The sequence below is a fragment of the Cnephaeus nilssonii genome (genome assembly GCF_951640355.1).
Source record: "Cnephaeus nilssonii genome assembly, chromosome: 3".
NCBI classification, from domain to species: Eukaryota; Metazoa; Chordata; class Mammalia; order Chiroptera; family Vespertilionidae; genus Cnephaeus; species Cnephaeus nilssonii.
The window spans coordinates 42,405,580-42,477,435 of NC_137074.1; the positions used below are offsets into that span (position 1 = coordinate 42,405,580).

The 71,856-nt window shown below is 47.5% G+C and overlaps 1 protein-coding gene across 1 annotated transcript; it reads right to left on the reverse strand.

Moving 5' to 3' along the window:
* Positions 1–18,053: 18,053 nt before the first annotated feature.
* On the reverse strand, positions 18,054–33,989 carry MAGEF1 (MAGE family member F1; the record flags this gene model as incomplete). The annotated part of the gene is given in 13 exon segments (XM_079767273.1): positions 18,054–18,145; positions 28,726–28,756; positions 28,758–28,829; positions 28,831–28,947; positions 28,950–28,979; positions 28,983–29,133; positions 29,135–29,160; positions 29,162–29,199; positions 29,202–29,244; positions 29,248–29,312; positions 29,315–29,397; positions 29,399–29,439; positions 33,777–33,989. Coding segments are annotated over 13 exon segments (1,002 nt in total).
* Positions 33,990–71,856: the final 37,867 nt, after the last annotated feature.

Genomic DNA, 71,856 nt, shown 5'->3' on the forward strand with positions numbered 1-71,856 from the left:
CAGGCTATATAACCCTGGATAGGTGTCAAGTTTCTTTATTTGAAAAATAAATTCAATTATAAGATCCCCTCAGGAGTTTATAAAGATTGAATGTGCTTTATATATGTATAAAGCACCTAGCACAATGCCTGTAAAAACTAATGAATGTTTAGTAGATGTCACTTCACACACACACACACACACACACACACACACACACACACACACACACGTGTTTGGAATGTCTACATCAGTGAGGTTTGCCACCTGGCCCACGTCAGTAGGGCTGTTACAAGGTGGTTGGGTCGGCCCAGGCTTCTACCTGTGGGCATACAGAGACCCATTTTTTTGTTTGGTCTCAGGTCTCTTTTCTCCCCTCTGGTTCCTCCCTTATATCCAGTGGGCTTACAGACATGGTTGCCTCTGCTGACCATGGCAGGGTCTTAGAGCTTCAACCCTACATTTGTATGGTATTTGTGAAGAAGTATGATGTTTGGTACATTGCAATGAGGTAATGTGCTGTGGGGAGGGGAGGTCTGCTGTGAGGAGCTGGAGGACACTGTGGGGAGGGGAGGTCCGCTGTGAGGAGCTGGAGGACACTGTGGGGAGGGGAGGCCCGCTGTGAGGAGCTGGAGGACACTGGTACACTGAGGCCCCCTGTGGTGACGGGAAATGCTCTGTGAGGAACTGTGTTGCCCTCCACGTCATAGTCCTGTCTTGCCTTCCCGCTTTTGTTTCTCCCCTCAAATTAGAGTTTTCATGGACAGGGTCCCTTCCCTAATAGACCTAAAAATAGCCTTCCAACAGACACTACCTTGAGAACCTCCCACCTGGGCTCCTTCCTGCCAGCACCCCTTGCTGCAGGGCAATTGTCACTTCACCCAGAGCCCAATTAGCATGTTGCAGAGCCCACTTAGCGTGTACTGCCCTGGGAACCCAGCCTGAACTGATGCATGGATGAGAGCATTGATGAGGACATGAGGGGCACAGAGGGGCCAATTCTGCAGACTTCCTACGCCCTCCAGGTGTCACATGTACTGTGATGGTTTAGGGATTCAGACCTGAATAAAAACTGGTGGGTTCTGATGAAGGAGGAGGAGGAGAGAAGCAAGGACCAAGCATTCCACATTCGGTCTCAGTGGTTCCAGAAGCTTCTGACTGGTGGGGGATGTGTCCTATGGAGGTTCTCCAGGGACTTACAGTGGCATCCTGGTTTTCTGAGACCCATGGGGACCTCAACAGGATGATAAGGTCTGTGATGGGGCTACTGCTGTTTCTATGTTAAGGGAGGAAGGAGGAGCATGGTCAGAGAAATGGTATGCACCCACCTCTCCCAGTCAAACACCTATTCATTTCCAGTCAAGGAAGGAGGGAGGCATGGCGGGCGAGGGAGGAGCTGGGTGGGCTGGCTGGACCTGCCTGGCACTGAAGGGGACTGGCCGCTGGGCTGGAGGACGCTGTTTATTTGACTATGATGTATATTTAAAGGTCTCAGTTACAGTGGGCCCCGGGCGCTCTTTAACAAGCTGCAGCTGTCTGGTCGCTCATTAGCTTTCCTGACATCTTCTCCGGGCTGGGCCTGGGGGAGCAGTCCCTGAGCCCCTCTCCGCGGGCCAGGGCCTTGGAAGCTGACTTCTTGCCCCGAGCCCCGGAGCCACCATGATGAATGACGCTGCTGCCCCATGCAGACAAACGCCTTCCTGGAACAAGCCCTGTTAGTTTAAGACAAACAATCCCAGGCGACTCTGGCAAAAGCCCTTGGATGGAAGGCCCCAGCCTCACCTGCCCCCACCTGCCCCTCTCTGGGCACTGGGCAAAGACACACGAGGGGCCAGGCAGCTCCAGGCACCGTCCTCAGGATGGGGACAGAGCGGGGTCTCCAAGCAGGGCCTGGACGTCTATGAGGTGAGTTGACGGGGAGAACTAACCTCCGTAGGGAAGTGGAGAAGCAGGTGGGCCTGTGAAGCAGGGGCTTGGGCAGCTCGGCATCTGCTCTCTGCCGCTCTCACATGTGTCTCTGCTCAGGTTACACCTTCTTGGCCCCAGACCCCTCAAACGTAAAATAGGCCAGTTTGTGAGATCCGTGGTTCTCAACGCTGGCTGCGTATTGGGGTCACTGGAGGAACGCTTAAGAAATACGAATGCCTGAACCCCATTCCCAGAGTTCGGTCCAATTGGGTTTCAGACACTGCCACTCTCCTCTTCCCCAAAGCCCTCCAGTGATTCTAACGTGCAGACAGGGTTGAGAGCCATTGGTTTGGGTGGTTCCTAAGGTCTCTCTGAGTCTGGCTTGTTAGGTCTTCCTGGACAATTCCTGGTTCCTTAGCAGACACCCCCAGGAAGCCATCAAAGTGCAGAATGTGGGCCCTAGAGGTTCCTCTACCAGGAGCTCCTCCTGCACAAACCGCCTGGACTGGAGCAGGAAGGGACCTCAGAACTCAGCGGGTCCAAACCGGTTTTAGAGATGGCAACACGGAGGCCTTCTCCCCTGGGTGAAAAGAACTCCAGGCCACATGGCGAGTGCTTTGTAGGTGTAAACATCGGCAATGTGGGAAATTACCCTTATTACAGACGGACTAGCTGAAGATGGAGAGCAAGACTGGGGCATTGGCATTATAATCACTCTCTGTCTTCCCAACTAGATTGCCAGCCAGGTCTCCTTTTTAAATTTTTTTGTTCTTCTTCCTGACTTAGTAATACGTGACTGTGTAGATGGATGGATGAATGGGATGAATGGTGGGGTCGTCCTCGTTTTGGGCATCCATCACTAGATTCAGTTGTGGGTCACCTAGGCTGCCATCACCTTCACTGCTGTAAATAAAGGAGGGGCAGGGGCTGAGGGAGGCACTGACAGCCTGTGAGCCTGGGACTCGGGGGAGGGCCCTGAAGCTGGTCTTGACAGACTTGCTGTGAATGACGAAGCCAGATTACACACCCGTTATTACCCCCGCCCTCCCTCCCCTGTGAATTCACATCTCCAAAGCCCATCACATAGCAGAGCCAGGAATTTCATATCCTCAAACATCTTTGGGCCCAAAAGGCCATTTCTGCCAATGGGTGAATGTGGTCCTGCAGGTATCAGGTGGGTGAGGACAGGGGTGGATGCTCTAGACTGGGTCTGACACTCAAACTTTTAGTTCCTCAAAATACCACCCGACACTCAAACAGCCCTTGGGCAGACACTCTGAAGCTCGTGGGGGCTCCTCAGGGTGGGTCCCAGGGATCTGAATTCTTTTAAGAACTCTCCAGGGATTGTGTTGTGCAGACAGGCTTAGGAATCCTTTGACTAGCGGGTGGTGGGGAAGGCATTGTAGGTGGAAGGAACCGGACGTGCCGAGGAAGGGGGTTGGTCCCAGGCCAACAGTCAAATGTGTCTGGAAGCCAGCTTATTTGGGGAAAAGAAGGAGATGTGATTAGGGTGGGAGGATGGGCTCAAAATGCCTTTTTGCTAGAATCCTTTAAAAGAATCCCCCTGGGAAGTGGCCGTCCATTTCAGTGCTCCTCACGCAGCGCTGACGTGCCCAGGTTGCGGGCGATCTGGTGCCGATTACCAGGCTGCGGTGCATTAAGTAATGCAACAATAAAATTTGGGTCATTGCAGCACAAAGTTCCCTTTTATTTTGACAAGTGTAGTTCTTACTCTGAAGTGTTATCATAAATAATTAAATTAAACCAGTAAATGGCGTGTAGTGTGCTTTGCTGAAGTAACCAAGTCTCTGTAACCCCAGACACTGAGCCACTCCTTTGGGGATTCTTGGCTCAGAAACATTCGGGAATTTTTCAGAACACAACAGTATTTGAGCTGGTTGAGGGAGAGGGTAGGGTGAAAGGTTCATCTCAGTCCCTTGCTGTCCCCTCCCATCAGTGTGTCCCATTCCGCTGTACCCCATCCTGGCACTTGACCTGTGGTCTTTTTAAAATTCATATAATATTTTTTTTATTGATTTCAGAGAGGAAGGAAAAGGGAGAGAGAGATAGAAACATCAATGATGAGAGAGAATCATTGATTGGCTGCCTCCTTCATGCCCCCCACTGGGGACTGAGCCTGCAACCCAGGCCTGTGCCCTGACTGGGAATTGAACCGTTGACCTCCTGGTTCATAGGTTGATGCTCAATCACTGGGCCACGCCGACTGGGCTGACCTGTGGTCATTTGAATTCAGAAGAGGGATTGCTGCCCAGCCCTGGGCTGGCCCTGGGGTCGAGGGGTCGGGGCCTAGCATGCATACTGTGCAGTCTATTTTTCATAAGGCCTGCCCAGGCACCAGGACGTAGACAAGCCAGTGCTTCAGATCTCAGGGAGGCAGAGCTTGCTGGGACTCGTAAGACCATTTGACTCTCTGTCCTACCCACAGCTCCCATCATTTTATAAACAGGGAAACCGAGGCCCAGGGAGGTGAGGTGGCGTGCCCTAATGCTTATTGGCCAATGGATAGGGACGAGCAGCACCCAGAGTGTGAGTGAAGAAGACTCTGAAACCCAAAAGGGGGATGTGCTGGAGGGACAGGGGCTGCAGGGCAGGGAAAGGAGAGTGGGGAGGGTGGAAGGAAAGGGAAAACAAAGAAGGAAACAGGAATGAGATCTCATGGATGGTGGGGAGCTTTGGACCTGGCTCTCAGGGGCCATCCAGGAGGAGACCCTGAGGGATAACCATCAGAGTCCTCAAGCATAGAGGCCTTTGCCCACCACGTCGAGGCAGTTCTTAAACTATGCAAGAAAGAATCGAGATCTTTCCAGTGGGGAGGAAAAATCCCCAGAGGTAGAACAAGGTGGTCAAAAGCAGGCAGGAGTGTTCAGACCCTCCACAAGGTGAGTGGGCAGCCTTTCTCTTCTCCCATTCACTCCATCCCCCACCCATCTTCTCCCGTCACCCTGCCTGCTGGACATCCACGCATCAGCCTCCCTCATCCTCCTTGGGGCCCTCAGATAAGGTGGCAGCTGGGAGCTGGGTTAGAGAGGGGGCCTTCCATCACCTCCCCTTTTGGTGGTATTCCAGGCCCGTAGCACTCCATGCAGGAACAGCTCCTTTCTTAGGGCCAGAACTCCCAGGGGGAGTTCCAGAACCTGGGCTCGCTCAGAGTCCCAGCCACTTCCAGGAACTCCCAGGGCCTTGGGGCCGAGCCAGCTCTGAGAGTCACAAACAGGGATCCTGGATGGAGGAGCCCCTCAGAATGAGGTGCCTGACAGCACACATGGTCCTCCCACCTGCCCCCTCTGACGGGGTGTTTTTCATAGCACCTGCAGTGGGAGAGAAGCATGTTGTTCTAACTCCACGGAACACTGAGCTATGTCAACAATAGACAGGGAGCTTGGAACAAAAATCACCTGTGGGGCGGCACAGCCGCACCAGCAATCCCACAGAGAAGGCAGCCGAGTCCTGAGCTTCCCAAGGTGGCAGGTGGTTAACTGTGCACACACTCAGGTGTTGGGGAGGTGCCTGGTGGCATGGGCTTTGCCTTGGGGCTATTGATCTTCCTTTGGAGTGTTAGAGGGGGCTGGTGGCCTGAGTGGCAGCCCCTTCTCTACACCGCCCCCCCCCCCCCGCCCACATCCAATGCATCCCTCACCGGGAGTGTGGGCAGGGGAGGGAGAAGTGAGCTCGGCTGACCTAGAGAACCCTGGCCCCATGAGGCCTGTGTCAGCTGGGAAGCAGGTAGGCGCTGCTGGCTTTCTGATCCTCTCCACCTCCCACAGACCTGTGGGTCCCAGGCCACCTCTTAGGCCGTGGTGACAGGGCAGGGGTGGAGAGAGAAAGGTGATTTGCACACGGGGTGGAATCTGAAATCCACTGTCACTGCACCGGGTCCTCAGGGAGCTCCCTCTGAATGACCTCCCCTCCCTGCTGACCTCCTCCTCCTCTGAGGCACCATCTCCTCCAGGAAGTTCTCTGAGACCCAAGGCTGAGCCAGGAACCCGCCTCTGTGCCTGGTTGTACCCTGTCACCTTCAAACCTTACCGTCTCGAGTCTATCTTCCTAAGGCAGGTCTGAATCCTAGTTGTCTCTGTGCCCACTTCCATATACAGTAGGTGCTCAATCAATGCTTGTTGTGTAAAACAGGGCTTCTCTGGAAAAAGCCTGATACTTAGGACTGAAGGCTTTAGTGGGAGGCCGCATTCTCTGGCCACGGCTGCACTTGGCCTGGAAGTACCAGTTGGGGGAGAGGCTAGGAGGAGAGCTGTGTGCTCGGGGCCTCCATCCAGCCACGGTCTGCTCCCTGTCACAGCGGGAGCCTCTCTCCTCTTCACCAGGCTGGGCTGCGGCTACTGCATTCCCTCCCTGTCAGGCACTGTGGGGATATGTGTGTGGCCAGGTTGGGGGGAGGGGACTTTAAACAAACAGCCCATGGCCCCAGTGAGTGCCAAGGCTCAGCGAGGCTCACCATACTCCCTCCCTAGTCAGAGGCCTTTCCCTGGACCCTGGGACCAGGAGCCAGCGGAATTCATTTAGCAAAAAAGGGTTGGTGCTCTGCCTCCCACTCCCCAGCCGGGCCAGAGAGCGCCTGGGCGCCCCTCCTGCTCTCCCTCCCCCTTGGGCCTTTCACCCCCTAATCCACTGAGTGGGGAGCAGTCACGTGGGCCCCCAGCTCTCGACAGGAAGCTGTCGGCACCACTGGCTCCAAGGGCCTGCTCCCTCACCGCCAGGGAAGGCGGGCTACCTTCCCCCAGCCCTGCTCGCTGAAACCCAACCCCTCTTTCCAGCTGCAGCAAGAAAGAGCCCCAGGCCCAGCCTTCCCCGGGGACCCTGCAGCCTGCAGATCTCACGGTCAGGGAATTTTCTCTGCGCAGTGTTCCAAGCCAGCGGAGCCTCCAGAACAAAGGCCAGGGAGAGACAGCGACCATCTTCCCCCTTCACCGCACCCTCAAGTCCAGGCAGGGAGACCCAGTGGACTGCAGTCCTTGGAGGAACCGGGTCCAAATCAATTGGGAGCAGTCTCACTTCCAGCTCTTTCCCCGCCCAGGGAGGAAACACGAATGCTGGCCCTGGCCTGAGTCAGAGTCAGGCCTGCTCAGAAAGGCCTCCTGGACTCCTCAGAAAAGGGGACTGCGGCTGGTTAGCGGGGGAGAGGCACAGGTTCCAGAACTAACTTGTACCTGGGGAAAAGGCTACTTACAAAAGAAAAACTGGGCTTTTTGTAGTTGTTCCTAAGAGCAGACTATTTCTCAAACTCAGCTAATAAACTGTTGTCAGGCAGCAGCCCTGATAACAGAACAAATAGAGTGGAAGGATCCTAGAGATTGAGGAATGGTTCAAAACCCTGTTTCCCCAGTTGCTAGCCCCAAGGCTGGCCCGGCTGTAGCGACACCCCAAGATGTGTTACGTACAACTCTGAGACAGACTAATTTTCTCACCTGTAATATGGGACGAACACTATTTGTCATGCCTACCTCCATTCATTTAGCAACGATTAAGTACCTACTATGTGCTAGGCCTTAAGTCAGTTGCTGGAGACTGAAAAGTAACAGGATATCCACCCAGGGGTCATGTCAGATAACATGAAGGTGCTTGGGAAACTGAAATGTTGAAACAGATAAGGACCAGCTGTAATGATCTCATTAACTTTCTGTGAATGGGGCTGCTAAAGCGATTTTTAAAGTTCTTCGGAAGGGTTTTAAGTAAGCCAGGTCTGTCTCCGTAATCTGTCCTGCACTATTTATTTGCTTAGCCACCCGTTTCTTCATAGATAGTGCAAAGGAAGGGCTTCAGACCAGCCTCAGGCAGAATTTATCCCAAATCCAGAGTGAGTGGGGTCTGAGTTAATTAGGTCTTTCTGTAGCTTAATGTATAAACCTGGGCTCAGGAAATTTGGCCTTTAAAGCAGGTGCCCTTTCAAATGAGGTGGGTTTCATGTGACTATTTTAACTTCGGCTCCATTACCCTTTATGGGCTACAGGGGTGGTGGGGGAGCGGGTGGGGAGAGATCTGGTACAAGTCTGCTTCCGTGAGTGGGGAGCCAAAGGAACCGTAAAACAGCCCTCTCCCAACCCGGTAAGTCACACTTGTGGCCCGGCTGGGGTCTCCTCCAGCTGGGGTGAGGGCAGGTGCCAAGACTCCCAGTCCTACCTACGGGGCTGATACTGTGCTGGGGTTTCTTTCCTCCAACTCTTATTAGCCCCTTCTTGTCTTTGGACTTTTCCTCCCCCAGCTTTATGGAGGTATAATGGACAAAGAATATTGTGTATATTTCAAATGTACATATAATGTGATGATTTGATATACATATTCACTGAGTGGCCAGATTATTATGATCTCTGAGCGCATAATAATCTGGCCACTCAGTGTATATCCTATATAATAAAAGGCTAATATGCAAATTGTCCCCTCGACCAGGAGTTCCACCAGCAGGCAGGCCGGCCAACTGCCCATGTCCCCTCCCCGTGGCCAGGCTGGCCGGACCCCCACCCATGCACGAATTCATGTACCAGGCCTCTAATACACACACACACACACACACACACACACACACACACACACACTGAGTGGCCAGATTATTATGCGTTCAGAGATCATAATAATCTGGCCACTCAGTGTATATTGTGAAATGATTACCAAGCTAATGAACACTTCTATCACCTTACATAGTTACCCTTTTTTGGTGCAAATATATGGTAATACCTACTTTCTTAGCAAATTTCAAGTATACAATACAGTGTTATTAACTACAGTCATCGTGCTGTACATTAGTCCTCAACTTACTCATAACTGAAAGTTTGTACCCTTTGTCCATCTCCCTGTTTCCCTCACCTCTCAGCCCTGGCTACCACCATTCTACTCTGTTTCTGAGTTCAACTTTTATTTTTTTAGATTCCACCTATAAGTGATATCATACAGTATTTGTCTTTCTCTGTCTGACTTATTTCTCTTACCATAGAGCTCTCCAAGATTCATTCATGTTGTTGCAAATGAAAGGTTTTTCTTCTTTTGTATGGCTGAATAATATTTAATTGTATGTTTATATACATGTATAGGTATGTGTGTGTGTATATCACATTTTCTTTATCCATTCATCTGTTGACAGACACTTAAGTTGTTTCTATATCTTGGCTATTGTGAATAATGCTGCAATAAACATGGGAGTGCAGATATTTCTTCAACATAGCCATTTCATTTCCTATGGATATGTACCCAGAAGTGGGATTGTCATATCAAATGGTAGTTCTATTTATAATTTTTTGAGAAACAGTCATATTATTTTCCATAATGGCTGTACCAATTTACATTCCCTCAAAAAGTGTACAAGAGTTCCCTTTTCTCCACATCCTCAACGACACCTGTTATGTCTTACATTTTCTGATAATAGCCATCCTAACAGGTGTGAGGTGATAGCTCATTGTGGTTTTGATTTTCATCTCCTTGATGATTAATGATGTTGAGCACCTTTTCATGTACCTGTTGGCCATTTGTATATCAGGTTTTTTTGTTTTGTTTTGTTTTTGCTATTGAATTGTAAGAGTTCTGTATATATTTTGGATATTAACTCGTTATTGGATATAAAGTTTGCAAATATTTTTTCTATCCCATAAATTGCCTTTTCATTTCGTTCATTGTTTCTTTGGCTATGCAGAAGCTTTTTAGTTTGATGTAGTCTCATTTGTTTACTTTTGCTTTTGTTGCCTTTTACATGTGCTTTGTGCTACTGTAATTATAACCAACATTTCTGAAAGCTTTTGTTGTCAGATCCAAAAAATAATTGCCAAGACCAATGTCAAGGAGCTTTTCCTCTCTGTTTTTCCTACTAGGATTTTATGTACTCAGGTCTTACGTTTAAGTCTTTAATACACTTTGAGCTGATTTTTTGTTTATGGTGTAAGGTATGGGTCCAATTTCATTCTTTTGCATGTGGCTCTCCAATTGGACTGCTTGTTCTGGTTTCTGGGTGGCCTCCAAACTCTCCAGCCATCAGAGTGCCATCTTGGGCACCAGGTCATAGGACACTCTCTCACTTGAGAATCTCTTGGCTAATCCTGAAACTCCTCACCCCCCACCCATGGATCTTTCCCACCTTCTCTTATTATTTGCCCAGCAGGATTCCAGGTCAACTGTACTTTAGCCAGTCCAATACCACAGCCACTAGCCACAGGTGGCTGTTGAGCACTTGTGGCCAGTCTGATTGAGATGTGCTTTAACTATGAAATACACACCAGATTTTAAAGCCTCGGTATGGAAAAATTTATGTAAAATATCTCCCTAATAATTTTTATATTGATCACATGTTGAAATGATAATATTGTGGGTCTATTGGGTTAAGTAAAAGTATATTTAAACAATTAATTTCACCTGTTTCCTTTAAAATTTTTTTAATGTGGCTACTAGACCATTTGAAATGACGCCTATGACTCCCACTTGTGGCTCACATGACGATTGTATTGGACAGCGCTGCCCTAGAGCACCAAGCAGTAAACTAGCGTCTGGGCTGGGTGGTGGGCAGACTTCAGTGACCTTTCTAAATCTCTGCTTCCTTTGGTCTCAAATAGGATTAAAATCATCTTCTTCAGACGACTGTTGGAGAACTTGGACGAGCTAACAGTTGTGAAAGGACTTCGCAGATACAAGGTAACTCAGTACACGTTGGGTCCTTTTCCAAATCACAGCTCAAACATCTTCTAGAGCAGTGGTTCTCGGTTTGGGATGCACCTGGATTCGCCTGGGCCGCGTTTCAAAAACATGGCCCCGTTCCAGGGTAATTGGTCTGAGTGGGGCCTGGGCATGAGCAGAATTTCAAAGCTCCCAGATGATGCTAATGCCTCACCAAGACTGAGAACCCCTGCTCTAGAAGAACGGTTCACTCCTTCACCCCGCAAAGCTCTGACCCCCTTGCTTTACGTGGCGTCCTTTTAGCATTTTACATGTGTTTTGTGCTACTTTAATTATAACCAACATCTCTGAAAGCCTGCCCAATGTCTGGCGCTTTACATTCATGGCCTTTAATCCTCACCACAACTCGGCAAGGCAAATTCGATTAACACCGTTCTGCAGATGAGGCAGCTGGGGCTTAGGAAGGTTAAAGTAACTTACATGTTCAATAAGTGGAGGGAGGCAGGGGGAAGCACTCAGCCCAGCTCAGTCAGGCTCCAGAGTGCGAGCCATTGGCCACGAGGCCACACTGCCCTCATTTAAAATTCTTCGGTCACTAGGCTGGAAGTTCCAGGGGGCAGGGATGACTTCTTCCTGTTTGCGACAGGACTCAGACGATGCATTCAGTAGTCCCCCCTGATACATCCCTTTTCAAAATAAGTGGCTTATTAAAGGCTTGACTGAATGTGATTCACGTTTTCTACTTTGAAAGACTTCAAATACAAACATTCTTAAATCAAGGGGTGAACACCCACACGAGGGACTCACCTGCAGCCATCTGAAAGGACAGGGGAACTGCACAGTGACATGGAAAGGCGATTATGGTGGCATGAGAAGTGGTGGGAAAATCCAGATCCACAGTCTGGAAATGGCAGAATTAAAATTATTTAAAAACTTTTTTTTTTTTAAGTGAAAAAGCAGTGGGAGAGCGGGGAGGGAAGGACTTGATAATGTTACCAGTGGTTGTGTTGTGGCGGTGAGATCACAGATCATTCTTTTTCTTCTATTTGCCAAATCTTCTGTAATGTGTCTCTATGAGCTTTAGACCAAATGGAAAGAAAAAATCCTCTGGGGTGATTCATCCCAACAAAAACCGTACGATTTGGTCTGCGCTCCTTCATCCTCTGCCTCAGTCCAGGCCACCTCGCCCCACCTCTGTGAGGAGAAAGCGAAGGGGAGGCAGCAGGGTACCTTGGAGAGCCCCTGGGGCTCTTCTCCCACAGCCATTCTGGGAGTGGAAGAGTGAAGGGCTGCATCCTTCCCTCTAGGGGCAGGGTCCTAAGGCCTCCATAACCAGGGCCCTGCTGTACTGCAGGGAGCAGGAAGGAACGTGGAGAGCCCTCGTCCTGGGCCTCCCGGTGCCTTTCCCAGGTTGGGAGCCAAGCACTGGAGCAGGCCGCCCTGACCTGTCCTAGCCAGGCCCAGCAGCCTGTGGTCTTAGTCTGCTGCCTGAGGGCTGGTGGGTGCCCAGAAGTGCAGTTTCTGAAAGGAGACGACTTTCCTTTTCCTCTTGGGCTCTCTCCTCTCCCTGGTGTGGCAGGGACCCCACCCAGAAGCTAGCCCTAGCCCACCCTGCCACGGGGCCAGCCCACCGACAAGCAGACTGGGAGAGACTGGTTCTGAGCTTGGACCCAAACAGATCTAGTTCAAATTTTGGCCAGTTTTGCCACTAAATGAGCAACCTCCGGAAAATGACATGCCATCAGAGCCTCATCTGAAAAATGGCAGAAGAGCCCCCGTTTGGCAGGGCTGTGATTAGGGTCAAACGAGAGATTATGGGCAGAAAGCCCCTAGCACAGGCCCAGCAAACAACAGCTGGTATTGGTGCTTCTCTTAGCCAGGCTCTGGGGCTGGGTGAGGACCTGGATATGACTTTGGGGATCAGCCCCTTTTAGTGCTTTGCTCTTCTCACCCTGCCTCTGAGGCTGTCTCTGGGAAAGTCCCGTGACTTTTCAGCTGGCCACCTTGCCATCCCTACTTCTCCCTTCCTTTATGTCTGCTTGGCCCTGGGGAGAGAACCTAACTCTTTCCTGAGGGGTATAATCACTGTCCTCTCGCTGGAGGTTGGACGGTGATGGTGAGAGGGCTGACCTCATCCTGGCCCTCCCATCTGGCTGTGCCCCACTGCAGGATCCTTCAGGAGACAGAGGCCCAGTCTCGATGGTTCTGCTGGTATTCCCCGGAAAACACACACAGGCTTGGGGTGCATTTCTGAGGGACAGGGCAGTTTCCTAATACTTGCAGCACTGTATTATTATTATTATTATTATTATTATTATTTAACACTCTGCAATTTGCAAAGCACCTTTTCATACCTCATCATATTTACTCCTCTCAATAGACAAGTTTGTGGGGTGATATCATTATGTCCATTTTACAAGTGAGGCCAGTGAGGCTCAGAAGCATACATGATGGCCACAGGAAGTGACAAAGTGGTGTCTCCTGAAGGCACATCCTGGAGAGTGAATGTGGGCTCAGGGACAAGTCTCCTGGGGGGAGGGGGTATCTTCTTTGTTTTGAGCCCTTGCCACACACCCAAAGGAGGCCCTGTCTCGTCTCCAGTCAGTAGAGAACGTGGGAATCTGAGTAAAAGGAAGGGGGTGGGGGGTGGGGAACAGACTGGCAGGGGAGGTCATTTTCCCCAGGTGCTGGGTGTGAAATGAACAAGATGAGGAGACAGATGCCTCGACGCCATGAGTGGTGTTTCAAGTGGAGGAGGGTTATCTGGCTCCACACCTGGGGCCTTTTAGGCGGCCCCCACCAGGACATGACCCAGTCCTACCCACAGTGCAGCCACAACCTTGGGGAAGAGAACTAGCTTCTCCTTGCTGGCGTGCCTCTGGCAATGGGGGAAGAGAAATCTCTGGAAAGGCTTTCCAGAGAGCAAGACCCCCTACAGCGCTCAGAGGGGCAGGAAAGGAAGCGCCTCTCCCACGTGTCCTGTGTCTGGATCAAGTGCCCCTGTCACCTACCTGCTAGACTGGGAGGGATGAGGACAGGCTTGCTGAGACCAGAAGAGGGCAGCTGGCAGCCCGCCCAGTCTCCATTTCCCGTCTGTCTGCAGAGAGAGTGTGGTGGCCCGGGGTCCCACCACCTGTGAGGCCCAAACCAGCGACAAAAACTTGTTTCGAGAACCTTTGACTTACAAATTGCCGTGGGATGCTATGGGGGAGGAGGGAGGAAGGGAAGTCCCGGACTAAGTGTCCTGAAGCCAGCCGTCAGTTTAGTTTGGCCATTGCCTGTCCCTCTGCCTTTGTGGCCAGCTGTGTGGTGGTACTATTTTCAGCAGCAGGAGCACGAATGTCCTTGCGAGCCGCCAGCCAGCTTCCCAAAGTGAAACCCTAGCCTGGAGGTCCCAGGGCCCTCCCCGGGCGGGCGGGCAGGCAGACAGGGCCTCAAACTAGTTCCTGGAAACTTTATGGCCCCTCTCTCTGCTCTGCTCAGTGCCTCTCTCGGGGATTGCTCAAATAATAAAATGAGGCACGATAATAACAGTGACCATTTATTGATCACTACCATAAGCCAGGCACTGTGCGAGGCATTTCATTTCTATTACTTCATTAGTTAGCAGCTTGTCCTGCTTTAGAGAGAGGAATGCTATATAGGGAACACGTATATGGTTTCTAGTTCATAAATTTGTTGCTGATAGATGAGTCCCCCCAAAACATCGTTTTTATGGGAGAAAATAAGACTTCATTTATATTGTTTTGCTTCGCAGGAAAACTTCCAGAAACCTCAGTCTGAGCCAGGCCCCAGCCATTGGTGTCCACAGTGAGCACAACCTCTGCAGACTTGTCCTCTGTAATTCACAGCATGTTCTGGTCCCAGCTGTTCTTCGATCAGAGGCTGTATTTAGATGTCTTTCTCTCCCTTGCTCAACTAAGGTCTTTCCTGTCAGAACTGGAGGGACAAAGTTCTGGGTCCAGATACAACTGGTGGGCATCGGGGGGGGGGGGGGGGGGTCTTGGCAAACCCCCGTCCCAGCCGCTGGGCCCTGGGAGGCTGCCCCTGCAGGAGCCGCCAGCACAGTGGAGGTTTTGTGGGGAGGGCTGGTGGTGGAGGGTGGAAAAGGGGAACATTCCTCCAGCTGGTGGCAGGAGCTGGCTAGCCAGAGGCCTTTTTCACGGCCCAATGCAGTGCGGCTCTTGTGTTTATGAGCTTTGTGAGATTTAGATTGCTCTGTATTAGCCACAGGTTTTTTTGGGTCACATCAAAGGTTAGAAAGCTGTGGAAAGAGTTCTTTCCCCATGAATCACACTTCCCAAAAATCTAATTCTCTGAGAGGAGCCGGCTTGCTTTATAGAGCTGGCAGGAGAAAGGGAACAAATGCAGGGCTCCTGGGGAGTTCTCCTGCAGAAACCTCTGCGAGGCCGGACAAAGGAATTCTGAAACAGAAGAGCCAGGGCAGGAGAACGACCCACGGGGACCAGGTTGATGGACTAGGGCCGCGGTTGGCAAACTGCGGCTCGCGAGCCACATGCGTTTGGCCCCTTGAGTGTGGCTCTTCCACAAAATACCACGGCCTGGGTGAGTCTATTTTGAAGAAGTGGCATTAGAAGAAGTTTAAGTTTAAAAAATTTGGCTCTCAAAAAAAATTTCAATCGTTGTACTGTTGATATTTGGCTCTGTTGACTAATGAGTTTGCCGACCACTGGACTAGGGTTTGGGGATTATGGTGGGGCTTCTGATGCTGCTGGCCTGGAAGGATTGGGCCCCTGCAGCATACAGCTCCAGGGAGTGCCCTGGCTTGCGCAGTGTATGGCATACTTAGCCACACATGGCAACCCTATCTTTCTTTGCTCCCTCCCGGATGGATTGGGTATCTCTTTAATGGACTTCCATGAATCCTCTAGATGGTCATAGATTATAATTATCTCTATATATAAAAGCCTAAGTGACTGAACGACCGAACGACCTGTTGACCTGTTGACTGGTTGACCGGTCGCTATTATGTGCATGGACCACCAGGGGACAGATGCTCAACACACAGGATCAGGCTCCCTCCTGTCTGGATCGGGCCTGTGGGGATCAGGCCGAAACCGGCTATCCGACATCCCTCGAGGGGTCCCGGATTGTGAGAGGGCACAGGCCAGGCCAAGGGACCCCACTGGTGCATGAATCTGTGCACCAGGCCTCTATTCTAATTATCTGCACCCTATTCCCGGCTACTTCACTGTTACAACTCGGAGAACAGGAGCCAGCTATATCTTCTTAGCTTTTACTTTCTAGTCAGGCACATAGTATATGCTCAGTAAATGCTGGTGGAATGAATGAATAAACATTGTCGAAAGAGTTCTTCTAGCATTTGGGGACTAACTTAAGTATTAGGAGCCAAGAAGGGCTTTGATTTCTTTGAAGGAAAAGTACTATCCAAATATACCAACTCCTTTAAGACTCAGATTGACCACTACCTGCTTTAGGAAGCCCCCTGATGAGTTTTTTGTTCACTTAGTCCCTCCTTCATTTCTCAAACACTTACCAGCCTCTCTCGGGCACCATGACAGGGTGCCCTTGAGAAGCCCACAGTCGTGATAGGGTGACTGATGTACATGCTGGTCATTACATGGAGTGATCAGAACTGTCAGCAAGGCACGTGCGAGGCATGTGCAAGGGGCCACGGGGTGCTAGGAAGGAGTGGCTCACTCACTGCTGGAATGGAGCTTGGAGGCAGGGGCTGGAGAGCAGACATGGAGGGAGACCACTTTTGTTTTGTTCTTTTACCAGCTTTGGCTCTCTTGAGCACAGAGAGGTCAAGTATCTACTCCAAGGTCACGTGGCCAATAAGTAGGTCTCAAACCCAATTCTGCAATTCTGTATCCTGTGACATACCACTGCTTTCTATGCTCCAACTCAGGCTTTGATAACCTGTCCATCCCGTGGCCTCACAGAGCGTTTGATGTAAAGGCAGGCCTCAGCAATGGCTACGGAGTTTATTTCTGAGCCATCAGGTGACCTTCTGGGCCTCCTTTGATCTGTGGTTGCCTTGTTAACGATCCAGCTTGTTCCAGCTCCTCACTTATCTCACTCAACAGTTTGATGCTCTGCTGACCTACTTGGCAGCAATCATATTCCCTACGCCCTGCATGGCCATCTCCCTCATGGTGGATTATAGCGCCTTTGCACCCTTGGGCACTTGGGCTCCCGGTAGTCATGGGGCTCTGAGGGCTTCAGTTCCTCCATGTATGGACACGCCTCACGCCACCAAGCCTCCTGCACTGGCCGAGCCCAGAGTCCCTGTCCCCTGCTGCCAGATAGCCCTAGCCAGTCTCCTCTGCCAGGACTTCCTCTCTTCCCTCAGCTCACACTGCCCATCCCTGCCCACTGGGTTGCAATAGGAGAGAGGGCATGGGCCCAATAGTCAGACACGTCTGGTTCAACTCCTGCATCTGCCAGTTTTCAAAAGTTCCTTAACTTCCTTGTGCCTTATCTTCCCATCTGTAAAATGGGAATGATAATATCGATTATATATGCATAATACGTGAAAATGCTCAGTTCTGTACCAGGTACATGGCTTAGGAAGTAGAAGCTGGTATCAACTACTGCTTACAAAAGCTTTGAAAAAGCTGGTTCTCTTGAGCACGGGGAAGTTAAGTGTCTTTCTTCCCCAAGGTCACATGACTAGTGTGTGTCTCAAACTCAACCCTTCCACTCCATATCCCATGACATAACATCATCTTGCTTTCTGTCTTGAGTCCAGGCCTTGATAACCTGCCTATCCTACGACTCTTGTTTGATCCTGAGGTGCACAGAGAAAGCTTGATTTAGCCCATTTTATAGTGAGGAGATTTGGGCTCAGTGAGAATAAGAGAGTTGCCCAAGGTCGCACTGCCCATCAGGAGGGAGCTGGGTGAGAACTTGTTTTGATTTCACATTCTGCGGCCTCAAAATAAATCTTTACCTCCTCAGTTCCTCCATGGCCAGAGCATCCCCTATTCTAAGACCTCTATCCCCGTGCTCAGAATGCCAGTGAGTCTGGGCATAATTCTGGCTCTTTCCATGGTCCCAAGCAGACCCGTTTGGTGGAGAAAAGTGAGAAGGACCCTCCAGGTAGGTCTTAGGGTGTTAGAGCTTCTGGGCGCTGAAGAACACAGTGCCTGGAGCCCTGGGAAGGAGGGTGCTGCTGGTTACGATCCTCTCCTCATGTCCCCGAGGCAGCCCAGACTCTACTCTTCCTGCACCCCAGCCCCTGGCCAGAGCAACCCTGTGGCCGGTTGGCGGCTGCTGCCCAGCCCCCAGCCCCAGGCTGCCAAGGTTGGCAGCCTCTCGGCCACGCTGCACAACTCCGCGCCTCTCCTCCTCAGTTTATTCCTTCCAGATACACAGTTGCTGCTTTTTATTTGGATCACTTTTCTGTGTTATGCTATTTCAGTTGTTTTTCCAATCCCTCCCTTCACCCCCCTGCCTTCCCCCGTGGCAGAATTCCTAAGGAGAGGAGATTTTGAAGAGACTGTAAGCACATCTGCTCTCTGGCTGCAGCATTCCAGGAGGGCCCTGTCAGGGGCTCAGGTCCCAGGGAGCAGGACACGCTGGGCAGTGGAGGCTGGTGGGCAGGGTGCAGGGCCCTGGCAGTTGAGGCCGGTGGTGGGCACGCTCACTGCAGCAGGCAGAGCTGAGTCTCAGGGCTCATGGGTGCTGCCAAAGTCCTGGAGCCGCAGCTCGCCAACTCCCTGGCCCTGCTGGCTGTGGCTGCTGGCTCTCGGCTCAGACGTGTGTATGCCAGGCTTGGGGTGAGAGAAACAAGGAGCCTTCAAAAACACCCTAGCCATCCGTCTAGTCCTATTCTGTTAGTGGTTCTGAGGGGGTGGGAGTACCCTCATGTATGCTAGAGAGGGTGTGTTGGTTGCATGCAGGCTCAGAAGTCACAGGGCGTGGCTCACCAATGGCTGTGTGAACTCGGGCAAGTTACAGTGCAGTGGGGATGGTAACATGTCTCCAGCACAGCACTGTTGACAGGGTGAACTGAGTCAATACATGAAAATACTTCCTGGAACATAGTAGGTACTCAATAAGGCTTTCATCTATTATTAGTATGTATGCATGGGGGTATATATGAGCTTTAATAGATTTGGGTGGGGTGTTGCTTCTCAGACTTTGGAGTTTGAGAGTCGCCTGGGAAACTTGTTAAAAGTGCTAGTTTCTGAGCCTTACCCACAGATTCTGATTCAGCAGGTCTTGGGTGGGCTCAGGAGTTTACTTTTAATCCGGAGGCCCTGCTAATGCTGACACTGGTCCAGGGCTGATCGGGAGTCATTCAAGGTGTCTGGGTGAATAGATTCTTGAAGTCTTGGACTCGGGTACATCAATCAGAACTGCCTTACAAATGCAGCCAGAGACCAGATGAAGGGGTGGAGTGGGAAGAAACCACTTCAGGTTGAGCCTTGAGGCTCCAAAAAAGAATTAAAGTTATAGGGCTTTAAGCAAAGTCCTATTGAGGGATTTGGGTCGGACCAACTTGGTTTATAAGCTCAGGTCAGAGCAGATGGCAAGGAGGGTGTAGAAGTGCAGTTAACTCAAGACCAGAGTGGCAGAGGGGTCTGTGCCCTGAAAGCAGAAGCAGCAGTATCTGGAGGAAGAGAGAATCCCCCAGACTGAGCAGCTGTGCTAACCCCCTTCTCCCTCAGACTGGGCATCTGAGCTGCTGGCGGAGCCTCTGTGAGCTGGTCCCTGCACAGTGAGCCAGTCTGCGGCCAGACACCAGGGCGTGGCTGAGGATAGGAATCCAGCTCTATCAACTCATCCCCTTAAAAGCTTATAGTTTCTGGATTTTATTTTTCTCTTTTTTTCTTTTAGGAAAAATCTTTTAGAACAATTCTTTGTTTTGACTGAGCTAAGGAAAGAAGGAGGTGGGCTGTTTTGAGGCTGGGCAAAGAGCTCGTTGGCTGCTCTGGGGAAGAGACTGTGAACCAGCAGTGGGGTCCATGATGCGGAGGTCACCTCTCCAGAAGCAGGCTGGTGGTGCAGCTCTGAGAGCTGGGTCCTCCTCACTGGGATCTCCTCTCAGGTGGTGAATTTGATGCATTTATGAGTGTGTGTGAAGGTGAGTGAGTGACTCAGTGAATGAGTATATGTGTGTATGTGCACAGGTGAGGGTTGTATGCATGTGTATTCATTCAATTCATTTAACAACCACCGCAAAATATCTATTGAATGTATACTATGCACCAGATACTGTCCTAGAAGCCTGGGATACATCAGTGGACAAAATGAAGATCCTTGCCCTTAAGAACCTTACATTCGATGGGGACTTTGTGTGTCAAGCAGGGATGGATATGTGGTTGTGTGTATAAGTCTGTTGTGCACACATAGGTGAAGAATGAAGAATAATAGTACATAGGCAGACCTGGATCAGGAGCCACCTACCATTTTCCAGGCATGAATCTGAGCAAAATACTTAACTTTTCTGAGTCTCAGTTTTCTATAAAATGGAAAAATAATCTCTTTCTATAAAATAATCAATTTCTCTCACAACTATTGTGAGACTAAATGTGAAAATATTAGGAAAACTCCAAGTAAAGTACCTGGTATATGATAGTTTCCGAATGATATTATTTCTTCAAGTCTCCTGTATAGTTGAAGGATATATTTCTACATGTATATACCAAGCCTGTGTTTGTGTCTGGGCGAGGTGCCCCTTGGTTGGCGAGGTGCCCCATGTGTCCAAGGTCTGAATGGGTTCTCCCTGAATGAGAACCTTCCTTCCTCAGGATATAAGTCTGGAATCCCACGAGTTGGTCCATGTAAGTCCTGGGTTAGGTCTGTCATGAGTCCATTCAGTGCAGTGTGACTCTGTTGTTCGCAGTTCTGGTTTTAGTGAACACAAAGCCTCTTGGTCACCCCTTAGTTGATACCCACCTATAACGATGTGCAGCTTCTCTTTTCTCAGTTTCATGAGTCCTTGGCCATGATGCTTCCTCTGAGATCTCCTTCTTACCCCCAGATCATTTATAGAAGTAAATCTAGAAGATGGACACAGACCAACCACCAAAGGCAACTGTGGGAGCAGGACTGCATTTCTGGGTAATCTGCTTGGAACTTCCAAGATTCTTGCTTTCTCCCACACAGCAAGAAGAGAGATGGGCCCTGGCCAGGTGGCTCAGTCGGTTGGCCATCATCCTGTGCACTGAAAGGTTGAGGGTTAGATTCCTAGTCAGGACACATGCCTGGGTTTCAGGCTCGATCCCCAGTAGGGGGTGTGCAGGAGGAAGCCGATCAGTATTTCTCTCTCACATCAATGCTTCTCTTCTCTTCCCTCTCCCTCTCTTTTCCTTTCTCTAAAAAAAAAAAAAAATTAAAATTTTTTTTTTAGAAAAAGGATGGGTCAAATTTCTGCTTTTTCCCTCTAAACTCTCCCAAGGAGACAGTCGATAGTTTTGGCTATGTTTTCTAAGAGGATGACTCAGAGTGTCTGCCTTCAGCCTCAGCATGCCTCTACTGCTCTATCTCTAAGAGTCCATCGGATGTCCAACTGAGCAACTGAGACTCAATGTGCCTGAAGTCCTATCCATGTTCTTGATCTCAAACCAGCTCCCCCTGGGCATCCAGCTGTCCTGATAAACGACTCCAGCATTCTGCCAGTCACTCTAGCTTGAAATTGCTGAGTCATCCCTTACATGGCCCTCTGTTTCATTTCCCACAGCTAATCAGTTTATCTAATCATTTCAACTTATTCCCCCAACCAGTCCTTTCCCACTCCAATTCCTGCTGCCACCACTCCCCTGGTCAGGCTGTCCTTGACTCCTACTTGTTCTATTGCCAAAGTCTCCCACTTGGCCTTCCTGCCTCCAGCTTCCCCCTTCACAACCAGCCGGTCCACCTCCTAAAGCAGTGGTTGCCAACCGGTGGTCCGCGGACCACTGGTGGTCTGTGAGGTCTGAAAGGTTGGTGACCGCTGTCCTAAAGCACCGCCATGCACTCATGGCTCCCTCAGCCTCTAGCCCCAGCTGCTTTTTCCACCCACAGCACCCTCTCCTTGCTTCTCCTCCGCACACTCTCTGCTCCAACCTAACTGATCCCCTTGTGGTTCCCAGCACACTGCTACCTGCTCCCCTACCTTTGCTGGACTTGTTGCCCTCAACCACCTGGACTCCTTTCTCCTATTCCAACTTTTTACCTAAATTCTAGCCACGGTAGATAACACCATAACATTCTGAAAATTTGACGAGGTGGGGAAAGTAGGGGAAAGGGAGCCATAGTTGCAAGCGGTTTGCTAGAGGTAGAGAATTTAGTTTGCCTTGGGGCAGACTTCTGCTTTGTTCTGGGAAAATCAACAGAAGCCTAAAACTGTGCAGTCACTGTCAGCTGAACACAATGTTCACTGTTCTGGTTCAGCAATGTAAATAGCCATAACTTGGGAGATGGAGACTGCCTTTTCTTTCCTTTTTTATCTAAGGTTTGTGGAGAGGAATTGTGAAGGAAGGGAGCCTGGACTGGTCCTTGTGGAGGTGACTATTTTCAGCTGAAGTTTGGCGAGTTGCTTGCAAGAGATTACAACCTTCCTGAGGATGTTGGAGAGGGCCTGGAACTCTTGCTTTGGGAGCCAGGTGACATATCTTGGCACATAGCTGGGGAGAAGGACACTCTGTCAACCTCTGTACAGTATTCCTCCAGAATCCTAGTGCACAGAGGAGGCAGCAGCCATGGGTGCTGGGGGACCCCATAAGGAGCATCTCCAGCAGTGGCCTCCATGAGCCCCACATGGTGACTGCTGTGACGAGATGAATTTGTGACATCATTCGAGATGACCCACTGGGAGCTCCCAGAAATATCTGAAGGAGTATTGCATAGAGTGAGGCTCAGTGTCATTGCAATTAATCGTTAAAGTAGCAACAAATCACTTATACCCTAGGCCAGTGGTCGGCAAACTACGGCTCGCAAGCCACATGCAGCTCTTTGGCCCCTTGAGTGTGGCTCTTCCACAAAATACCACGTGCGGGCGCACACGTACAGGGCGATTAAAACTTCGTGGCCCATGCGCAGAAGTCGGTTTTCGGCTCTCAAAAGAAATTTCAATCGTTGTACTGTTGATATTTGGCTCTGTTGACTAATGAGTTTGCCGACCACTGCCCTAGGCAGGCGAAAACTAAACATGCAGTGCACTGTTAACCATGGTTGCCTCTGGGTGCCAGTATTCTAGAGAGTCCATTTTCTTCTTTATATTTCTATGAAACTTTTCAAATTTTCCACCATAAGCATTTGTACTCAGAAAAACAAGAGCTATGAATAAAAAGATATTTTCCCTTTCCTTCTCCTGGGCCCAGTGGAAGCCTCTGCACTGCCCAAGGCTGCTGTGTCTTCCCCTGCTGAACTCCTACAGTAACTCCTGGGTGCAGATCCGTGTTAATTCTTTGTTTTAGGTCCTTGTGCCAGCTCTGCAAGCTCGTTCAGGATAAGGGGCTCATCTCCTACTTGAGCCCTCCCCCTCTACTCATTCTGCTTTCCGAAGCTATTTCTCAGAACCTGACTGGCCTGCTCCCACTGTGGGCTGTCAGACTTGCTGTTTCATCTGCCAATGCCCTCTCCCCCATCACCCAGACGGCTTGTCGGCTCCCTGCACATCACCTTCAACTTTGACCCAAATGCCACTTCTCAGGGAGGCCTTCCCTGACCAGGCTATTTATTGTTGCACACCCTCCCAGCACTCTTTCCCCCTTTCCTGCTTCATTTCTCCCTATGACATTAGACAGATCTCCATCCAACATGCTATGTATGTATACGTCCTCATTATCTATATCCTTACACGTGTATGTAAGCTCCAGGAGGGCAAGGATTCTTGTCTATTTTGTCTTTTGCTGTAATCATACTACCTAGTATGTATGCCTAGTATGTATAGAAGATGCTAAAAAATGTGTTGAATGAGCACATTATATAATAATAGTTACCATGTACTGGACACAGAATAAGTGCTTAATAATTCCCTCATTCAGTCTTCACAGTGTTTTGCGATAGCATTATCGCTGTCTAAAGATGAAACCAAAGCTCAGAGAGGTTGGGTAACTCAGTTAAAGCCACAAGCTCTTGCATATAGCAGAGTGGAATGTTTGCTTCAGGGGCCAAGAGCTTCCTTATCAGGAGGTCCTCTCCGTCCTGAGCTTGGGGAAATGAGGCTGTCTCTCAGTGGGCTCAATGCCCAGCAGCCCTCCTGGGGCTGGGGCTGCTGCTTCCCTTGTGCTGCTTCCCCCACTGCAGGGACCACAGAGCTACTGCTCACAGGTATCATTCCTCAAAAATGGATTCCTCTTCCAATTCAGGTCCCTTCTGTGACAAAGGGCCCATGACCCTACCACCAGAGAAGCCAACTTGCCCCTTCCCCTTCTCATGGCCTCTACTCTCTAGCCTGGGGGCTCTAGGTTCCGGTATAAATGAGCAAAACAAGAAGTTATTTTTTCCTTCTCTCTCACCCATTTTCCCAAAGGAAGATTGGTTGCTCCCTAAGAACCTTCTGGGACACCAGCAAGAACCCAGAAGACTTAGGTTCAAGTTCTGGATCTGCTGCTCACTAGCTATGTCGTAAGCTTGAACTTATACATTGACAGAACAGAATTTTTCTTTCCCTGTAGTTTCCCTAAAGTAAGTATTGTAATGCTGGCAAATGTAGAATGTGCCTCATGGGAATGTTGTGCAGATGCATAAGACAATGTGGTTATCTTACTTAGCACCATGCCTGACACATATGACTTAATAAATGTTGGCTGCTATTGTGATCCGTCATGACTGGCTCGGTAACTGGGCAGCAGGGTCTGCAATCAGCTGGTAGGATGGGGTGTGGGCTGAGGATTATAGCTGACCACCATTCCAACCACCCACTAAACTTTCCTAGAGCTTCAGTTCTCAGTTTGTATTCCTTGTTCAAATTCACATGACTTTTAAAAGACCTTGATTAGGACACTTTTCAGAATATCTAACCTCTTACTCAGTACATTATGTTTCTGCTGGGAGGTAATTGTTGCCATCTCTGCTGGGCTGCACAATTTGAGGAATAATTTGCACAAGCACCAATTGCCACCATGACCAACGCATGAAGCATAATTATCTCTAGTGGAAACTGTGATTGAGCCTGTGAATCGAAGCCTGATTTGCAGGGCTGTAAATGAGCTGCCACCTCTGGAGCACTGTGTGCCTGCTAGATGTTAGGGCTATAATCAACCTCAGCCTGTTTCCAAATACTCGTTCTCCAAGTTCCAGTAGGCCAAAAGTCCTCATTCTGGTGTCAAGATCTGTAGTCTGTAACTGCACTGAGACCTTCCTAATGTCCAAGACATGACTCACAATTTCAAGGGAATTTCCTTTACTGTTTTTGCTTTCTAGTCATAATATAGTAAGTATGATTTGGAGCAATCCATCTGCCACACTCCCATTTTCCCAAAGGAAGACTGGTCGCTCCCTAAGAACCTCTGAAGACCAACAGGGTGGGACACCAGCAAGAACCCTGCTTTCCCCACTCAGTGTTTGGCCCAGGAAGATGTAGTTTTATTTGTGGCTGAAGGGGAAGGAAATGGGGGGTTCCTTCTCCCTCATTTGAATGACCATACACAATAGATTTCATCTCTTGCCCTCACCATGGCCAATATCTGCTCTACACATGGGCCTAGAGGCCAGATTTTGAGTACTTCTGAGAAGCTGACGGCATCTGTGACATGGGAGGTCTTTAACTCTGAGAAAAGGGTATGTATTCTGCCAGCTCTTTGTACCATCTGAAAACATGCTGGGAATCATATTTGCAGGTCCACAAATGTTATCTGATTGTTCCATAGCACGAAAAACTTAATTTGAGGCTAAGTGGCGAGAGCATACTAAAGGCTGAGGCAACATGGCCTATAAGGGCAAAACATGCTGAGTTTGAGCAAAAATACACATTCTACATGTAGTCAGCACTTTGCAGACACTGGAGAGAAGGTAGGCAAAGCTGGGATCAATATTCACAGATAATTCTGCAACTTTATTTTAGCCTCCTTTTTACCTCCTACAGGCCAGTGTGTGTCATAATTACTTTGGCTACACAATCTTTGTTTGTATCTCCAGAGAGACAGCAGTCTTTGAAGAAAGAACACAAGTCTGGAGACAGAAGACCAGAGTCTGGAAGGAGTGCCAAGATGAAGGAAATGTAAAATAGTGAAAAATGCAGGCTTTTTACTCAGTCAGACTTCCTTGTTTTGTTATACACTATCTGTGAGACCTTTATAGCTTATCAAAGTCTGTTTGCTTAGTGCAAAATGGAATAGATAACTATCCTGTAAGATGGTTATAAAAATAATTAAAACATATGTAAAACATAAAAAAGCTGGCTCATCTTAGGTATTGAAGAAATAGCAAGTATTATCATGATTAACATCTGTAAAATAGAGGTATTTAGTAATACCTACTTTGCAATGTGGTTGTGAAAAGAGGGAAGAGCTCTGGCTGAGTGGCTCAGTTGGTTGGAGCATTGTCCTGTACACCAAAAGGTTGCAGATTCAGTTCCCAGTCTGGGCACATACCTAGGTTGCAAGTTCGATCCCAGGTTGGGGCGTATACAGGAGGTAACAACCAATCGATGTTTTACTTCTCTCTTTCTCTCCCTTCCTCTCTCTAAAAGTCAATAAAAATATATCCTTGAGGGAGAATTTTAAAAAGTTAGAAAGAAAAATGCCTTTGGCCTGTAGATGTTTAATAAATGGTTACTGTTGTTAGTTCTGTCTTTGCCAGGTACTATGCCTTTGACCTTCAGCAAAGTCACCTCTGCCACTGGTAAAATGAGGAGTATTTCTACTCCACTCCACTCCAATAAGGACTGCAGGGGCAGCTGGAGGTAATTACACATGCCTTGCTTGTGTTCTGGAGTTGTGATAACTAAAATCACACACAACATATTGGAAGGCAGGAGTGGGGAACAATGTGCTAGAATGAAACACACTGAATTGGAGGGCAAGGGGCTTGGGTTGTACTTTTGGTGCTCATTTGCTGACCATTGGCAAATCACCAAGTAATCTGACCTTTAGGTGCACACCCTGCTGACCTCTCAGCAACCGTGAGAAATACAAATGTGAGAAATTATCATCCTTATCAATCCTTGAGGGTAAGGCCAATCATCTTTAGAACCCAGCGAAGTCCTTGGCATATAGTGGGCACTCTATATTTTTGTTTGTTCAATGAGTTATAAACTGCCCAGAAGTCCTATTTTTAAACATTAATTAACTTTTTTTGCCCATATACTTATAGCTTTTGGTATTAGTCTGATTTTTTGGATCACTGGGTCTGTGTCTCAAAGTATTTTATTCCATGCTAACCTTAACATACTTGGAAATGTTATTTGGACACAACTACTGGTAAAAGCAGAAAAAAATTGTCATTAAAGAGAGTAGAGCCCGGCCAGCGTGGCTCAGCTCAGTGGTTGAGCATTGACCTATGAACCAAGAGGTCACGGTTCAATTCCCAGTCAGGGCACATGCCTGGGTTGCAGGCTCAATCTTCAGTGTGGGGCGTGCAGGAGGCAGCCAATCAATGATTCTCTTTCATCATTGATATTTCTAACTCTCTCTCCCTCTTCCTTTCTCTCTGAAATCAATAAAAAATATATTTTTAAAAAAGAGAGTAGAAAGCAGCTCTTCTGTATATGGTAGCTGTAGCACATTTTCATAATTCAACACCTATCTCTGGTTTGGTTACCCTTCCTCTAGGTTCCCTTTTATTCTATGTACCCATTCTATAGGATTTATCTGGAGTGACGATGGTAGGCATTGCAGAAGCCCGACTCATGTAGCCCTTCATGAGTAGTTAAGAATGTGAGGGGTGCCTTACAAAGTCTCCTCCAAATTGAAAGTGGCAGATGCAAAGTGACAGGTAGAAACATGGATTAGGGCACTGGGCTGATGCCCAACCAACTGAGCCACACCAGCCAGGGCCCTAAGTCATTTTTAATGCTATTCCCCACCCCAGAGTATTTTTCCTCTTTACCTTCCTCTCCTCTGACCCACCCCATTTCACCTCTTCTCAAAGCCTGACCAAAGCCTCAGCCAATTACTCCTGCTGAGTTAGGTGTCCCCTGTAGTCTTCAACTCACTGCATGGTAGTTTCTGGTTTATTTATTTACTATCAAGTTCTGAAAAGTAGGCCTTTATCTTGTTCAATATTCTACCCGCAAATGCCCCAAATAGTGCACCACAGTAAAGATAATGCTCAGCAAATGCTTAATTTATTTAGTATACCAGAGCATACTTCTAATTTTTGCATTTTAATTTTTCTCTAGATATTGTAATAGCTAAGCAAATGGAGGTACATGTCAATCTTTTTTCTTTACACAATAGACAAAAAGTGATGGGAAGCTGTTGACCCATCAGCTATATTTTTCCTGGTACCAGATCATCACATTGCAGAGCTCCCTGGAACCATTGAGGTACAGTATTATTATGCTGCATAATTTGTTTTAGATCATGGGATGTAGGGAGCGGCTATAGGGCTAAGCCTCAGACTGACCTGTGGCAGGGCCACAAACAAGTCCCAGCTTGGAGGGCAGAGCCCTCCTAGCATAATTAAGCTTGACCTTATAGTCCTCCCTTGCTCCTTCCTAGGTAGCTAATGGGCTGTGGGAGGTGCAGCAAGTGCTGCCAAAACAAGGTGAAACTCCCAAGAACACTGTAAACATGTTGACCACTTCTCTTGTTTTGCTTTGTGTGATCTGACTATAAAATAAAGCTTCAGCTTGCAGGCTGGGTCACTGTTTCCTCATCCAGGCAGTGATCCACCTGGTCCCAACTGTACTCTCTTGTCTGTCTTCTTTAATCTTTCACCACCCCTCCTCAGGCTCACTGAACCTGGCCATGCTGGCTTGGCACAATGGGATAAAATACAAAGTTTTCCAAACTATTTTACAAAACCATCAAAACTCTATTAAAAAAATCCTACAAGGAAAAGTACCCCAATCTCATTTATAAACACCAATTTAAGAGGATATTAAATGTAACAAAACATGGCAAGATACAAAACTTAAATTCTAGTTACACAAATACATCCCCTTTAGAATAATCCTGCCCTCACCTATAAAACTTCAGACTCAATCATTAGTTCCATAAGGACCACTCTCCCTCCAGGGGGTAAGGGAGGGGGAGGAGGGGGGGTGGATGCCAGCCCTAGCATTGGCTCTGGCCCTAACCCTAACCCTAACCCTCATATTGGCCTCGGCTCGGACCCTGTTGACCTTACCTGCCAAGGCCTCATGGTACTGCACTTGCCAAGTGCTGGGGTGCCTTTTCATGGAGCTTGGCCACAAAGTCCAAGATTTTCAATTTTCCAGGTTTCTTAGGGGACCCAAGAGAATGAACAATCTAGTGGATTGGTGTGAGGCACCTGCCTGCAATTGAAGTATTGCTGCTGCACGAACTCTTCCATAATAAGCCTCTTCGGGTGCCCAAAGAGGTAGAGATGTTATCGGCATCCTTTGAGGGACACACCCCCCACTACCGACGCAGCATCTCCCAGACCTGTGCCTCCCTGGCGCTATTACCTTGATTCATGTGGATAAAGCCCAAGACCATCATTAAGAGACCCAATCTGGGGCCACCTGCTCCCAGGTCCTCCTCCTCAAGAGGTTTTAGTTTGTTGATCAAGGCATGTGTGGTGCTCGAGGCCCAGCTGTTTTCAGCTCAAAACCAAAGGCAAACCGCAGATGCTCTGCGGCCTAGCGATGATCTCAGGGAGAAGACCCTCTAAGTCTCCGAGAACTCATTTCACCATCTCGGAGCGAGGGAGGGGGCTCTTCTTTTCGTCCTTCACCAGCAGACTCGGCCACCCTCGCATCGCCGGGCCGGAGCTTGGGCTGCTAAGACCCTCGCGCCTTTTCGGGTGAGGGCGGGCTCCGCTGCCCCTCCCTCTCGAGGCGCCAAGGTTCCCCTGCAGGTGGGGGCCCGGGGTCTCCTCCTGCGAGGCGGTCAGGGCTCACCGTGTTAGCCTGAAGGATGGGGGGACCCCCGCTCTCGGGTTTCTGCGGCGCATTTTCGGGTAGCCAGGTGCAAGGCGCCGGGCAAACCCCATGGAGGGGCTGGACAGCGGCTGGGGCGGCGGGAGGAGGACTGGGAAGACGACAGAAGGGGCTTTGTGGCTGCCGGGCAGCGCTTTAGGACGCGGGACGGTGACCGCCACGCAGCCAGCGCCGAAGACTTGCGGGGCGCCCTGCGCAGCCTCAGTCCGCGCCCGCGCGCGCGCGCGGCTCTCGCGGGGCTACTTCCGGCCAACTGAGGCAAGATGGTGGCCCCGGGACGCGCGAAGCCCCGCCCCTTCCGGCCCCCTCTGGGCGGAGGGGTACACGCCCCGCTCTCTGGATGCCGGGTCGGCGGGGAAGTGTCCCGTCTGAGCGGCTTTTTAGGCTGGGGAGCTGGAGGGGCGGTTTGGACCTCCAAGACCGCGGAGTGGGGGCTGTTTGAACAGGAAGAATTAGGGATGGAGTCCTAGCCATGTCTTTCGGCAGGTGCTGATTTATAAGTGCGTGTATTTGGGATTTTGAGTGATGCACTGCGGCCCAAGTGCAGAGTGCACGGAGGTGCAAGCCGTAGGATGAGGCTGTGCTGGCCAATCAGTGAAGGGCCTTGAACAGGATGCTTGGGCGATGGACACTGACTCTGAAATGCTGGGGGAATTCTGCAGGGGGGTTTAGTCAAGGGAGCGCCTTGGACCAGTCTGTATTTCCCGTCTCCCCTGTGGCCCCGTGGAGGATGGATTGGAGCAGGGCCGACCAAAAGCTGGGAATCTAATTTGGAGTATTCTTGTAGTGCAGAACAGGAACTGGGTTTTGGCCTGCCTTATTCATTGGTGTATCCTTAGCTCCTAGAACAGTGTCTGCTACGTTGAGGCACTTCATAAATATTGTAAAATAGATGATGAAGGGGTAAGGATAGCAGATTCTACAGGAATGAAAGACAAATGATGAGATATTTTGAGGTACAGCTGGCAGAAATAGTGACTGTTTTAGAGGAAAAAGGGAGATTTTTTTTAACCTAATCAAATTTAACTACACCCATATTTTCTTTTTGCATACCCTACTCTGAGCTTTCTTCCACTTCCTGCCTCTTTTTTCTTTTCTCTCCTTCCTCTCCCTCCTCCTTCTCCTCCTCTTCCTCTTCCTCCCCCTCCTCCTCCTCCTCCTCTTCCTCCCCCTCCTTCTCCTCCTCCTCTTCCTCCCCCTCCTCCTCCTCCTCCTCCTCCTCCTCCTCTTCTTCTTCCCTCCCTCCCTCCCTCCCTCCCTCCCTCCCTCCCTCCCTCCCTCCTTCTCTCCAGGATTTAGCTTAAATGCCACCATTCCAAAGCCTTCCTTAGTTTCCATGCATGGAAGTTCTTTATTGCCATTTCTGAATCACCATAGCAATTTGTATTTATTTAACATCCACTCATATAGACCTTGTTATGTGCTAGGCCCTGTTGTAAACACTTTTCAAATATTAATTTAATTCTCATTAAGGGAAGTACTATTATCATCATCCCTATTTTATTGATATGTCTTTCCTATGGCATTTGTTCTTTTACTAGCTCTATAATCTTGTTACCTAAACCCCCTGCTTCTCAGTTACCTTATCAGTAAAATGGGTATAATATTAGAAACAACATTGTAGAGATTATGTGAAATTATGCAGGTAAAGCATTTAACAGAGTGCTTGGCAAATATTGAATGTTTGACAATGTTAACTGTTATTTATTGCATTTTTTAATGTGCTGGTACTGTACTAAGTATTTACATGTATTAACTCATCTACTCCTCATAAAAGCCCTGCTAGGTAAGTGGTGTTATCTCCATTTTACAAGTGAAGTAACATACAAAAATGTTAAGTAACTTGCCCAACATCATATGACTGACATTTGAACTGTATAGTATATATAACTCCAGAGATCATGCTTTTAACCACTACATTAACAGATGTTAATTATTATTATTATTATTATTATTATTGACCATACTTTGTATTTTAATTATTTTTGTGCTGATCTTTTTACCCTCCAGAACAAAACATTCTAAAAACTAGGGCTGTATCTTTAACTTTTTGAAGAGCCCCTCAGAGTTGGCACTTAGTATATAATTGTCACTGAATAACTGATGGAAGGCTTTAAAGTAAATATGCGACGATTAGATTTTTCTAGATATAATTACAAACTTCATTTAAAAAACTTCTGAAATTTTATACTATGTGACTTACAAATTCTGAGAGTGTGTGAAGCAAGAAAATGTTTATAATCAAGCTTGAGGCTATTATTAGCTTCCATTGTGCCAAACATTTTATGTACAGTATAATTTAGTCCTCACCAATCCCTATTAGGAAGGTATTATTATCCTTATTTTACAAATGGGAAAACAGTCACAGAGAGGTTAAATCACCTGTCCCAAGCCACCCATCTGTTAAGTGCTAGACCGGAAATGAGAACCTACATCTGTCTATTTTGAAGACTGTATTTATGACTGCCATGCTGGATTGCCTAGTTATCAGTTTCACCTGAAGGTAGAGAAAACCACTCCTACCTAAAAGGATAGCGCTAGAGATAAAATAGTCCACTTAACATATCTTTTTCATATAAAGCATTGCCAAAGAGATATGCAGAAGATAGATGCAAAAGCTATATTGAATGGAAAACATTTTGACGGACAAATTAACAGTAATAACTGAATGAATAATGTACCACTACTCATCAAAAAAAGAAACAAACTACTGATAAAACATGGATGAGTCTGGCAGACATTATGCTGAGCAAAGAAAAAAGATACAAAAGGTTACATACAATATGACTTAATCTGATGTTCAAGATAGCTTAAGTTAACCTGTGGTGATAGACATTGGAGCAGTAGAGGGGGGTTGCCTGGAAAGGGATATGTATTAAACTTTCTGGGGTGGTGAAAATATTCTGTATCTTGATTTGGGGGTAGGTATACATTAAACTGTGCCCTTAATATATATGCATCTTACAATACATAAGTATACTTTAAAAATTATAAAAACAAAAGTTTTTTATTGAGGTATAATTGACATATTAGTTTTTGGTATATAACATAATGATTCTGTATCTGTATATATTGCAAAGTGATCACAGTAGTCTAGTTTAGCATTTGTTATCATGCATAGTTAAAAAATTATTTTGTTTTGTGATGAGAACTATGAGGTGTGTATTTTTATTCTTATTTTATAGAAGAGGAATCTGAGGCTCCGGGAAATTAACTTGCCTAAAGTTACCCAATTAATAAATGGAAATGTCAAACGCAGTCCAGATATTTTTAACTGTAAATCTCATAATACTTTCAAGACCGTTGGAGTGGCTTTCAGGTTGGGATTGTCACTGAAATTCATAAGACAAAATAGGTTTACCAGGCATGAGGTTTATGTGGCCTTAAGGGATACAGAATAAGGAGCAGAACAGCATATTAAACTAACAGTGTCATGAAGGCTTTGGACATTCAGAGCCAACATCCAATGTCCCAATCATCATTATGGTGGTTTGTTTGTTTTTAACTTAAGGGAAACTTTAGTGTTGTTGTTTTTTTTAATATGTTTTTATTGATTTTAGAGAGAGGGGAAGGGAGAGAGAAACATTGATGAGAGAGAGAAACATCAATCGACTGCCTCTTGCACGTTCCCCACTGGGGATCCAGCATAGTGGGGATCAAAACTGGGCATGTGCCCTGACTGGGAATCAAACCAGTGACCTCTCTGTACATGGGAGGCTGCTGAACCAACTGAGCCACGCCCACCAGGGCTAGTCTTTTTAAAGCAATCTAGTTTTAAAATAACTTGAGATTAGGAGAGAGATGAAAGAACATGAAACCTTCTAACAGAGTCAGACAGATAAGCGGGAGGATGGTCACTGGACAGGGCGTCCATGTCAGGTCTTTGTCCTGTACATGAGGTCACAGATTCTGGTCAGTTTATTGTTTTCTTCAGTTTCCTACTCAACGGTCTTCTCCAGCAAGTGGATGTGCATCTGCTCCTTTCTCAGGCTTACCGGGAAGGCCACGGCTTCCACTTGGGCCTTGCTGGGGACCTAGGTGAACTCCTTGTTTGCCTACTTGAGTTGCTCTTCTGTGTGGGTCTTCAGCACACGATATCTCTGGCCTTCTTTCTCAGTTCTCAGTATATAATCCTCAACGTACTTCAGCGATTCGTCATTCTTGCAGTAGCCTTCAGTTACCTCCTTCTGCTTCTCAAACTGCTTGAAGAGATCGGAGAAAGATTTTTTTCATGGGATTCAGGTCTGCAGTAAAGTTGGTCTTTTTCTTTCAAAACCTTCTGGTTTGTGGCTTTGGCAGGTTCCTTCTTTTTCAGAGCCTCCTCCATTGCTTGGGACACAATCTCCTCAAATCCATCCATGATCTTATCCATCGGCAGGTTCTTCATGTGGAGCTCTCTACACCTGCTCTTCAGCAGCAGGGTCCCCTGTGGTGTCACTTCCACTGAACTTCCCAGGTCCCTCTGGCTGTACTGCAGCACGTCCTCCATGGGAGCCCCGTGCTAAGGACACACAGGGTTGGCCCAGCACAGGAACACTCAGAGCTCCTAGGAAGTCAGGTTCTACCAGCACCGCCTCAGGGGAACTCCATGCCTGCAGAGCCCATCTGCGCATGCCTCCTGCTCCAGGTAATCTCCCTCGGTGGTGCTAGGTCCTCAGCTGGCTCTCGGCAGGGCCCCTCACTCAGGTCCAAGGTGCACCTGACCCTGCTGGGGGCGGGGGGGGGGAGGGGAAGCGTGTGGTCAGCTGGCCAGGCTGTGAAGGGTGAGGCTGGGGGCTTATGCTGAAGAATTTGTGGCTCCCTCCTCACCTGCTGCTCAGTGGTCCCCACCATGGTCTGTACCAGAGGAGTGTCACTGCTGAGGCGAAATGAGGTAAAAATTCAATGACTAGGCCTTTAGCTATTGGAGGTGTGAAGGTTATGAAAGGTGAATGGACTGTTTTGTCACTTGCCTCTCCCTGGATGGTACAGTGTTGCCATGGGAGGGACCTAGATAATCATTTTTTTCTGTTTTGATTGTGTCTATGTTGTACTGGACAGGCAGACTGTTAAAACACTCCTGGAGGGTAAAGGGGGTCAAATATATGGTGAAAGAAACTAGACTTTGGGTGGTGAGTAATCAATAGAATATACAGATGTCAAATGTTAAGATACACCTGAAAATTATGTATTATTAACCAGTGCCACCCCAATAACTTTAATTTTTTAAGAAAACAGTCCTTACCTAAGCTATTAAAAGGGAGAAACGGTGTATCTCTTTGGCAAGGGGCAGGCAGAGAAACAAATACTTTGGTGAAGGTTAGATTGAAACCTTCTTGAGGGAGGATCCTTGTAGCCTAGACCAGAGCCTTTGAAAGCCCACAGTGCTCAGCACAGCTTAGTATGTGGAGAGGGAAGAGGGAGTTACACTGAGAGGGCAGACGTACAGGATGAGTTATCCTGGAAAGGTCCAGCACTGTGGGGATAGAAAAGGTGTGTCTTAGAACAAAGCACCGAACTAGGTCAGAAGACCTGAGTTCCTCTTCACACTGTGCAGGGCTTACCTCTCTGGGCCACTGTTTCCTCAACTTTAAGGCCTGACAACCCTTGCTTTGCCCATCCCCATAGAGTTATGTTGCAGTTCAAGTAAGATTATAAGTGCAAACATACTTTTGCAGTGCTTAACCATTAAGTTTAAGAAACAAATATAAAATGTTACAGATTTTTTTTTTTTTATTTAAAGAGAAGTGGTAGAAAAATCTCAGTAATGAGTGTGACTGGCCTCTCACGCAGACATTTTGGAATGAGCTTACACATTCCTGGTTGGGAAAAAAAAAAGTCTGGCCAAAAAAGATTAAATAAAGAAATGTCAAGTCCTGACACTCCATCTAAGGCCAGTGAATGCTTTGGTGGGGAGCCAGAGTTATCTTGTTGGATTCCTTCTAAACTTGGCAATAGAGCCCTCGAACTCTTGAGTGCCTTCTCCACACAGATGCTGAGTAACGACTCACCCCAGGTCTGAGTGAGCCCCGCACTGCATAGTGCTTGTGTCTTTCCTGTTTCTCCTGACAGTCTTGACAGCTGTGCAGCTGATCTGGCTCAAAGAAGGGATCAGAGGAAGAGCTTTGTCCCCAATCCCTGGGGCCGGGGGCAAAATGGAGCCCAGTTCTGTCACAGCAGAATGGGTAGAGGCCACAAGTCCTGTACGTGCAGCTGGTGTTGAGGCAGGATAGCTAGGCAGATTATTTGATCTGACTTGGGTAATGAAAATTGTCTGTCACTGTTTGAAGAGGAATTGTGTAAGCAACAGTACTTCTGTGTTGGGCTGCCTGTGACCCACCAGTGTCTGTAATGTAACACCCAATCCAGAGGAGGAGCAGAGCCTGGCCAGGGGGAAGGGGAGAGATGCAGGGGGGCACAGGGCCTCCTTTTCCCTCCTCCATTGCCCCCCACCCCACCCAAAAAAAAAACACAAAACCTCGAAGGAGAGTTGGCGAGAAGGCATTTGCCACCTGGACACAATGAGGCCCAGTGCGAGGGGCAGGCGTGGGGCTGGCCTGCAGCCAGGGCCCTGGTCTGAATGGCTGTCACCGAGGGACTGCCAACAGCCCATCTCTATCCCCGTGAGGCTGGGCCAGGGCCGGGGTGGGGGGCCCACCATCCCCATCTCCGAGGCCCAACTCACACCATTCGGTGGCCGTGATCAGAATGCCAGGTTCACAGGGGCTTTGAGCAGCTGAACAGAGCTGTTTCCCCTCTGCGGCCGCCAGTTCATTTGGATTAGAGCAGGCTCTCCGGAGTCCCTTTGTTGGCTGCTTGTTATTCTGTACGCACTGAGCACTGTGCATTCATCTTTATTAGTTCTAATTGCTTCCCTATTCTAATGGGATCTTGATATTCCCATACAATTGAAAGGAAATGTATTCATTAAAATAATTCTTCTCCTAACTGCTGCTTCAAGCTGCTCCTCCAAGTGACATTGTCTCTCTAGCCACAGCCTGCTGAGGCCTCTTATTAAGACTCTCGTCAAAAGCCAACTTTGGGCAGCAAACTTTCCTCACAGGAGATTCCAGACACTGAAGAGAGGGCGCTTTTTAATCGGCTCACACACTGAAGTTGGAGGCCAGCTGGTGTAATTGGGGGTGCTGCTCCAGCGGGTGGGGGGAGAAGGGCTTGCCTGCAGCCCTGCCTCCCACAACAATGACCCCTTTCTGCCCACCAACGGGCTGATTTAGACAGGGCTTCCCCCCTGTCCTCAGTGTGAAACTTTTTGTTTATGCCACAAGCAGTTACTCGGTGTGTTCTAAGAGCAGGGGGCTGAGCAGGGTGCTGTGGGAAGTGTGAAGACGGAGCTGTAGTCTCAAGGTGTTTATGGTCTCCGTGGGTGGCTCCCAACTCCCGGTCCCTACAGTGAGGCAGCAGAGGAAAGGCTGGGACTGCCCCACTCTCAGTATTCCAAATGCTTAATAGGATAGAGAACTTAGAAACGCAGGCTGCTATTTCATAAATGTGTGTGCTTTAATAAACGGAAATCTTTCAAGCCACGGGATCATAAGGCTAATACAAGAAGTATCTTTGGGACATTGGAAACCATTGATCTACTTGGGGAAATAAGCCATAATAAAAAAGAATGACTACATAAACGTATGGTCTTTACATGTGTGGTATAAATAAAGTGCATCAGGAGTTTGGGGGAGTGGAAGGGAGCGTGTGCTAGGCGCTATGCTGTCTCTTGAATCTCATTTAATCCCTGTAACAGGCCTGTGAGAGAAGCATAAGTATTCCCATTTTACAGATAATAGCTAAGAGAAGTTAGGTAATTTGTTCGGTATCAACAGTTGGAGTCAGGATTTAAACACCAGTCTTCTGATTCCAAAGCACAGGCTGTTCTCACGGCATCACACTACCTCTCACGTCGTATCTGTCAGGGGCCATCAGAGGAAGTTTAATGTGGAAGGTGGTGTTTGAATCCCTCGAAGCCTTTAGGGACGGTGGGTTGTCAGCAGGTAGAGAGTGGGTTCCCCAGGAAGGAAGAGTCTGGTCATAAGCACAGGGTCTGGAAGAACCTGGCAGAGCAGGAAATGACAGGATTCCAGGTGGCCCAGCGACGGGAGAGTGCAGAGGAGCAGTGGGAGGGAGGCAGAAAGGTTTGTGCGGGCCACGTTGTAAAGAGCCTCGCCTGTCAGGCGTTTAGATGTTGTACTGTAGGGACTTCTCCAAGGAGGATATTTGAGCCTCCGGATAAACACAATATTTCTTTCAGGAGCATCAATTTTCCTTAAGGTGAATAATTTTAAACATCTTTATATTAAAAGAAATTCAGAGATATTATGGAATAGAATGCAAAATTCTCATGAATTTTTAAGAGAAAACAGAAGACTTCAAAGAGAGCTTGGGTGTGCTGGCAAGAGCCTCAGGCTTCGCAGTCCCTCGGGGGAACTGAAGGCATTTCTTTTGTCTGCTGCTGGTGTATTTCAGCGGGAAAGTTTGAGAAATACTGGTTTTGAATAAAAGGGTTTGATCCCAGGTATAAAATGATTAGGTATATTTCAAGAAGCGTGTCAGGGGCTTGGAAAATGGGTTGGACCGGGCAGGGACTGAGGGTAGGAGGCCAGTAAGAGACATAAAGGGCCCAGGGGGCTGCCTGGCCTCAGAGCCCACCTAACAGTACCCTGTCCTGAAGCTGCTCCTCCCCTTTAAGGAAGGACTGGAATGGCCCGGAAGGCTGTAGCAGAAGCAGCCAGGGCAGGGCCTGAGCTGGGCCTGGGCCGGGAAGGGTCCTCCCAGAGAACTTGCGTGCCCTGGCCACCTCACCTGCTCTGCTGCCAGCTGACCACTACCTGCCGACTACCTTCAAGCCCAGCAGGTTTGTTAGCTTACCGAGCAGAAGGCAAGTGGTTGAACCAATGATTCTGTTGAGGGGAGGGGCGGCCTGAGGCAGAGAGGCCCTGCCTTGTTGCAGCGTCCTGCCATCTGATGTTGGTAGGCAGTGCTGTTGTGCCTGGCATGGTGGCAACAGTTACCTTGTGGTTGAGAGACTCAAAGGGAGGAAGGAGAGAATAAGGCAACTCAGCTTAGGATCAAGGCTGAGCTTTACTTCTTCTTAATCTTTAGATGATGGAGATAGCCTACCTTAGGTAGCCAGACTCTCCTTTGGATGGATGATTTTTTTAAGATAGTTTAGAATTTGTCTCTTGAAGCATTTTTAAAAGCATTAAAACCTTCCATAGTGCTTTATTTTTTTCTTAATTTAGAAGGGAGTGTTTGTTGTAGAACATTGAAAAAATTCTGACCATCAAAAAGAAAGAAACAAAAAGCACTCTTAATCCTACCACTTAGGAATAATCATAGTTAGTAAATATCATTATGTGTATCCTCCCCCAATTTTTATAAGCACATCCATTTTTATTTTTAATGGAGTTATCTTGTATCTACTGCTTATCTACATATATAAAACCCTAATGTGCAAATAGATCAAATGGCGGAACAACCGAACAACTGGTCGCTATGATGTGCGCTGGCCTGGTACCAGGGGGTGCGCGGAACATGGTGGGCATTGGCTGCGGTGGTCTGGTGGAGCAGGTGAGTGCCAGACCAAGATGGGACGCCGGCCGCTGTCATCGGGGCGAGCCTCTGTGGTTACTGAAAATTCTTTGCTCCCGCATGCTGTGGTCCCACCTGGCACTCGTACCTGCTGCCGGTGCTGGAGCCGCTGATCACACCCGCTGATCACACCCGCTGCTGGTGCCTGGCACCAGCCCCGATTGCTCAGCACCATCACCCGGTGCTAGCAGCGGCTACTGGCCCCAATCGCCCCTCAGGACTTTTCCACCTCTCCCTGCTCCTGAGGGGCGATCAGGGCTGGCAGCCGCCACTCACACACTCTGCCAGCGACGGCCGCGCTCGCACCTGCTGCTAGCGCCTGGTGCCAGTCCTGACCACGCGGCGCTGTCAGCAGGTGTGAGCAGCAGCTGCTGGCCCCGATTGCCCCTGAGGGCTTCTCCACCTCCCCCTGTTCCTGAGGGGTGATCGGGGCAGTAGCCACCACTCGCACCCGCTGCTAGTGCCGACCCCAGTCGCTCCCTGCCATCAGCAGGGTGAGCTGGGGCCAGCGCGTCAGTGCATGGGAGCAGTGGCAGCAGGAGCAGGGCTGCCAGCAGACGGGACTGGGGGCCACAGCGGAAGGTGCCAGGTGGGGATGCGGAGGATGGGCTGAGACCTGCTCCTGTGCCCACCACAGCCTTGCAGCCCACATTTCCTTTCAAGGTACAGAAATGTGTGCACTGAGCCCCTAGTGTGCGCATAATATATTTCTTCACATACTGTGGATCTTTTAAGATACTAATAAATATTTTTCTATAATGCAATTATTTGTGATTGAAAATATTCTACAGACTTCATGTCACCTTTAAATGCTTATTATTATACTAGTGGCCCAGTGCACGAAATTTGTACATGGGGGGTGGTGGTTTCCTCAGCCCAGCCTGCACCCTCTTCAATCAGGGACCCCTTGGTGTCCAATTGCCAGTTTAGGTCCGATCCCTGTGGGCTCCTAACTGCTCACCTGCCTGCCTGCCTGATCGCCCCTAACTGCCTCTGTCTGCCTGCCTGATTGCCCCTAACCCCTCTGCCTGCATGCCTCATCGCCCCCAACTGCCCTCCCCTGCCAGCCTGATCTCACCCCTAACTGCCCTCCCCTGCTGGCCTGATCTTGCCCCCAACTGCCCTCCCCTGCCAGCCTGGTTGCCCCCAACTGCCCTCCCCTGCCGGCCTGATCACCCCTAACTGCCCCTGACTTGGCCCCCACCACCATAGTTTTGTCTGGAAGGAAGTCAGACATCTGGAAGATGGCTGGTCGACCCAGTCTAATTAGCATATTACCCTTTTATTAGTATAGATACTAGAGGCCTGGTGCACGGATTTGTGCATGGGTGGGGTCCCTTGACCTGGCTGGTGATGGAAGCCTATGCAGGGGCTAGCTGGCCAGGGGGAGGGACCCTGGGAGGTTGGCCGGCCAGCCCCCCACATCAGGACCTGGGAGGAGGGACCATGGGAGGTTGGCTGGCCGGAAGGAGGGGCCGTGAGAGCGCACTGACCACGAGGGGACAGCTCCTGCATTGAGAATCTGCCTCCTGGTGGTCAGTGTGCATCATAGCGAATGGTCGACCAGTTGTTCCGGTCATTTGGTTGTAAAGGTCGCTTAGGCTTTTATATAGATTTAGGTTTTCAGATTTTTGTTAAATACAGTGTAACTTGAGACTAAGCATTTCACAAGCCAATATTGCAAATAATATTTTATTTTGTATTATATTATACAAATAACAATTTCATTGCAGAAAAATAGAGGTTAAGACAAGAAAAAAATTAAGCACCTGTAGTTCTACCATCCAGAAATCATATCTATTTACCTTTCAGAGCCTATCCTTACAGATTTTGTTCGGTGCATATATTTATACCGATATAAATATATGCAGGGCTATATTTACAAAATTTATATCCATACATAAATATATGCACCAAATAAAGACTGTAAGTTTGGTGTTGGTACATTTTTTTATTAAAACGAGACTTTTTGCCAACCGCTTTTTCTTTTTAATATATATAACTATTCTTATCATTAAACAGTGTTCAATATTATTTTGTTTCTTTCTAATAATACATTGTATATGTGTACAAACATTTATTGATCCTATTGCTGTCCATTTGAGTTTTTCTTGGATCATTCTTTTTGTTATTTTTTTGCAAGAGTTCTTTAAATATTAAGAATATTAAATTCTTGGTCATGTTGCAAATCTTTCCTAGGTGATTATTTTTCTTTGAGTCTTGTTTAAGGTAATTTTTTATCTTTATTTTGTAATTATAGAAATAAAATGTAATCATTGTACAAAACTTAGAAAGTAGAGATTGAAATAAAAATGATTAAAATAACCCTAAATCTCCCCCAATTGGAGATAACCACTATTAATATTTTATTTATCTTTAAAAAATATTTTTGGTTAATCCTCACCTGAGGATATTTTCCCATTGATTTTTAGAGAGAGTAGAGTAGAAGGGAGGGGGAGAGACAGAGAGAGAAACATGTGTCTCTCTCACATCAATTGTGTTGCTTCCGACACGCACCCTGACCAGGGCCAGCCTACAAGCAAGGTAGGTGCCCTTGACGGGTATCAAACCTGGGACCCTTCAGTCCTCTATCCACTGAGCCAAACCAGCTATGGCCACTATTAATATTTTAGAGTGTGTCTTTCGAGATTTTCCTATTTCCCAGTATACATAGGAATATGGTATATAAGATTCTTAAAAACCAACAAAATTTAGATTATATATTTCTGACATACTTTATGCACTAAATCCATTTTGAAAATCTTTCATGTCAACACAAATGAGTCAGTACCATTATATACTGGAATAATTTTAAAGATAGACAATATTTACACATAGTTCAAAAATCAAAACAATATAAAGAAAGTATACATTGAGAATTCTTGCTTCCACTCATGTTCCCCTTCAACTGGTTTTCTAATCTTTCTTCCCAGAGGTCACTGCTTTTAATAGTTACAGTGTTTCTTTTTGAAAATACAAGCAAATGCAACTATATATGCCCTGTCGTTTCTTACATAGAAGTTAGCACACTGTATTCATTATTAAGTACCTTGCTTTTGAAAAGCAAATTAAAAGTATATAGTGGAGACTTTTTTATATAAGTACATAGATAACTTCCTGGTATTTAATGGTATGGATAGACCTTAATATCCAACCAATTCAATATAATTGGACATTTGGGTTATTTCCACATTTTCACAGCTATAAGCAACGCTATAATATATACATACATACTAGAGGCCTGATGCATGAAATTCGTGCAAGAGTAGGCCTCCACAACCCTGGCAGCTGTCTCGATCCTGCAGCTGCAGCCCTGGCTTCATCTGGAAGGTAGTCAGGACGGCCATTCAGTCAATTTGCATATTATACTTTTATTATTATAGATGTCATTTCTATATGTATGCAAATATATTTGCTGGAAAAATTCTGAGGGTGGGGTTGATGAGTCAAGGGGTAAATATGTTAGTAACTTAATGGAAAATGCCAAATTGTCCTTCATTGGGTATTCCTACCAGCAGTGTAGAGGGTATCTATTTCCCTACAACTTCCCCCAATCAAGTATATTTTGGATATGTGTAAATGTTAGATGACAAATGGGCATATCATTGCAACTATAACTTGCATTCTTCTTATTGTTAATGAAGTTGAAAATTCATATGCTTCTAAGCCGTCTTAGAATAAAGCATACCATTTTTTCTGAAAATTGGTATTTTTTTCTCCATTGAGTTATTGGTCTTCTTGACTTATAGAAACAAATTATGTATTAGTGATTGGCCCTTTGTGAAATGAGTTGTGATTTTTTTCTTCGAGTTCATCATTTGCTTTTTAAAATTTGTGTTTTTTTGTTTGTTTGTTTGTTTTTACTTTGCTTATGGTGCTTTTGCCATTCAGGAATTTCAAGATTTTTATATAGATGTATTTATCAGTCTTCTATTACATGACTTCTGGATTTTGAATCAATTAGAAAGGTCTTCACTACTCCAAGATTATACAGGAGTTCTATTATTCTTCTGATAATTTTATGATTTTCTTTTGTACATTTAAATCTTTGATTCAGTTGACATTTATCCTGGTATACTCTGTGAAGTATTGGTCCAGCCTCTATATTTTACCAGTTAGTGAACACCATTTTTTAAAAAATCTGTCTTTGCACCCTAGATGGTATGTCCAGTGGTTAGAGCATTGGCCCCATGCACTGAAGGATCGCGAGTGCAATTCCCAGTCAAGGGTACATACCTGGGTTGCAGGTTCGCTTCTTGTCCCTGGTCAGGCCTTGTGGGAGGCAACCAGTTGATGTGTCTCTCTCTCACATTGATGTAACCCGCCCCACCCCTTGCTTCCTTCTACTCTCTCTGAAAAGCAATGGAAAAAATATCCTCAGGTGAGAATTAACAACTACAAAAAAAAGTCTGTCTTTGCCTCACTGGTTTGATATTTATCATATTCCATATTCTCATATATCTATGGGTCTGTCTCTGGACTTTATTCCATTGGCCTGTTTATCTATACAGCATCATTTCTGGTGGCTGCATAATATTGCTTCTTTTGCATATAGAATAATTTATTTTTGTTAAACATCTAGGTTGATTCCTACTTTTCAATATTCCAAAGAGTGCCTCAGTGAATAACATTTTTGCACATATTTTACAGGCACGTGCATGTGTAGTGGATCAATTCTTTCCTTTGGATAAAAAATTTTTATACACAGAATTACTGGGTCAAAAGGTATGTGCCTTCTTAGGCTTTTTTTTTTTTCATACATATTGCCAAAATGTCTTCCAGAAAGATTGTACCAATTTTCACTCCCTCCAACAGCAATATGAGTGCTGATTTCCCCTCACCCATGCCAACTCTCAGTATTATCATTCTTTTTAATCATTGCCAATCTGATCAACAACAAAAAAAAGTGGTCTCTCATTGCTGTTTTAATTTGCCTTTCTTTGAATGCTAGTGAGGTTGAATATTTTTTCAATTTATGGTGGTTTTTTGATGTACAGAAGTTTTTAATTTTTTATGTAGTCAAATCTATCAATCTTTTCCTCTATGGTTTCTGCTTTTGTTGACATGTTTAGAAAGTCCTCCCCCATCTTAAGATTATAAAATATTCACTTATATTTTCTTCTAGTACCTTTATGGTTTCATTTCCATTTTTATCCATCTGGCATTCATTTTGATGAATGGAGTGAGCGGGGAAATAACTTGTATTATTTATTTATTTATTTTTCAAATGGATACCTTGTTCTTTCATCACTGTTAAGAAGTGTGTGTGTGTGTGTGTGTGTGTGTGTGTGTGTGTGAGAGAGAGAGAGAGAGAGAGAGAGAGAGAGAGAGAGAGAGAGAGAGACTATTCCTAAAATGAACAACGTATATAGCTGGATATTGAGGGGAAATCCAGCTTTAGACTTTGGGTCATCAATAAAAATATCAGTAACTGTACTAAACAGGTAGACATGGCATTTTACAACATATGTAGACTTTTGAGTCAAATTAACTAACATTTGACATTCAAAACCCAGCATTGCAGCTCAATGCTGTGCAAGTTTGAGTGATCCCTCTTGAGTCTTGGTTTCTTCTTCTGTAAAATGGGGCAATAATACTTCTATCTCTTAGCTTTGTGATGAGAATGAAACAAGGTAATGTTAGTAGCAACTATCAATGTATATCTTAGTATCATGGACAGTTAATGCACATCACTTGCCCTTCACACTGTATCCCTCTCACTCCGCACCCCATCAAGAGATCCCCTCAGGCCCTTTCTATAAATAGCTTATGCTGGAGAGGGGAGGGGTTGAGTGCTGTTTGCTTTTTATAGGTTTTCTATCTTTACACTTGTGATCAGACTCTCACTTGTTATGTCTTGCTGCTTTTAGTGTCTTTTCATTAGTAGCCTTTCTCTCCCTCTTCTAAATATTCTGCTTTTAATGGATACCAGCTAGGAAACCAGACAACTGGATTGTTAGAAGTACAGTATATATAAATTAAGAGTAACTGGGATCTAAGTGAGGTCCTGAGGGCCTCTCCTGTTGTATAATGTAGTGGTTCTCAACTCTGGCTGCACAATTAGAATCACCTGGGGAGTTTTTAAAGCCTATCCACTCTTGGGTTCTACCCCAGACCAATTAAATCAGAATCTCTGGTGGTGGGGCCCAGGCCTGGGTGTGTTTAAGCTCTGCAGGTGATTCTAGCATGCATGCTGGGCTGAGAACCATTGATTGAGTGCACTGGCTTCGTGAGATCTGTATTCACACTTAGTGGTTGGTCCCCCCTCTGGTTCTCTCTCAAAATGTGCCCTAAGTTTGGGAGGTCACTCTGTGGAGCAGAAGGCCATATGGTAGTGATGTCAGGGATCTTCAGAAGGCTGCTGGGCTTGCTAGAGAGAGCAGCTCCAAGTCTCAGGTCTCTGTTGCTGTGTAGGTCACATTCCTCTGGACATTTAGAAATGTTGTTGGCAGTTTCTCTTCGAAAGACAGAGCTGTCCCAGTCCCCTCCCAGGCATGCCTCCTGCCTCTGGGGGCTTCCTGGGACCACCATGGTTTTGAAAAGAGTAAGAGGTGATGAGAAACAAACCTTGAGAAAATACCTTTACTTTTTATTTCTACTTTGTTTATTCTTTTTCTCTTGGCTCCTTTTCTGTCCCCCAAAGTACATGAGGTGATATGTGATACATGTCAAATCTGCTTGGTTCCCAGCTTTGGTGGATCCATTTTATCCAGGGATGGAGGCACTCCAAAGGGCAGGCTCGCCCTAACCTGTTTGGCTCAGTGGATAGAGTGTCAGCCCTTGGACTGTAGGGTCCCAGGTTTGATTCCAATCAAGGGCACGTACCTCAATCCCTAGCCTTGCAATTGCAAGAGGCAACTAATTGATGTGTCTCTCACATCGATGTTTTTCTCTCTCTGTCTCTCCCCCTCCCTTCCACTTTCTCCAAAAGTCAATAGAAACATGTCCTTTGTTGAGGATTAACAACAACAACAAAAGGCAGGCTCACTGCCACCAACTATTGGTGGACCCACTTTGTCACCTGGCAAAATAGATACAGGTGTGCTCTATACAACCACAGGATGGCTCCCAACAATATGTCTCTTTGCTACAAGATCAGCTTTCATCTCATTCTCGAGTTTTGATAACTCGACTGTGGACTGAGTCTCCTTCTAGGCGTCTCACCCGATTTATCAAAAACTAGGGCCTCCCTGGTTCCATGAGACCCTGTTGGAAAGAGTTACCATTTTTCCTAATGAATTAAAACCAACTCCTCCAAGCTTAGCAATGAAAGGAGAATCTCTGTGGAAAGAGGCGACTGGAATTTTCCCTTGGGATTTCTCATCATTGACATTAGTCAGTGTCCCCACCCTCCAAAATACACACACACACACACACACACACACACACACACACACACACACAGAAGCTGAGACCAGATCCTTCAGACCAAACTTCACAACAGAGGGAGTAGCATGACTCCATATGATCTTGTTTACAGATGTGACTTGATCATGAGGACTCAGGGCCTGCCTTTTTCTAGTGTGGAGGCTGCCTCGTGTGGTCAGAATCATCACAGCAGCCCCAGCCTCGGGGCAGAAGCCTAGACAATTACCCTCTTGAAAGTTCAGAAAGAGATGAGAGTTCCCCTTCTCTCTAGTGCCACCATCTGAGTTCCATTTTTCTGTCTGAAAAGCTGCCTCTTCCTCATATGATTGAAATAATTGCTCATTTTTGTAGGAAATAGGACCTCAGATTCAAGTAAGGTTTTGTTGATCATTAAGGCTGCACATGGAAGGAAGGAGGTGGGCACACATCAGCTTACCTCAATGCCTTGACTGGTCTTTCTAGAAGTACAGTATGCATCTACAAAAGACAATGGTTTTTCTTTAGCTATGTTCAGTCAAGAGGTGTAATGTCATAACATTGTGAAGTACTCTTTGATGTTGAGTCATGATGAAGCCATAGGTGAGCCATTTGAGGGTTATTTATAGAATGCTGAGGATCTACTTTTCAAAGAGGTCCCAATAGTTGTCCAGGAAGAGAAAAATACAAGGGTCTACAGCTTGCTGAAACTTTCTCTCTACCTGGAAGTCTATGTGACATAGCTCTGCCTATTTTGCTGCTGATGTCTTCACCCTCTTCAAGAGAGACCTCACCCCCACACATCATGGAATGGCCTTACCCTACGGCTCTAATCATACAAGAAAGTTGTAAAACACAACAAAACATTGGGGTTAGAGTGTGATGTGCTGATAGATTTCCCCAATGCTGTCTGTCTGGTCTGTGTTCCTGGAGGTTGTTTGGCTATCATCCTGTCTTCCTTATCAGCTGGATAACCTCATAAATTCTGGGCCACTGATCCTCAATGGAGTCAGTGCTGCCCTTAGAGGCATTTCAGAAATGTATGGTGTATTTCTCTTTGTTACATTGATAGCAGGAGCACTACTTGAAGGCAGAGGGGACCAGATTTCTTGCGTTAGGTGGGACAGTTTTGTCCTGCACTTCATGTGACATTGTATGCCCTACCAGACATTCGTAGAAATAGAAAATCTCTTTCTATTGGTCTGAGCCTAGAACCTAATTCCATTTTGTGTATAGCACAAAATGCTTTTTGCACAGTTCTTTAAAAAAAAATGATCTTAGAGAAAGGGAGAGAGAGAGAAGAAAACAAACATCAATGTGTGAGAGAAACATCAATTGGTTGCCTCCTGTACCTACCCCGACCAGGGATTGAACCTGCAACCTGGGTATGTGTCCTGACGTGGAATCAAACCAGTCACCCTTTAGTACAGAATGATGCTCCAACCAATTAAACCACACTAGCCAGGGCTGCACAGTTTTAATATACACTGATACTTTCATGAATGCTATAAATCGAGAGAATACTATATTTTATCTTTAGTAGGAGTTGTTAACCATTTCAGAAAACCACAAAAACAGCAAAATCCTCATAGTATTTCAGTTGCAAAAATAACACACTTCTATTCATCTGCATTTGTACATATCTGTATGAATAGATGTACTTATTTAGTCTTGCTTTAGAATGTCAAATATAAACAAGTATCCATAATGTTCCAGTCAATATTATTTTACTTCTCTTAAATTCTCTTATGATTCATTATAAGTAGGTACAGTTGTCTTATATCTACTAGTGCAATTATACTCAAACATTTATAGATTAAAATGCATATTATTCTAAATTATTTCCTTTCAATTCTTTATTCTGGAGTTAGGGCAATACATTGATTCTTTACAAGAATTATGTGTGTAAGTGAGTTACATTATTCATAATTTTCATTTTAGAATAGTAAAGGTGATCTTACAAAATATTTGCTATGAAAAGGGAGCATTGGGTCTAAAAGGATTGGGAGCCACTGCTCTAGGCAGCCTCTTGGAGGATATTTTGTTTCACCTAATTTTCACAACAGCTCCATGAGCTAGTTCCTATTATGACCACTATTTTGCACAAAAGGAAACTGAATCACAGAAATATGAGAAAACTTGCCCAAAGTCAGATATCTCGAAAAGGGGAGAGCCAGGATTCTAGGGTCCTCTCTCTGCATTCCGCCTTCCACCCACCACGTCTGCCCCATCTCCCATGATTGTCCAGGTACCTGGGGCCTTTCTACCTGGAAGCCCATTCTCTGGTCCTGCCAGGCCTCTTGCAGGGATCAGTGGGGATTCAGAGTAGAAGAAAAACGACTTTTCCCTTTTGGATAGAATTTCAGTTGAGTAAATCAAAGAGAAGTGCTTTGCATGGAGCAGACCCCCAATAACTTTGTTGGCTGAATGAATGAATGATGGAATGAATGATTTAGTAGTGTCTGTGGGAGAGTGGTGCTGGGTCCTTCGGAATAGCCCCTGGACTTTTTAGTCGTTGATTTCAGTAAGCTGATGTGAGTTTCCCAGGCTTGACACCAGGTTCACAGGACTCCCAGCTCAAGGATGGACACCTCCATTGTCTCCCTGGGGCTGAAGGAGGCTGGCCACTCTTTTTCCCCAGAAAGCACAGCTATTGAAACATGAACCAGCACATCTCCCTCACTCTTTCCTCATGCTCATTGACATGGGGCACAGGTCCTAGAGGTGGGGGTGTTCTCTAAGTAACAGCCATTCTTTGTGTCCTTTGTTCTGTGAACTAACTGACTCTGTCCCCAGGGACACCAGCTCCTACTGTAGGAACTGGCAAAGGGTAACACTGTTTCCTGTGGGCCTTTGGCAGGCTTTCACTCTGAGCTACTGCATCTTCTTTCATTCAGCAAATGTTTTTTGAGTTCTTGCTTTGTGCCAGATACTCAGGTGCAGGGATGAGCAACAATATATGGGCCCCACCTTCCAGAGACTCAGATTTAGGACAGAGGACTGGCTTTTGCAGTAAAGTGTAGAAAGAGCTGTGACAAAGGAAAATACAGAGGCTCTGGGAGCCCAAAGGGAGGGGTTGTTGATCCAGACTGGGGAGAAGAAGGAAGCCTTCCTGGAGGAGGTGTTACCTGAGCCTAATCCCAAAGAGAGGTTATGATGTAGCAGTGACAGTGGATGACTATGTTAGTCAGGGTCCCAACAGGGAATATGACACACAAGTTAGGATACTTTGAGGAGGGTTTAGGCACAAACAGGTTATTTGCAAAGATGTGGGCAGGGGATGGGGAAACATCACCCATTATCACAGAAACAGGGCTAGCAGCAGCAGAGCTCTCACCATCCCTGGGCCAGAGAGTGGGAGGGGCTACTGTGCTCTGGAAGGACAGAACATTTAGCCTTGACAGAAAGAGTAACCTTCTGTCTGGGACCAGCCAGCCTGATATAACCTACAGGGAGTGAATAAATACCCTGGCCCATGCTCTCCTATCCTTCAATCGCTGCTGGTGCTCCCCATTGGCCAAACCCACCCAGAAGCCAGAAGGCACTGGAATTTGTTTATGTGATCCATGGGGGGCAGTCTCTGGGGCACAGAGTAAGGCAGAGAGTGAATCTAGAGGGGCAAGCAGACCTACCCAGCACACTGGGTTAGGGAAGGCATTCCCAAGTGGAGAGAGCTGTTTGTGAAGGCCGGGAGGTGTGGGAGATCATGGTAAGTTGGGGAGATGCATTTCTTTATGGCTGGAGCTCAGAGGGAGTAGGGGTTAGAGTTGTCCATCACGAAAGGCCTTGCATGTCTTTCTGAGGAATTTGAAAGTGTATCCTAAAGGCAAGGGGAGCACCAAAGGATTCTAGGCAGGAGGTGACATGATGAGATTTGTGTTTTAAAACGGCTACTCTAGCCCTGGGGTGCAGATGGTTTAGAGATATCTTTTCAGACCAGAGATGGTGAGGCCTCAGTCAAGACAGTGGCAGTGGAGAAAGAAAGAAGTGGATGGATTTGAGAGGTTTTTTAGGAATGAGACTCAAAATGTGATGAAAGATTGGGAGAACGAGGGAGAGGGAGAGGTCAAGGGCCATGCCGTGGTTTTGGCTTGAAGCTCGGACAGGGGAAGGAGCGTGGAGGGAGCAGGCCCAGCGGTCACCTCCCCAGCTTTGCTTTGTGGGTTCAGAAGTCTTAGGTTGTCCTTTGTTGGCAGCACCTTAGGGCTAAGGGGGCTTTGGAGAGGCTTCCTAGTCCTGCCGCAGGGTAGGCAGCTGGGCCAGGAGCACACCGTACTAGAGAGCCACTTTTGCTGCCACTCTGGGATCTCCTGAGCTGGGACCTGCTCCCCTCCAACTCCCTGCCCCTTCCCATATGGAGAGAGGGCGTGTTTTCTTTTAATGTGCTCCATTGCCGGGGCAAATGAGGCCCAGCCCAGGGGAGGGAGCCAGCAATGATGCAAAGGACGGGCTCTGCAAGCTGGGGCGAGCGCTGGGGTCCTGTCATCCCCCGTTTCCTTCCCTGGCTTTGCCGAAGGCCCCGGCTGTCCCCGTGGGCTCACATTTCATCACTAGCAACTCTGACGAACCTGCTATCCGGTAACAGGTCCCATTCCTTGGAGTTCTGTGCCCAAAAACCTGGAATAATTTTCTTTTGTTTTAGAGGGAAATGCTGAGGTAGTTCTTTCATGTTCTAAGAAGTTGGGTAGTCATGGCAACACATAAGGGTGGGGTGGGTGAGGTGGGGGGGCTTCTTAGCAGCATTTCGTTTCAAATGCCAGATTAAAGGAAAAGCTTCTTTAGAGTTTGCCTCATTAAGACATAGCTGGGTGCAGGCTTGCTGGCTGATTTTCTGGTTCATCATGTTCACATTACATTTTGCCTACATTTTCTCACCTGATGGACAGTCTCCTGGGACTGCTCCCTGCGAATTTTGGCTCAAAGACTTCTCTGAGAATGTCAGCTTTTTCTTGGCAAGAGAGGTGGTGGGAGTGTTTTCTTTGTTCCTAACTGGGGCCTTGTCCTGTAAGTAAGTCCCTTTCTTACAGTGGGACTGCCACTTTAAAAAAAAAAGGGGGGGGGGGAGTAACATGTTTATTGAGGTTTTGTTCCGACTACAGAAGGAAAGATGTTCACCGAGAAGCCATTTCATTCCACACTGCACTTGTGATCCAGGATCTTCCTCCCAGAGTTTGACCTGGCCCATGGACCAGGGGAGTCCACAGCTGGCTCTGGCTCTGGGGCTCTGGGGCCTCCCATTCCAACTGCTTTCCGGGGAAATCTAGGAGAAAATAAAGGTGGAAACGTTTAACCCAGAGACTGAACTCAGCGCTATTTTCCTAAACTGAACTGTGTATCCTGGCTTGAGGCGACTTTAGAATTCTCCTTCAGCTGGGACTGGACTCTCCACTGCACCCCAGTCCAAACCTTCCTTCCCAGCAGGGAATTCCAACTCTGGCCCACGGAGGATAATCACATTGCTGATGCCCAGGTGTTAGCGAAAACATTTCCCACACTCAGTCACCAAGTCTGTCCCTTGTTCCTTCCAAGTATCTCGTAGCTTCACCTTATTATTAATGTTCTTATGAACAACAGCCAGTTATTGAACACTTACTGAGAGCCAAAATGTCTATTATCACCTAATTTAATAGTCATTCAAAACCCTGTGAGGCAGGTACTATTATTCTCATCTCATAGAGAAGGGAACTGAAGACCCAAAAAGTTAATTTGTCCAGAGCGAAATCACTGGGAAGAGGTGGAGCTGGGTCTGTCTGATGCACAGCCTGTGCTCTTTCCACCACGACATGGCCCGTATCCTCGGCTACCACCCAGCTTTCACCCCCGCTTACTGATCACAGCAAGCACTCCTGCTTCATTCCGGCCAGCATGTAGCCACTGAAGGTTCTTTCTAAAGCTCCCCCTTCATTGCTCAGTTTTGGGGGTGCAGAGACCATGCTATGCTGTCTTTCTCACCATGGTGTCTATAGGACTTAGCCCTATTTATGTAGTGGATCAATGAAAAATACCTTTTCCTCCACCAGCCCTTCCCTCATTCTCAGTCTTGGGTCCCTGCCACCTGGAGCCACGGCTGCCCTCCATCATCAGACATGGCTCACCTGGTTCCTGAGCCCAGGCAGGTGGAATCCCATCAGAGTATTGAGGGTGCTCACAGGGTACATCCCTGTGGAGCTCCCATAGTTCTGGCTGCTTCCGCAGGGAAAAACATTACTGTGCTACCTCCAAGATCTGGGGTGCAGAGGTTGGTTCCTGGTCCCCCCAATGCCGTATTGGATATCATCTCCCTCACCTCTCTCACATATCAGCCTTGTTCATAGAGTAGCCATTTACTAAGCACCTACTGGGTTGGGCACTCGACAAACATAATCTCAGTTAATTGATAAAAACCTCAAAAGCCAGATAGGAGTATCTCAGTTTTTGCTGATGAGGAAACAGCCTTAAGAGAGTAAGTCACTTGCTGAAGGACTCACAGGTAGGCAGAGGTGGAGGAGGGATTTGAGCAGGAGTCCTTCTGGGGCCGAAGCCTTTGTGATTTTTCCTTCATAGCCCTTTCCCATAGGGGCTGGGCTTCTGCCATGTTTTACCATCAAACCTCTAAATCTCATTTTCTGGGAACCTGACAACCTCAGAGGCTAATGGTCATACTAAGAACAGGTACAATTTTGTGAACATCTATATATACCAGAATCTCCACAGATGACCTCATTTAATCTTCACCCCTATGAAGAGGTGCTATGATTATCCCCACTTTACAAATAAGGAACCTGGGAGACATTGTCACCTCCGATGCCATGCAGTTACTCAGGTGAGGGGGCTGAGATTCCAGCCAGGCTTGTCTGCGTGCAAAGCTCCTGCTCTTTACTACTCTTGCAAAAGCCGGCTGATTGGGAATGGGCCCGGCAGACTGCTACTCCTTTCGCTGCACCCCATTCTAGCTGGGGTCCAGCCACCCAAATCCAGGCCGGCACTGCCTTCTGTCCTCTGGACTTCTGCTGCTCTACCCCACCTGCCTGATGAACTAGCCTTCCAGGTGGGCTTGACCAGAGTCCTGCTCACTTGCCCCTCCGGTTGCTGGGCTTGGCACTGCTGGCCACCCCAACAGCTAGGGAAGTTCCTCCACCTCCCAACCTGCCATGTGCTATGCGTAGAGGTCCCTGGATGATTTTCACCACCTACCCACTTGCCAGCTTGATGGGCTGTGATAACCTGTTCTTGTCCCTGCCTGCAGCTCCTCTGCCTGGCTTCCTGGGTGTCATATAGCTCCCCTGCTTCTGTCCACCAGTGACAATCTCTTCCCTGTGGCCCTAGAACCCCCATATTCTGAGCCAGTCCCTATGCGTGGCCGAGCCTGGCTCAGGGATTTCTGGGCACTGTGCTGATGCCACTTGCTGGCTCCTGGCTCCTCCTGACTGCCTAATGCCCTGTTCTGCCGTCTGATACCTGCCCTGTCTATCTGCATCAACCCCTGCCCCTTAGTAGTCCCTCCTCACGACCCTTGCCCAGTCAGCTCTCTCAGCCCACTTAATGGGACATTATCCAACCTTTCTCAGCATCTCCCAATTCAGACTCTGCTTCACTTAGAGCAGAATCAACATTCAATGAATAACCTGTGCCAGGGGCCCAAGTATAAGGTGACCAGATTTTAACATTGGTAAAGCGGGACACCATTGACTGGGGAGCGGGGGGGGGGGGGGTGTTCTTTTTTTAAAAAAATATATTTTATTGATTTTTTACAGAGAGGAAGAGAGAGGGATAGAGAGTTAGAAACATCGATGAGAGAGAAGCATCGATGAGCTGCCTCTTGCACACCCCCTACTGGGGATGTTGCCCGCAACCAAGGTACATGCCCTTGACTAGAATCGAACCTGGGACCCTTGAGTCCGCAGGCCGACGCTCTATCCACTGAGCCAAACCGGTTTCGGCCGGGGGGACGGGGGGGGGGGGGGGTATTTCTTGATTAAAAATTTGGTCTATATTGTAATCGCTTTTGGTTTTTTTAATAAAAGGAAATTCACTTCTTAGATCATTGTTGAATTGCATCCTCTTTTCTTACTCATTATGTTAAAAATCTAAAAAAAAATAATTTAAAATTATATTATAAATTATTATATACATATTGCTTAAAAACGCAGTAAGTAGGTACATAATTACATGAACATATTTTATTGTTAGTTTGTAAATTAAATTAATTTGATTGTTATAAAGTAACTATATTTTAAAAATTATTTTAATCCTATATTTCTTTCTAAATAATAACAATACTAACTTGTATTATTTTTCCTCTGAATTTGCCGTAACGTAAGTCATAAGTGTCACTTTCAAGGCCGGCGGTAGACTTTTTGCCGCCACTATAAAATATAAATAATACGAGTACTGTCTGCTAAATTCAAGAAAATTTATGTATTTATGAAATAAATAAATAAATTACTTACCTAAATTATTTGAATAGCTGATTTGTAATGACATCACTTGTTTAACTAGCTTACTAGCACGCAGTACGATGTGTATCGTCTGAGAGACAGTTACAAAATGTTTTCGTCGTTGCCAATCCCCAAAAATGCCATTGTTCATTAAGTCCAAACAATGGTGGTCGAATTCTAACAACTGATCAACAATGCGAACTTTGATAAGCAGTTCTCGATAATCAGTTCTCAACAATTATTTGTTATTATTAAAGTTTAACATTATAAAATTAACAAAAATAATATAAAACTCATATCCTGGCTAAATAGCCACATGGCCACCAAAAACCGTATATTCCCTTCCCGTTCTCCCGCCGTTCCCTAGCTTGTCGTGCATTCTTTCCAAAAATCGGGACTTTTTGAAAACGCCGCGGGACGCGGGACAAATTGTTAAAAATCGGGACTGTCCCGCCAAAAGCGGGACGTCTGGTCACCTTACCCAAGTACAAAACATTGTGTGGGGCCACCGAGACCCCCCCGCTGCCCCCTGCTCCCCAGACCCCCTGTCACTCAGCCTTTATGCCTGGTTTTGCTATTTTCCTTGATTCCCACTACTGCCCCCCCCCCCACCCCTGCCCCAAGCCTCTCCCACCCCACCAAAGCCTCCTATGCTCTGAAGCCTACTCTGAGGACCAAAGTTGTTCTTCAACTTCTTTGCACACAAAGGAAAAGCAAACTGGGGTAAATGGCTGGCTGGCAGCCTAGGAAGAGCCAGCCTGGAGGTCGAGACCCTAGGCTTGGCCCAGGAGAGTCTCTGATCACCTAGAACCATTCAGTTGAGAAGCTCTCCTCTAAGCCATGGCGATAAAAATAGTGACAGTTCCCATTTATCCAATGGTTACAATGTGCCAGGCATTTATATATGTCTCTGGTCCTCTAAGGCAGGTCATCTTTATCCCCATTTTACAGAGGGGGACCAAGGCTCAGGGACATTCAGGAGCTTGCCCAAGGGCTGTGCTTCTCTGAAAAAGTGGGTGTCACGCTATGGCATTCTTTGTTTCCTCCATATGTACCCACCTTACAATGAAATAGGGAGCTCTTGAAGAGCACAGCTGTTTCTCATTCCTGTCTGCATCCCCACCATGCGGGCACATTGTGGGCACTTGGCCCTACCTATTTTCCAGGTCCTTCTGGGAAGCCCAAGGTTTCCACATCAATCCCAAAGGAGTAAACCCACATGTCTTCCCCAAGGAAGTCCAGACCCCTTATCTGGGGAAGGTGTTTGGGAAATGGAGCTGAGCGGCCACCAAGTAATTTGGTGACCGTGGCCTGTGGGAGTAGGGTGTCTCCAGGTCAAAGGCTGTAGGTAGGGGTCCCTAACTCTTTGCTCCTCCTCAGTAGGTCATCTCCACATACTTATGTCCCTGGTTATGGTCTTAGGGGGTCTTTCCTACCTCAGGCATTGAGAAATCTCAAGTATCTCTATAAAGATGATCCTATCTTCATACCCAGCTCCTCATGGCAACCCATGGTAGTCCTTGAGAGAGGGAGAAGGGGAGAGGGTCAGCGAATTGAGAAGTGAGTCCTATTATCACACTCCTGCCTCCATCCTACCTTGTATATGGACAGTGTTAGGTCAGTGTGACCAGAGAAATTGCTGAGCAGGTCCAGTTTCTCTCTATAGGTGGTGAAGCCAAGGCCTGAAGAGAAGTGTTTCCTGCGAGGTCACACCGGGAGGAGAGGCAGAATCCACAGGCCTCCCCGTCCGGGGCTCTTCCCTCCGATTATGTTGCTTCAGCATCAACTCGGTTACTGAGGCGTTGCCACCCAGTTCTGGTTTCTGGAGGTCACTGACTTTTCTTGGTTGCTTCCTGGTTGGAGGACTTTGTGCCTCACCTATAAGGGAGTGAGTATTGGCAGGTAAGACCACTAAAGGGCAAACATTTGAATGTGCCCACGTGGGCCCACGTGGGCCCCTGCAACACTTGACAAAATGGCAGGCTGGGCCGCCTGTGCTCTTGTTGCTCACTCTCTCTCTGCTCCTGGGAGCCTGGTGGGCGGGCAGTTGCCTCTGTTTTGAAGACAGTAGTTGCTATGGGTCTATTAGTGCCCGAGAGGTCTGTGCTCTTTGGCCAATCAAAGAGCCTAGCGGGGCCAGTTGGGTTAACTGGGAGCTGCCCTCCTCCTCCTCACCGTTTCTTCCAGAGGGAAGGAGCAAGCTTTCAGCCATCTACATATTTTCAGCTGAGTTCTATTTTGCATAAAGTAAACTTAGCAAACAGAGAACACAGTGAGAATATATTTGGCTTTGAAGCGTCAGTGTTCTGACAGGCATTTCCTATTAGCTCTCTCTGAGCCGACCAGCCCAGCGAGGTTTTGCTTAAGTGGCATAATTCTCCCGCAGTGGAGACAGCTCATTCATTAGTCATTCCAAAAGCCAAATACAAAATATCCTTCTCTAAGCCAACTCCCCCAACCAGCTCCACAGCCCGCAGCCCGGGTGGAACAATGAAACTGTGGGGCTTACTGGGCCTGGCCAAGGTCAGCCCGAGAGCCACCTGCCTGCCGGCTTTGGAGGATGGCTTTGGCTTGAGCCCCCATTCCCTTTGGAACAGGAAGGACACATTTTCCTTTCTTGGCAGAAGCATGGGGCGCCATCCATTTCACTACTGAGTCACTTGCAATAACTCGAAGTCCTGATTGAATGCACTTTGTTTTGTTTTGCTTATTTATTTGTGTTTTTTTTAGGTGTTAGAAGCTAAAGGTAGTCATTCTAAGAGGAAGCAAAGGAATGTGTCCCTTCCTGCTTTGTTCTCTGACCTGAGGGCAGCCCTTCCTTGATTGGCATCCTGTGTGCTATCTCTTTTAATCCCTGCACAGTGGGGACTGATGTCCCCACTTTACAGATGAGGAAACTGGAGCTCAGAGAGCCGAAGTGATTTGCCAAAGGTCACGCAACCAGAGTTCAAGCCTGTTGGCTCCAAAGTTCATCTTCTGTCTCTCTTTCAGGAAACCTCCTTTGGGATCATTATCTTGAGTTTAAAAATGAAAATATACATCGAGATGACAGTCTCCTTTATTCCACTTCAGAACCAAGAGTGCCGCTGTGTCCCAGGCACCCAGAGCAGGGTGGACTGAAAAGCCAGCCAGAGAGAAAGCAGGGGAAGGCATGCTATTCTAAGAGGAAGGTTGAAAACACCCTGGAGCGGAAGTTGGGGGTGGGGGTGTAGATAGTTCTGATGGTGGCAAAGCACGGTTTGAGGTGGGCCAGGAGCTGGGACTAGAACAGAAACAGGGAAGGGTTTGTTGTGGTTCCGAGGTCCAGCTGGGGATTCCACAGGTGCCCCACTGAATGGCCGTCTGACCAAGCAGAGTGCCACGAGTATGACTCCACTCACACCCCGTAATGTGGGGAGCACCAGAGGAGGACCAAGAACCTTCCTGTGCAGAGACGAAGAGCTGAGGCTGTGGCCACAGCTGGCGGTGGGTGTCAGGTTCCCAGGAGCGCCTAATTAGCACTCCAGGTGGACAAACACAGTCCCAGGTGCCCAGGCCAGTGGGGAGTGCGTGTGTATGGGGGGAGAGCCGGGCCCAATCAGAAGTAGAGTATATGTACATAGGCTAGGAATGAGATCTCAGAGCCCTTCCAAAGTAGACATCCAAAACTAAAACTCTTGAGTGGTGCCCTCCTTAGCCTGGCATTAAGGCCTTCCTCGAGCTTCTGAACTCACCTTGGTAGTGTCATTTCCCACCCTCCCCTTCACCCCTCCACACTCTGTCCAACTGCTTCTTGTCTCCAAACACACACAGCACTTTTACTCTACAGCTCTTCCACGTTCTCTTTCCTCTGCATGCACTTCATCTCTCCGAGCATCCACAGCCCTACCTGGCAAACTCCTACTCACCCTTTAAAATCCTGCTTAAATCTATCTGGGAGCCTCCTTCATTTCCCGAGGGGACCTTTTTCTGTGTTCCTGACCCTTTGTCTTTAACACTAGTAAATCACTGCTTCTAGTGCGCTGTCAGGGACCCTGTCCTGTTTTATCTCTGGATTCCCAGGACCCAGTGGAGAGCCAGCATATAGAAACACGGCCTGAATAGCTGTTTCATTGTGCCTCAAATCTAGATGAAAATATACATTTTATCTAAATAAACTTCTCTGATGCTTGAACCCCTCACTGTATTCCCAGCCTGATGTAAAGTACATAAACTGCCTAATCTTACTCCCTGGCATATATATATTAGATGCTCAATTAATGGAGTTGATTATGTTTTTTCTCAGGGACTCAAAATGGACCTAGAAGAGTCCATAGAAAGAACACTGAATCTGGACTGAGGGCGGTGGCTCTGCCTCTAAGACCCTCTATGACTTTGGAGAAGTCATTTCAGCCTCTCTAAACCTCAGTTTCCTCAACTAGAGTGAGGGATACAACTAGATGTCCTATAATTGGGTCCCTTTCAGCTCTGAGTAAAACAATGCCAACAGAACCAAAGCAAGCATCACCAGTAGACTTAGGGAGTCCAGCTCTGGTCTTCCTGGTATGACCTCTGGTCAGAAATCAGTGAACTAACCTTGACCTTAGTGGCCCTTCCTAAGGGTGTGTTCTTCTCTCAGGCAGGACCAATCCTTAGGGAGGCAGAAACAACTCCTTGCCAAACTCAAAGCCAGTCACACCCGCGTACCATCCTGGAGCAGGAGGGAGACAGTCTGTCATGGAGCTCGTGGCAAAATCCATCTTCCTCCCCAAACACCAGCTATGATTAGCTGTGTCTTCACCACAAAACTGCAGGGGTGTGTGCGGGTGAGTCACAGATGTTCAGATCACATTTATAGAGTACTTGTAGGCAGGGGGGTGCTTGGTGGCAGGGAGGGGGCTGTCAGAAGCACCCCAGTTTCCTTTCCCTACCCCCAACAGTTGTTGAAATGTTAGGACCCAGGTGTTTGGGTTACAGAGTTTAAGAACCATCCTCTGATGCCACCCAGCGTCTAGGCGGCTCCTTATGTCAGGCCCGTGACACTCAGAGCAGCTCCCCTCATCTCATCACCCCCATTCCACCCACCCCACCCAGGAGGGCTGCTCTGGGGACAGACCCAGGCCTGAACCCTCTCTCTCTTGAACCCTTCTCTCCCTGGTCCCTGCCATCCCCAGGGCTACTCCGAAGGAATCAGAATATCTCTCGAAGTGGCTGGTCTAAATCTCACAACCTCCAGAGACCCCACCTCCATAACCTAGGCTCACTTTGTGGCTACTGATGTGAGGCAGGGCTGTAACCAATGGCCCAGGAGTCCCAGCCCCTCTGAGCTGGGCACTCTGTTTTCTCATGTCACCCTCATGCCCCCTCCCCATCCAGCCACAGAGGACCCTGAGCTGCATTCAGGAGCTGGGAAGGAGGTGGAGGCCTCTTATGTGAACGAACTCTGTCTGGCAGGCGGACAAGTCCCAACAGGTGGATCCGGGCTGCAGCGTGCAGACAGTGAGTCACCCAGGTCCCTGTTGCTTACTGGACAGAGCCAGAATAATGACAATAATCATAGAGGGCCTGGGTGCTGTTATTAACGCCCACCTTTCCTCCCAGAATGGTATCTCCTCCATCCATCTGACAACCCTCAGGGGCAGGGAGGAGCTGAAGGCAGAGATTTTTGTGGCCCTGTCTTAAATACAGGGGAAACTGAGGCCAAAATTATTTTCCACTGAAGTGGGCAATCCTGAGAAAAAGACTGTTCCGCCTCCAAATATCATCCTTATGTCAAGAGAGTCACACGGACCCACAATTAGTGGTCCTCACTGGCAAAGATCTAGGCTCAGAAGTGGAAAGAACCCATATATATTTTTTAGTTCTCACAGCCTATCCTCTAATCCTTACTTATAATAGCCCTAGGGGCTAGGGATAAATAGCCCTAGGGGGCAGGGATAAATAAACATGAATGGAACTGATGTTGTTTTTTCTCAGGGACTCAAAATGGACCTAGAAAGAGTCCATACAAAGACCACTGAATCTGGATTCAGGGCGGTGGCTCTGCCTCTAAGACCCTATATGACTTTAGAGAAGTCATTTCAGCCTCTTTAGACCTCAGTTTCCTCATCTAGAGTGAGGGATACAACTAGATGTCCTATAATTGGGTCTCTTTCAGACAAAGAACCTGAAGTTCAGAGAGGTTAAGTAATTTTCTCATGGGCACACAGCAAAGAGTGGCAGAGCCAGAATTTGAACCTGGTTAGTTTGTGCCTTCTCAGCCTCCTGTGTATCCACAGTCAAGAATCCCAAGATCTCCTAGGCTGGCTTCCTAGGCCTTTGGGCCTGGCCTTTTTTAAATTTCCATCCTCTCCTGGACTCACTCTATCTCAAGATTAGGGCTCTTTCCAGGGCTTTCTGGAGGCCAGCTTTCATTTTCATCTTTGAGCAGCCGTGGAAAAGTAAAGACTCCACACTTTAATTTCGGGGTCTTAGTAATTATCTAGTATTCACCACCCACTCAACTCTACTCACTAGTTATTATAATAACAACAATAATAATTTAGAGAAGCAATGATGATGATCATCGCATTCACTGATCCCCCACTGGAGGCTGGACATGATGGATATAGTCTTGTCATTTTTTATTTCAAAACAGTCCTGGACTTGGGAGTCAGGAATATTGAATTCCAGTCTTAGTTCAGGCAAAGATGCCACACATCACATGGCTGAGTGAGCCCCTAAATCCCTCCATGCCTTCATTTTCCCCTCAGTAAAAAGGGGGTAATAATCTCGCAAGATGATGTGCTTTAATCTTCTTGAGAGGAAGTCATAATCAGACAATTTTTTCTCTATGCATTACCACCGCATATCTATAATAATAAAAGCGTAATATGCTAATTAGACCAGACAGCCAACCGACCTTCCAGATGAAGCCAGGGCTGCGAGGGCCGAGCCCCTTACGCGAATTTCGTGCATTGGGCCTCTAGTTTTCTAATAAAAACGACCCAGCAGTCTATTGCCTTAATGATGCATCATCGTCATGCTCCTCTCCCTGTGTTCTCACTGCCCAGCCCTTGGGAAGGGTGCTGGGTCAGGGCTGGGGGCACGGGCTGATCTCTTGGTTGCAGTGGGAGTCTCCCTTCTCCAGCCCTCACCCAACAGCTGCCTCTGCCAAGGCCCTGGAGCTAGAAAAAGCAAGGCCATTGCTGAGCTCAATAAATGCTTTTATTAGTCCTTTTATTAATGACGGTGGTATTTGTCGAGAAGCTGGGACAATAGTTATTCCAGTAAGAGGATATTAAGCTCCCACTGACAGGTCCTGTATATCTAACATGCTCTGCCCTCCCTCCCCCCCCCCCCCCCCCCCGCCCAGCTGCTTTATTACAATGTACCATACCCCTGGCCTCCTAGCAACTCCAAGAAGAGAGTGGAGGGGTGGGGGAGGCAGGGATAAGCTGGTGTCATTAAACACACAGGTCTTTTCAGAGGTTACTGTAAGCCAATAGCAGGAAGCTTTTTCTTCCCCCCTGAGAGATTAGGAAGCCTGTGTGATTTCTGTGTCCTTTTATTTTTTATTTTTTTATTGTTTTGCCACCTCTGGGCTCTTGGCTATTTTACAGCCAGAGCTGCAGGTGATGAGTTGATAAAGGAGGAAGACATCCTTGAACCTTTTTGTTAACTTTGAGACCATTCCCATTCTTTATTTTCAGCCATTTTACATTATTTTTTAATTTATCGAACATTTATAATACTTACTATATGCTGGTCATGTTCTGGATGCTTTTCAAATGCTAATTTATTAAATCTTCACAACATCCCTATAAGGTAGATACTATTATTATTGCTGTTTCATAGATGAGAAAATTAAGGCCCAGAGAGGTCAAATGACTTGCCCAATGCCACACAGCTAATAAGTAACAGAGCCAGGTTTGAACCTAGGCAGTGGTCTCCAGAGTTTATGTTCTTTATCTGAAATTTTAATACTAAGCCTAGAAAGAACTAGGAAATATTTCCAAAATCCAGCAGCCTTATTGCTCTATCAAAGGGAATTAGATCTTTTCATGTAAGGGATACTATAATTAATTACAATAGCAGTCCCCAGAATCAGAGAATCTAGAATCCTTAAAGTCTATCTGATCTAATCCTGTGACGAACACAAGAATTCTCTCTGCAGCATCCCTCATAGGTGACCCTCTAGCTTGTGCCTGAATACCACTAGTGACAGGGAACTCATTACCTCACCTGGCAGACCATTCTATCTTTGCACAGGTCTCGCTATTAGAAAAGAAAGTTCTTACCCAGGCTGGATTGAAATTTAGCTCCCTGTAACTTATTCTCATGGACCTACTTTTGTTCTCTAGAGTTGGGGGTGGGGAGCTTTATCCTTTTTGTATAGGATAGTCCTTAAAGTACTTGAAAACAGCTTTCATGTCCCCTTAAACCTTTTTTTCCTCTTTGGGGTTAGACTGCCTTAGTTCTTTCATGATCCTCATTTGTTATAATGTTCAGATTCTCCGTGTTCCTGTTTCCACCTTCCGGTGCATGATCGTTTGTCAGTGTTCATCCTAGAGTGTTGTCAGAAGGAGACACGACACATCAGGTGTGAGCCAGCAGTGCTGAGAACAGGATCATCCCCGTCTTCACCTCCTTCTTTTGTGTTGTTTCCAACGAGGCAGGCTAAACTCGCCTTAGGGTTTTTGAGTCGAATTATACCCTTGACTCATATTGAGCTTGCAATCAATGTGTAGCTCTATTAGGTCCATCTCCCAAATTCTGAAATTATACAGCTGTGCTTTTTGTTTTTCTGAGCCCAAGGGTGGACTTGACATTTCCCACTAGTAAATTTCATCTTGTTAAATTCAGTTCCTTGTTCCAACCCTCTCAAGATTGACTTGGAACCTGACTCTTTTACCGTACTTAGTGATTCCCTAATTGATTTTGTGTCATCTGAAATTTTGATAAATATGCTATCCGTGTCCCCATTCAGGTTGTCATTAATTTCTTTTTCTTAAGCCAGATGGGAAATTTTCGGCGGTTGGGTTTACGGAGGAAGTTGAAAGAAAGCAGGAGTGACTGCAGAGGGACGTTGTCTGTTTGGATCAACAGGAATGACTAGTGCCCTGCACGTACTGGGGTTGTGAGTGGCTGGGTAACCAGGTAGAGACTCGGACGGCATCCCTTCTGCGTCAGAGCCTGTGACCCATGACGCGGCAGGAAGGTAAATATTGATCGCTTGGTTCAAACATCTGATAGTTTCCTATATACCCTCTGCTGATAAGTCCTGAGAGTGGGAATGGAGGATGTTATGAAATAGAAGCTCAGCCCATTGTGAGGACACAAACAGGACTCCCAGACCAGAAAGGGCCAGGTGATCTCTGTAAGCAGTAAGACCAGAAGCAATAAAGGAGACATTCTTGGAACAAAGACACACAGAAAAAGTTTTATTTAGCATGCTGCATGGAGTCTGAATACATTTTTCTCAGTTCAAATAGCCATTCCCTTCTGTCACACCTTAGAGGTCACACCTAAAAGCCAAAAGAATCAGACTGAGGCTGCATCATTGGGGTCCACAGCAGGGATCCCTGTTTATGCCAAAGGGTGTTGGAAATCAGTTAAATGCCCCAATCTTGCTACCACTGGCCCTTTAAACAATCCAGCCCACTCATGCCAAGCACCATAGGATTGTAGTTTTTCACTCTTTCTAATAGTCACCCAAATTATTCTCTTCCTTGTCCATTTTGACCCACTCTTTTTATTCTCTAGTTCCCACGACTTCTCCGCCACATGCCCCCTCCCCACTGCCACCAGGAGTCTGGTAATTCTTCGTGGCTAAGACCAGAGGATTTTCAAGACTATCATGAAGCAGAAATGGAACCAGGTTGGGAATTAAGGCCCAGAGAGGTCAAATGACTTGCCCAAAGTCACACAGCTAATAAGTAACAGAGCCAGGTTTGAACGCAGGCAGTTGTTTCCAGAGTTTGTGTCCAGGTAGGAAAAACCAGGAAGGTTGAATGGGGGGGAAGCCTGGGGCCAAGTGGAAGCCAACGTCTGGAGCAGAACACAGCAGCGCACAGTGAACTGGTGAGCAGGCAGGGTGTTTATGTGGCTGCTGTGGCTCAGGCAGAGGCGTGCTTCTCGGGGTTAGGGAAGGACATCCCCAGCTCTGTGACTCCCCGCTCCACACTCCAGCCTGACACCCAAGAATACTCCATCTTGTTCCCATAATGTATTGAGACCCTGTCTTAGTCTGTTGAGGCTGCTATAACAAAAATGCCATATACTGGGCAGCTTAAGCAACAAACATTTATTTCTCCCAGTTCAGGAGGCTGGAAAGTCCAGTTGATTCAGCGACTGGTGAGGTCCCCCTTCCTAGTTCATAGATGGACATCTTCTTACCGTGTTCTCACATGGCGGAAGGGGTGAGGGAGCTCTCTGGGGGTCTCTTTTAAAAGGGCACTAATCCCATTCATGGGAGCTTCACCCTCATGATAAATCACCTCCCAAAGACCCTACTTCCTGATACCATCATACTGGGGATTAGATTTCAACATATGAACTTGCGGGGGGGGGGGGTGGTGGGGAGCAGAGAGGGCACACACAAATATTCAGTCCATAACAATGTGCTTTGTTGCTTTGTCAGTTTGGGGAACTTGACGTGCACGGCTACTCTCTTGTGATAGGTACGTCACTTCCACTCGAAGGGCCTGTCACCTGCCTCAGCTCATTTCATCGGAGCCCCACTAGGTGGATCAACCCACCGGGCCTCCCTGCTTGGCTGGGGTGGGGGGTGCTGGACACGTACTTGGCATCAGGCACTGTGCCTGGTTAGAACTGAGCTCACACAGAAGGAGGCCATCCACACAAGGATGGAACCCACTTATCTGCACAGAGCCAACATTTCTATTAACTTAGTAAACGGAGAGCCTTGTTCAGTGAAGTCATTAGAAAGGAGATACAAGTAAGTGGGATCTTACTTTTTAGTCATATGCATTAAGAGAATACACAAACCCTCCAGTTTGCCTGGGTTCGTATTTCACTTTACAGTTTATCTTTTGGTCACATCAATCCAGTCTTTAGCAGATCATTGGCCTTATTTGGCAGATCATTGGTCTTATTTTTCATGAGTATTATTTTCTGTTATTAGCCAGATTCTTATTTGCCTGTGGTCTGCTGCTTTCAGGCCTAGCCTTGTGGGCCTGTGTTAATTTGCGGGGTTGAGTTATTTATGTTGTGTTACAATCTCGTCTATCAATTTCCTACGCATTTTCCCCTCAAGATGAGCACTAATTCAAAAAATGCATAAAATCCTAAACCCAGGGATGGGGAAAAAAAGGGTGAGGATGGGATGTGAGAACTGAAGGAGTATCTCTCTGTGTTCTGCCCCAGTGTCCCAAAGGTGGAAGAAAGCAGGCATTCCCTCTCACTGCTCACAGCTCTCAGCTGGAAAGAGAGGGAAATGGAAGGGAACACGGTAAAAACACCAACTCCACACCCAAATGAGTCAAATGAAGGTGCTTCTCAGAGTCTTGGTCTCTTCCTGCAACTTCAAGGTCTGAGCAGAAAACAGAACTGTCCAGCTGCCTGTGCTCGGATGGGAACTTCATAAATCTCCAGAAAGCCTCTGACCCCTCCTCTTTTCTCTTTGGCTCTGTTTCCTTCTTTGCTGAGGGTCCCTATTTGTCAATTCCCTTTGCTGAGGGAATTGCATCAGTTTTGAGTCAGACAAAACAAAAATAAGGGGACAGACCTCCTTGAAAAAGGAAAAAGTAGTGGTGAGATTTTTTTTTTAAAAAAAAAACCATCTCTGACTTATTAGAAGCACAAAGTATGTTAGAGGAGGATGGCCAGGATCTCAGATGCAGTTTGAACACTGGGGGTTGGGTAGGAAAGCAAGGGTTTTGATTCAACCTCATGGTTCTCCCTCTCCCCCTGCAGGTGAGAAGAGACACACGAAGAGACAGAGTTTAGCAGCATAGGGACATGCAGGTACAAATGTGTATGTGCGGAAGTGCCCATGTATGCCTGGACAGAAGAGGCAAACAGAGAAAGGAGTCCTGGATAAAAAAAAAGAAAGGTGATTGAAATGATAGTAGAAACCATTGTGTTATATGCATCCATTCAATATACTAGTATATGTATTGACTGCTGCTCTGGGCTGGGCACGTTCTAGGCTCTGAGGATACGGCAATAAATGAAACCAACCTCTGCCTTTAAGGAGCTTATGCTAGTGTAATACACGCCAGGCATTTAACCTACATTATCTCATTTATGAGGTGGTTTCTATTATCCCATTCTACAGATGCTAAAACTGAGGCACAAAGAAGCTGTAATAACTTGGCTGAGTCTCACAGTTGAGCCAAGATTTGAATTCAGGTCCATCTGACTCCAGAGCCCCTGCTGCTAACCCCTGGAACGTGACACTCCACCTCCACTAGCGAGTCCTGAAGTGAAGGCCACTGGCCCTGACTTAGTTATTCGAACTCCTTAGACAGACAAGTTTTCCTCCTCGAACCTCAGTCTATCCATCTGCAATAAAAGGGGGTGGATTGGTTGATCTCTGGAATTTCTCCCAGCTCTAGTGCTCTATTATTCTGGGAAAGAAAGTCTATGTTGGTATTTTCCCCCCTCCCAAGTGTTTCTTGGGAGCAGAGAAGCTCAGTAGATGTCTCCAAAGAGATGAACACCCGGAGCCATGTTTCCCACACTGGGTTCCAAGGATTTCTTTCCAGGGATTTGGAATTTTCTATGAGAATTTAATGTTTATGAAACAGATTCCTGGAGGGTCCTGAGCTCCAGAGAGAAGCAGCTCAGGGGTTGCCCTCTGGCCAGCAGAGGAGGGAAGGAGAGGGGGTGGGAAGGAATGGAGAGAAGAGGGTTTGCTGGGGGTTGTCCAGACCCGAGGCTCAGAGCCCAGGAAGGCAGGTGTGGTTCCGGCTGCACCTAGAACTCTGTGAGGATCTGGCCAGAATGTTTGAGGGGGGAGGGACCTGTTGCCAATTGGTAAAGTGTGTGACCAAGCAAGGTGAGCCGGGTCCCAGCTCTTCAACCTTAACCCTGACTCACCTCACCTGGCCGGTCAACCGCTCCTAATGGGAGCTTTGTCAACTGGAAAAGTGAGGTGGCAGCAGGAGCCCAGCTCGCCCGGTGGCTAAATGCAGCCCGGGCGCCCCTGATAAGCTTAGTCAACTTATTAAATTACACCGGAAAAATGGAGATGGAATATTAATTCCACACGCCTCTCCTCTCTGCCTGGGGAACCTGCCTTCCTGGGTTTCACTTTTCAAAGGCTGAAATAGATATGGAGATTTCACACTTAATTAAAGGAGAAGGGTGCTCACTTCAAGTCTTTTCAAAACCATTTGGGTTCTGAGCTTAGTGGAGCCAGTGGAGACCCAGTCACCATCTGGCATGAAAGGTGTTAACTCGGAGTCTCCCTTCAACTCTAGACATCAGATTCAGAAACAAAGAGAATTAATTTCGGAGGCCCCCTTAGCCGGCCCCTCCCCCTCCAGCCTGTAAGATGAGAGCCCATGTATTGACTTGGTAGGTATTAAAAAGTTAGGTCTGAGAGGTCACCTGCAATGCAGAACGCCAGGTGCCAGAGCTCACCCCTCAGGGCAGATTATCTTATCAGGCAGGCTGATAAAACTCAGGAAAGTCTGGCCATAAGGAACAAATATTTATAAGCTAACTCCTCTCAGTCCCGAACAGATTAGGCACAGAATGTAAGCAGGAGCACTGGGTGCATTAGCAATCAACCTTGGCCATTGGAGCCTGGTGTTTTATCAGAACCATCCCGGGCTCCTCCAGGCTCTTTAAGAAGGATTCATGTAGAATGCTGAACTGGTCAGGAGACACTTGGCCAGGTATTGCCTCCCACGACCCTGCCCACAGCCTGGTGAGGACAGAGCTATTATTACCCATTTCACTGTTGGGGAGACTGAGTGCAGAGAGGTTAAGTGCCCTTTTACACAGCTAGCAAGTGGCACGTGAACTCAAGTCTCCTGATTCCAGAACCTGTGTGCTTTCCACACACCAGCATGGCCTTGATTGGTTCTGCTCGCTCAGCTATCCTTTCAATTAGCAGTTCCCCACGAGGCCCCCCTGCTTTGCCCTCAGTTCCCCAGTCACAGGCCCTATTCCCTTGGCAGATGAGGTCAACCAGCAACAGGAAGAGGTAAAGGAGACAGTGACCTCACGGTGATGGCTGAGGGATGCTCTAAGATAGCCCTTACCCCAAAATACACCCCTGAGGTCACTACTGGGGCTTGGAATTAATTGTGTTGGGTCCCCAATTCTTTTCTGCTAATTCATTCTTCCTGGGAGAGGTTATTAATAGATTAAATGGAAAAGCATTAGAATGAGAAGCTCTTGGTGTCAGAGGAGGGCTCACTGATTTCCCCTTGTGCTGATGTGGGGAGGGCTGGGTAGAAACTGGAGAAAGCCCCTCCCCCTGGGGGCCTGGGTTTCTCCTCTGCTGAAGGTGCAGTTGAACTAGATGGTCTTTGACCTTTCAGGCCAAATCTCCTGGGATGAGGAGCCCCTTAAGCCTTCCTCTTTCAATCCTCAGCCACGAGAGTAGGAATGTTCTGGAGGAAGCAACTTCTAAGCTCAGAGGAAAGTGGTGAGTAGCTGGGGTCAGGAGGCAGCTGGTGCAGAGGCCTGGAGGTGAACGTGTAGCCCGAAGCTTAGGTTACAAAAGGCTGGGAGATGAGGCTCCAGAGATAAGCAGGTGCCAGATCACAAAAAGCCTGTAAAACCAAGTCTTGGCTTTATCCTAAGAGCAACTAGGAGTCAGAAAGGATTTAAAGCAAAGCAAATAAGTGGCATAACAATATTTGTGTTTTAGAACGTTCCCTCTGGTGCAAAGGTGGAGAGAAAAATGAAGGGATAGGGACAAGAGAAGGTGATGGGAGGAGGAAGGGCAGTGGAAGAAAGACTCCAAGTGGATTTATTTCTGCTTCCCATTCCCCTTCCTCTGACCTAGGCTGGCCTGGTTATGATAGCTGTATTTGCAAAAGTAATAATAATAAAGGCTGCCACTTATACTAGTAGATGCTGCCTCTGGGCCAGGCGCTGTGTGGAGTGTTGTGCATGCTTTGTCTCCTTTATGCCTCCTAATAACCCTATGAGGTAGGAACTATTACCACCCATATTTGATAGATGAGAAAACTAGGCTCAGAGAGGGCAGGTGTCTTATCTTAGGCCACACAGCTGGTCAGTGGTAGCACCTGGACACAGGCAGAGGTGTGGCTCATTCCAAAACTCCTGCTATTAAGCATGGGGTGCCCAGCCTCCTGAGAGGTCCATGTGCACTCTCCAGTGTGAGACGGAGCCCTACCGGCCAGCTTCCTGCAGCAGAGGAAGATGAGAGTTGGTACACATTGATTTAAACAAATTGCAGGTTGTGTCTGGAGAGGGTGTGAGGTCTTTGGGAGGTTTGGGCTCCATGGCTGGTTCACCTTTGCCTGTAAGAGGGGAAATGGGGCAGGCTCTGGTACTAGTGACCTGCTCTCCACCTCCCACCCCACATGAAAGGGCTTCTCAGAAGCTTTGGGCTTCAGGAACCATTTCCCAGTCCAGAGGGGAGCCAAGAGGCTGGAGAACACGGGGAGAATGGCCACTAGGCTCTCACATGCTGCCTTTTTCTAACAGGGGAGCAGGGTCCCAGGGCAGGGCCAGGGAGGGCTGGAGGGAACCCCAGGGTGGTTAGAGCAAGGGCAGTGCTCCCAAAGGGGAGCAGAAGGGCAGATTGTCATCTCTGCTCCCTCAAAGTCACTAGACCCTCAAAGGGAGCAGTGAAATTCACCTACTGGTAAGGAGTGATAACGAGCACGAGGTTACTTTGCTGGCAGCTGAACGTGCAGGCTTCTGATCTGGACCCTACCATAGAGAGCTGGGTCACCTGGGAGAAGTCCCTTCCTACTTCCTGTACCTCAGTTTCCACTGGGTGAGGTAAGCCCGAAATCCCCCCTTTCCCAGCACTGGAGTGTAGTCTCCAGGGCCTGAAAGAGACTGAGGTCCAGGCTGGCTGGTTCACAGCCCTTTCCAGCCACCAGGGCCACTCTGGAACCAGCCTGCACAGTAGACTGCCCCTTGGGCCGCCTCCAGCCTGCGGTGGAACAGCCAGGCCAGCACCAAGCTCCTGCACCTCTCCACCTCCACCCCAGAAGGACACCAGCCACCTGGGTCTGCTCTGTCAGTTGGAAGAGAGGGCCGGCTTACACCTGCAGCAGGGAACACTGATTAACTTATTTTACATTACCTGGCTCTAGGGCCTCCAGCTTGACATGCAGATTTATGTAAAAGAGACCTGACATGCAAATGAGCCCGGCCTACCACTTGTTTTAGTAACGGGGAGTGTTGCATCGCTGGTTCCTCCAGCCCAGCTGCTCTTCCCACGGCCCACTGCTTCTCACCGGCTGAGTGGGTGCCTCGCCCGCCCTGCCTCTGCTCTGCACAGAGGGAGCACAGGCCGGGTGAGAAGTCAACCAGACTGTGAGGTCAGAGGGTAGGACGAGGCTAGAAACAATGCTTCCCCAAATAGTTTCTGGCCGAGTTACTTATGAGAAACAGACAATGGAGAGATAGACAAACACACACAATGAGAGAGAGAGAGAGAGAGAGAGAGAGAGAGAGAGAGAGAGAGAGAAAAGAAGAGGGAAGAGAGATGGATTCAAGGTGGTCAGGAGACAGGGCAGCACATAAAACAAGCACAAAAAGGGACAGACAAATAGGCAAAGGGTAGACAGAGACAGCACAGAGTTATAAAGGGTGAAAAGCAAAGAGAAGCAGAGATAAGACAGAGACGGGGGACACAGGAGGGTGATGCTGATGGAGGGGGCGGAGACCAAGAAAGGAACAGATTTCAGAGCTGCTGTGGAGGAAGAAGTGAAGATATAGCAACAGCCTGGCTGTGGGGAGGAAAAGTGAGGGAGGAGCTGGCGACAATGACAGCTTGATGTTGGGGAGTTGAGAAAAGGCGTGACAGGCGGAAGTGACTGGAGAGACCTGTGAGGAGAGACACAGGCAGGCAGCATCGCCACCACCTCACAAACCCTTGATTGTATCCGT